The sequence below is a fragment of the Pteropus alecto genome, unplaced genomic scaffold (assembly GCF_000325575.1).
Source record: "Pteropus alecto unplaced genomic scaffold, ASM32557v1 scaffold57, whole genome shotgun sequence".
NCBI lineage: Eukaryota > Metazoa > Chordata > Mammalia > Chiroptera > Pteropodidae > Pteropus > Pteropus alecto.
The window spans coordinates 9,724,056-9,786,745 of record NW_006442508.1 but is presented as its reverse complement, the minus strand read 5'-3'; the positions used below and the strand labels follow the sequence as shown (position 1 = coordinate 9,786,745).

The window sequence follows — 62,690 nt, the reverse complement described above, 5'->3', positions numbered from 1 at the left end:
TACACATATATATGGTAATATACATATTATATAATGAAATATTACTCAGTCATGAAAAATGAAATCTTGCCATTTGCAACACTATAAATGGACCTAGAGGGTATTATGCTAAGTGAAATAAGTTAGACAGAGAAGGACAAATACTACATGATTTCACTTATAAGTGGAATCTAAAAACAAAATGAACAAAACAAAATAGGAACAAACTCATGGATATAGAGAACAAACTGATGTTTGTTTGGCAGAGGGACAGGGGTGAGAATAGGAGTGAAAAAGGTGAAGAGGAGTAAGAGGTACAAACTCCCAGTTATAAAATAAATAAGTAACAGGGGTGTAATGTACAGCACAGAGAATATAGCTAATAGTATCGTAATCACTTTGTATGGTGACAAGTGGTTACTAGATTTATCATGGTGATCACTTTATAAGGTAAATAAACATTGAATAATTATGTTGTACACCTGGAACTCATGTAATATTGTATGTCAACTATTAATTTGATCTGTTTCTCATTCTGTCTTCTAAGCAGAATTTTATGAAATATTCAATTTTTCAAAAGTTATATAAGCTCATATTTTCCATGAATACATTTAATCACTTTCAATGATTCATTCAAATTCATCAATTTGAACATAAAGATTATGTTATATATTTGCCATTAATGTGGAAATTCTGCAAAGAGATCCAAATGAATCTCATCATTATGAAATGGTGAATTTTTCCTACCAACTTCTAGAAATGAAAAATTAAGGCTTATATTGTCATTTGAAGCATTGTTAAAATGACATTCAAAGGAATAAGAACTCAAAGGTGGCTGAATCAAGTCCATTTTACTCAGAATGTTAGTTCCATCAAGACAGGATTTTTTGTCTATTTTGTTCACTGCTTTATTTAAGTACCGAGAACTGTACCTGACAATAGTAAGCAATCAATGTCTGTGCAATGCAATAATAAAATCAGTCAGTTGGTTAATAAAATTTAGCCAACTGGCTCTTAGCAAAGTGATTTTTGGCACTTTAGCTTGCTCTCTTCGGCACCAGCAAGAGCACAAAAAACTCAGGGGCTTTTGTTGACTGTGTTTCCAGGGTATTTTGGGATTTCCAAAGAGGTGAGAGAAGTTTTAAGCTGTATAACTACTAGATAAATATGTGAAGAGTAAGGGAGGGTGTTTCGCACTGTCTCCAGGCTGGTCAGATCCACTTGGATTCTGACACTCCATTCTTGTAACCACATTTAAAAGATAACTTGACTAACTGCAGCATACCCAGAGAATGGTGACTAGGATGATCTTACATAGAGAATAGTTGGGAAACTGGAAATAGTTAAATGGAGAAGATTTAAGGGGTGCAAGGGCTCTCTTTTAAGATATGAAGGGACTTCTACAGCAAGTACTCTTTCCTTCGCCTTCCCACAGGGCAAATTGGATCAATACGTAGAAACCATTAGTGGCAGACCCTGGATCATTTGATTCCTAATCATAAGAAGCTGGGCTCTTTAGTAAGACAGAACATGTTTGGATTCTGACTCTACCATTTATTGGCTGTGTGATCATGTGCAAGTTACCTGACTTCTCTGAGCTCAGATTCCTCATTCATAAGATGTAGATAATACCAGCACATATCTCATAAGGTTGTTGTGAGGATTAAATAAAGTAATGGTTGTAAAGTGCTTAGTACAGTGTCTGGGACATAACAGACACCCAACAAATGTCTTACCTATTATTATTATGAATCAATAAAAAGGAATGTACTGTGTCTACTTTCCTTTTTTTCAAGTGACAACCAAGGTTTCAGTCTCATATGGTTAAAGTAGGCACTTCTAAGAGCTCACAAATTTCTTCTGAGAGCAGAGAAGTTATTATTTTTTTGTTTTGTTTTGTTTTCAAAATAGCTGCTTCCATAGATGACGCCCAAATATATACACACCACTTCAGTCTTTGCGGTGAACTCCAGACTTCTGCTTTGTTCAGAGGTCTGGGCGGAATGGAGACAGGAAGAGACGCTGAGACACGGTGGCCGGTGGCGGAGGAGCTGGAGTCCAGGCTGGGTTAAGTAGGGAAGTGGCTCCGTGAGTCATAAGCTGAAAAGCTCCAGCGGGCCCCTCTGGCTCTTGGCTCCTCACACTGGGAAACGTTTCCTGCTCTTTAGCTCCTCCGCCCCCTCCCCCAAGAGTTCCTTAAGACAAGGTCTTTAACCTAATTGTTATTACCCAAGGGAAAAAGTGTTTTTAGTGTCTGCCAAGGCACTAACTCTCCCAAGCTTTGAGAAAACTGTGTGTGAGGCAGGTTGGTTCTCTTGTTAGGGACTACTTTGCCATCTTGGCAAAAGGAAGACAGTAGTGTCAACTTGTTTTTTTTTAGGGGGCGGAAGGGGCATAGCTAGCTTGTGAATTAAAAAGCCAAGTGTTAGTATCAAAGTAGTTCTTCCTCGGGGCCTCTGAAAAGGCAAAGACTTCATTTTGACTTTGGGTAAGGAGCCCCACAATTGCCTGGAATTCGCACACTCAACGTCCATGTTGCATGAAGGTCAACATAGGGAGCCCTGGTTACCTGGGGAGAGGCGCTGATGGGGGTCATGCTGGTCCACTCAGCCTTTGACAGGTTTATAGGGGGGTGGATAGCAGGGAGGAAACACTTCTTTCGGCTTTGGCCTCCTGGCGGGATCAGGTTGGAACTCAGTTCAGGTCCCTCCTCCGGCCTGCAGACTGATTAGGCCCCAGACTTTCCTGGGGACATTTGGAAACTGCACAGGCCCTCTAACATATGGCCCTGATAAGGATCTCCCTCTCAGAGATAAGGAGCTGTTTAGGGGACTCTAAGGAAGCCCGGGTTTTGTTTCCATAAAGCTGGACAATGTAAAGTGTAATCCCCTACACAGATGTAATTAGCTGTTAAGCATATTAAGTCATGAGGAAGGGGGGGCTCTGCCAGTTCATAAGTTACTGTGAATTTGCCCCAGGGGAACTGAGGGCAGGTATCTTTCCTGCCAGATTATTAGAAAGGCCACTGATGATGATGGATCAAGAGGCTGAGCTTACGGTAGTTTTAGCAACCCCTGGGCTCCAAAGGAAGAAGGATCTGGGGGAGCCCCAGCCATGAATGACCAAACACCCTTGGGCCTTTTGTTTCCCTAATGTACAGGGTAAAAAGGAGGGTAAGAGACTTGTCTCTGAGGGAGGCTTTGAAGAAATCGTATGAAGACAGTATGGCAGCCAACTCACTTAGTGTTTTCTGCTAATACAGGGTTTGGCACTGTGGTAAATTGCCAGGTGATCTTAGTGAAAAGCTGAGTGCCCCTTCAGATCTGCCAGGTGGATGCCTGGCAAGGCCATTAGAGCTGCAGTCTGTTAGAAGGAAGGAGGCTCTTAGTCTTATTCTGGCCAAGTGCTGCTAAATAGCCCTCACCTCATGTACCAATGGCACCTTCATATTACTTCCATTGATTTAATAGAAATAATAATAACAATAGCAATAATAATAATTGATAATTATTAAGAGCTCACTGTGCTAGGCAGAGTACTAAGCAGGTATATATCTGTTATCTAATGTATGTCTCATAATAATTCTATGAGCTAGGTACTAATATTATCACCAATTTGCAGATGGGAAAACTGAAGTCCAAGCAGGTTAATTTATTTGTACAAAATTATACAGTTGGTAGGTAGTGGATTTAGGTTTTAATCCCAGAAGCTGATTCAAGAGCTTAAACTCGTAACATAGTTTAGTGCTCATTAGAAACATCTCTCCATAGCCCTTATGGAGAAATGTGCCATTCCTCAGACTCTAATGGATATCAAAATCAACCAAAAGTAAAATGTATTAGATAAATATGTTAACAGAGGCGATAACAATATGCTTTTTTATAGCCTCTCTCTTTGTCGGCCTGGTCTAGGCTGACCTTCGAAAATTTATTCAGAGCTTTTCTGTCGTAGTTGACTTTATGTTGTTAGAGAACTTCTTGACATGGCGGAAGAACAAAGCAATCAGTGAACAGCACTTGTAAAATCATGTCTTTGAGTGTCTTCAAATTTTACGAAGACAGGGCTTTTCAGGCAAATAACCAACAATTGGGGTGGCGTGCTGGGGAAACTGCTACAAATTAAAATTTGGGTTTTTAAAGCAAAATCTAGAGAAAGCCTCTTTTCTTTGAATTGACCAGCTAGAACTCCAATAACAGCCTCTCCAGGGTTTGTGCGCTTATGGGTAGGTGGGTGGCACAGTTCCTTTTGGGGAGTTGATATTCTTCTGTCTCTTTTGGCCTCCTCCATGCATCTTTCAATCAGAACTATTTGAACACTGAAAATGTCGGATCTGAGAATCCAATTTACATTCACTGTAGAGGCAAATTGTGACGTGACTGCTTAGTGTGACGTAACTGCTATTTTTATGTTGCTGGCTGGATCTTTGATCCACTGCCTTGTGCTGGGAAATTCCTAGAGCCTGAATAACTCTAAATGGAAGCTTTAATGATTTCTCTTAAATGACCAGAGATTCTCCCACAGGTACTTAATTAAAAGTTAGTCTCAGGCTACTTCTTACCTCTGCAACCTGCTGGGGTTCTTAGACCACAGTCTTCCTGGGGTCCTGTACTATAAAGTGTTGAGGGAACAGTGCGGCTGTCTTGAACATTTAGTGCACCAGCTGACAGAGTTTGTGCAATAGACTTAGGATGGCAAGAAAGTAAGTGTCCTGTGGCTAGCAAGAACCGGATGGGATGGGAGTAAAGAGTGACCAAGTCAGCCAGGCTATGCTGAAACAAAAACACCGCTTACTCCATATCTTATCAATTGCCATTTTGTGTGATTTAAGACAGCCGAGTATTAATTTTTTTGAAGTGTGTGTATGCGAGTGAATGTGTGTGTGAGTGTGTGTATGATGGGGCAGGAATGGAGGGAAATCTAAATGCTGTGGTACTCATTTCCAGAGTCTTCAGGAGATAACACCCCACCAGGAGCTGTGTGGAGGCACTTAGGTAGGGTAGCCTTGCCCTAAGACAAAATAATAATCACAAAGCAATCTTTACATTTTCTGATAAAGTTCTCCCTCTTGCCTACTAGCAGAGGCTGATGAACATCACATTTGAGTTAAGGGCTAAAAGCAGCAGGGAGCTTTGAGATAAACCACCTCAATCATTAACTTAATTGCTGTTTCATGGCACAAAAACCATCAGTTGTCTAATGGGCCTGACTGGGTTCCTACAATGATCCTGCCGTCTTGTGGGGCTGGCTTATTCTGTTTTATTGGCAGCCTGCAGCTTGTGTTAATTGTACAGTCATCTCCATGAAAGGTGCTGAGTTGTCTCTTAGCCCAGTTTGCTTCCTAGAGCCTGTAGATAGAGTGGTGGGTCAGTTTGAAAGTTGTCATTCTTATTTATGGCTCTCTGATTTTTTTCACCATTTATCTAAATGAGATTCCTGTGTCCACCTCCCTTCCCCCATTGTACCCACCAATTCAGACATGGTGCTTTTGATGATCTGTATTGAGAATTGATGCTATAGCAGGCTTCATTTCTGAGAGTTTGTTAAACTCTTTTAAGCTGGCACTATTTAAATAGCCTTCTTGCTGAGTGGTTCTTTGAACATGCTTGCATGAAAAAAATTATTATATATATTTAGAATATATATGTATAGATATGGGTAAAACCAAATAATAGCCATGTTAGGTAAAAAGTAATAAATGAATTACATATTCTAAATATATATATACAGTATATAGTTAAAACCAAATTAATAGTGTTATCAAGTAGAAGGTAATGTGATTTTAATTTCCTATATATACATACATGTATATTAAAGATATATACATACACAGTACATATACATATATATTTAGGGCATATATATATGGTTAGTAGACAAATAATATTAATACATACACATATATTTTGTGTGTGTATTTCATATGTGTATGTACATATATACATATCTAAGGAAATAATGGGATTATAATATGCATGGTGTTTTGTAAATCTGCTTTTTCACTAAAAATATACTGTGAGCATTTCCTCATGTTATTAAATACTCTTATAAATTCTGACTTTTGATGGGCACATTGTATTCTGTTGTTAATAGTACCATAACAGCCAGTTCCCATTGTTTGACATGTGTTTTTTTCCCCAAGTTTTCTTTATAATAAATCATAATTTGATAAATATCATTGTGTCACTCTTTTCTTTCTTTTGGAGATCTATTTCTAGAGTTGGAGTGGCAGACTTGAGGTTAAGAACATTTTTAAAAACTTCAATAACTATTGCCAATTTATCAATTGATATGAGTGGTACGATGTCTTAGGAGAGCAATTTAGAGAATGTATTAGGTCAGTTTTATTGAAAGCTTTAAAATATTTACATCTACTAATCCTGTTCCTGGGAATTTATTCTGAGGAATTAATCTGAATTAAACAAAAGTAGAAGGCTATCTGCACAAAGATGTTCCTGCAGCATCCTTTGTAAACAGTAAACTTTTGGAAATAATCTCAATGCTTTAGAAACACATTACTGGAAGGGTAGTTGGAGATCATCTAACTCTTATTTTTCAGGCATGGAAAACTAACATCTGGAGAGTTCAAGTGACTTCACCAAAGATCACACGGTAAGTTGAGGTGTTCCGATTCCCATTCCAGACTATAGCAGGCGATTTCTAAAACTTCAACTTATACCTCTCAAAATGTTACAGCCTTTTTCATGAAGCATACTCAACCTTTAATGACTAAATATCTTTTGGGGAGAAAAGAGAGAGTTTTCAAAATATAGTTTAAATCTTTTTGCACAAGTATGAAATAGTAAAAGTACATTAATTTCACAAATGTAAGATCTTACATTGAAAAACTGCATATCTTATCTGACCTTTGTTAGACAATGCCTACTGATACTATTATTTTTAAAATTAGAAAACATAAAAATACTTTTTTTGTATAAAAGGAATACTTAGAAACAATGTTTTATAAAAAAAAAACCTACCTGTTCTGAACAAACTAAAACATTATTCAGTATTTCTAGCTTCCTCTCAAGTAACACAGGAATTTAAAATATATTCATTTTAAGCTGTTCTTATCTCCATCTTCTATGTTAACTGGTATTGAAATTCTCTAAAATAAATATATTTTTCAAAAAATTAATTCTTATTTAGATTTAATAATATTTACCATTTTGGGGGTTCATTATTACCTATGCATTCATTTCTTACTTCTGCTTTCAATTTTTTCTTGCATACATTCCTTTCTATGAGAATTTATGCATCAAAAATTTTCTTGCCCTTTGTCAGTCTAAAGATGTCTTTATTTCACCTTCATTCTTGATTTTTTTAGCCAGTCACACAATTCTTTCTTAGCTATTTTTTTGATAACTATGAACATATTATTCCGTTATCTTCTAGTATTTATTGTGGCTGATGAGAAGTTTGCTATCTAATTGTTATTTCTTTGGAGATAATTGGTTTCTCTCCTTTGCAGCTTTAAGATATTTCTTTTTGAATTTAATGTTTGTCCTTTATTACAATGAGCCTAGGTGTAGATTTATTATTATTTATACTGCTCAAGACTTAGTGTACTCCTTCAAGCTTAAATGCTGTTTATTTCTTCATTTCCAGAAAATTCTCAGCTATGAGTTCTTTGAATATTGCCTCTCTTCTCTCTCTGTTCTCTCTGAAAATTCTATTAGATAAATTAGAGAATGGAGATTAAAGATTTTTATTCTATCAATAAAATGATTTTTCTTTTGCTTCCCTCATCTTTTGGCTGTCTATATGGCACTAAGGTCGTTCACATTTCTGTGTTTTAGTTTCCTCATATGCGACTTGTGGACCTGGTAGTTCTCACATTTCATGAGGGTAAAATGATTTGTGGCAGGCAGCCTCAGAGATGTTCTCCAGTGATTAAAGAGGAAGGGAAGGAGAAGGAGATGAAGAAGGAAAAAAAAAAAAGAAGGAAAAGGAGAAGAAAGAGCGAATGAAGTTTTCACCCTCAACACTTTCTTTTTAAAGATATTTCTGTAAGTCAAATGGGCCACAAAAATTTTCAAGACAGCATGTAGCAATGAAGAATATTCATGTTTTCTGGATATTTACCCAGAAGGACAATGAGCTCCATTTATTCCAATATATGAAAAAAAATTATAAAGGTGAACATTTACTAAATAGCTCAAAATTCATGTTTTAAATCAACTACAGATGTAATGTTGAGTGACAGGTGCAAGTGACAAAAGAATACCTATGGTTAGAATTCTTATAGTTGAAGTCCATTTATATAAAGTTCAAAAACAGGAAAACCCAAATTATATTGTGTGGGGATATAAATATTCAAAAATTTTTTATTCCTAAAAATTGAATAGAGATTACCTCTGATGAAAAAGCCGGAGAATATGATTGTGGAGGGTCATGTGGGAGCTTCTCAGACATTGGCTGTATTCAATTTCTTGAATTCAGTCATTGTTCTCAGAAGTGGATCTCTTTTGGGATTTGGGTATTAAGATGGGTAATAACCTTGTAATTATTATTTTAATTGTACATATTCTGGATTATGATATATCTATATTAAGAAGTAAGTACAAGGGAATTTTATTTTTATTTTTTTATCAGTTTCATATCTAATGTTATAACATGTATTTTTAGGAATAGAACTGTGATTTATAATATTGAACCTGTATGACATGAGAGTCTACTTGTAACAGCTTGACATTTTGACTATGGCCTAGAAATCACTTGTCCTAACTGAAGCCCATTTATTAATAGGTATTTATTTCTAAACAAGGTCTCAGCTGAGTAGGAAGGTTTTCAACATGAAGAGGGATACTAAAGGAGAGTGATGGATCACACTAAAGACAAATTTTAGGTATTTTCTGATTCTCTGCAGGATGAGCTTCTTCCCCAGATCTGTGGTCCCCATGTCCCTACATGCATGCTCTTCTTGTACTATTGTTTACGTATGGTCATGATCAGAGCAGGAACATTTATACATGTCCAGTTCAAATGGGCCTTCAGTGGGAAGAGAAACAGGGCTCTGGAGTGTCCATGAAACAGAGAAAAACAACAAATCCCAGGAGCAGTCCTTTCCTGAGGACATATATAAAAAATCAAAAACGAAAACCACTACCAGCAAACTGTGTTAGCAGAGAATGATAATGCTGGGGCAACTATTTCTACTAGAGATAGGCGGAGTTTTCTGTTTTGAAAAGGCTTGTATTTGCTAGAGGGTAAGGAAGGGAGAGGCCAAAGGCCAGGGAGGATGTGCTTCCTTCCTCCTTTTAATTGTTTAGGCAGTTACTCCATACACACAGCCATGATCTACAGTAGGTGTTTGCCAAGACTAAATTCTCCATATTTGCACACGGGGGAAAGCAACCTAACTAGATACTAGCCTTTCTAAATTTATTTATGTGTTGTATTGCACAGAACACATTTACGTTTTACTGTGCTAGGTGTTATAGTTAATAAGCTTTGGAATCAGGCAGATTATATTTAAATGCTTTGGATCTTACTAGCAGTATATCTTTTGCTAAATTATTAATTTTAGCTAAGCACTCATTTTCTCACCTCATTCTTACTTTTCAGGATTACTGCAAAGATTGGCAACCAAAATAAGATGCTTAATATAGATCCTAGCTTTACAGTACTTGCTCAATAAATGGTAGTAGCAGTTGAAAATATGGGAAAACATATTAGCAATTTAGACAAAGTTATAAAATTGTATATTTAATCAAGAACTTGCTGGGAAGTTATTTCCACTGGGCTGAGTAGGGGGCAGTTGAAATGTGTGGATCATTTATTTTGAAGGTTATCCCAAGATTTCCAATAGGAGGGATCATAATTCATTCACTTATTATTTCATTAAATATTTAAGAGGGATTTACTTCATGCTAGACACTGTACTAAGTGCTGGAGATAAAATGGTGAGCAAGACAGATACATTTCTGCCTCCATGAGGTTTATATTACAGGAGACATTGTTCTCCTTTTTTAGGGTCATATAGGAAACATTCTTTGGGCTATACTAGAGTAACAAGATCCTTTGAGATGTCCATTTATAGACCTCATCCTCTCAATAGATCTCTCAGTCTGAAGCAAATGCTTGCTGCATTTGGGATTCCCTACCTCAGTCCCAAACCAGCTACCAGCCATGAATAGGCCATGGCAAATTCAGGCAAGGAAATCTACAACTTCAGGAACCTGAGCACTTCCGACCTATTCTGGAAGGATTTAAAAACCACTTAATATAGATATCCTGTAAAATTCCATTCTACTGGGATCTGTGGTTTTTATAAAAAGCATTTTCTTCTATCTATAAAGCAAGAATCACAACATAGAAGGAGTATCTTCATAACTACCCATACCCTGCTTGCCTGCCTCCTTGCCCTTTTCTAAAAAATTGGTGGCTGCTTCTTTTTTTGTAAAAAAAAAAAAAAAAAAAAACTTTTTTCAGCATTTTACTATGAAAAATTTCAAGCTACAGTGAACACCTATATACCCTCCACCTAGCGTCTTCCAGTAACATTTACCTATGTGTGCTTTATCATGTGTCTATCTACCTACTTATCCTTCTCTCCATCCATTAATTTACCTTTTTTTTATTGAATTGCAAAGTAAATTGCAGACACCAGTATACTTCTCACTATATATTTCAGTTTGCATAACATTAAGTAGAGTTCAGTATTTGTTTGCAGTTTTTTGATGTAAAATATACAAACAGAAAATAAATCTAAATAAATATGAATTATATATTTGCTGATTTTTACAATTCATGAACCTGTGTAACCCAAACTTCTTTCAGGGATGGACAGCACCATCAGGCCCAGGAAGTTGTTTCATGCGCTTTGTAATCAACCTCTGCTAACCCTACCTCCATTAAAGTTAATCACCATGATTTTTTCCCCACCATATTAGTTTTCCCTTTTCTAGAATTTTGTACAAGTAGAGTCCTATAGTACACACTCTTTTTGTAAGACTTTTTCCACTCAGCATAATATTTTTAAGATTCAGTCATATTGTTTCATGTAACAGTGGTTCATTCCTTTATATTACTGAGTATTACATTTTATAAATATGCCGCAGTTTGTTTATCTGTTTTCCTATTGATGAACACCTGGACTCTTTCCAGTTTTTGGCTCTTCTAAATAAAGCCACCATGAACATTCCTGTATGAGTCCTTTGTGAATATATGTTTTTATTTCTTTGGGGTAAATACCTAGGTTTGAAAATTTTGGGTCAAAGATCGGTATATTTTTAACTTTATGAGATATTGCCAAACTGTTTTCCAAAGTGGATGTTTCATTTTACACTCCTTCAATAAATGCATGAGACTTTTAATTGATTTACATTGGGAGTTCATAAATTTTTTTCTGTTAAGAGCCAGAGAGTAAATAATTTAAGCTTTGTGAGCTGTATGTCTCTGTTGCAACTACTGAACTCTGCTATTGCCTTTGGAAAGCAGCCACAGACAATTTATAAAAATAAGAATGTGGTTGTGTTCCAATAAAACTTTATTTACAAAAACAGGTGGTGAGTTGGCTTTGGCCTGCTGGCAGTAGTTTGCCAAATCACCTCAGTTCTTGCGAGTGTTTGGTGTCAGTCTTTTGAATTTTAGCCATTCTAGTTGGTGTGAAATGATATCTAATTGTGGTTTTAATTTGCATTTCCCTGAAGACTATTGATACATTTTATGAAATGTCTGTTTCAGTCTTTTGCTCATTTTTTTTTCAGGAAGTCCAGATTATTCTACTGTAGAGACAGAGACACAGGAGTTGTGGGTGGAATCAGGCATGAACAGGAAGAGGTCAATGTGGAGTCCTGCTTGTCTAGCTTTCAGACGATTCTATTCTAGTACAGCCATTATCCAATTGCACTCTCATAAGAGACCCCAAAAAGAACCACCCTGCTGAGCCTAGACTGTGAGAGATTAATTACTTTAACCACTAAGGTTTGGATTAGCGTGCTACTACACGATAGATAACTGGGCCCCACAGTAACTGACATAATCCCCTCTCAAATACTCTAAAACAGAAGACTTCAAAATAATCAAAGTTGTACACCAACATTAAAAGTTTTGTATATCTCTCTTTTTTTTTTTATCATTTTGTTATAAACAATATATTTAGAGCAGTTTTAGGTTCACATCATATGAGAGGAAGATACAGAGATTTCCCATTTACCTTCTGCCCCTACCGTTAGCCTTCCCCATCATCAACATCACTCACCCAAATGGTACATTTATTGCCAAAGATAAACGTACATTGATGCATCATAATCACTCAAAGTCCAGAGTTTACTTTAGGTCTCATACTCTTGGTCTCATACATTCTATGGATTGGAACATATGTGTAATGACATATATCCATCATTGTTTTCATTGCCCTAAAAATCCTCTGTGCTTTGGTTATCCCTCACTCCCATTCCCTTTGGCAACCACTGACCTGTTTACTGTCTCTATAATTTTGCCATTTCCAGAATGTCTTATAGTAGGAATCATATAGTGTGCAGTCTTTTAAGATTGCCTTCTTTCACTTAATAATGTGCATTTAAGGTTCTTCCATGTCTTTTCATAGCTTGATAGTTCATTTCTTTTTAGCACTGAATAATATTTCATCGTCAAGTTGTAGCACAGTTATTTGTCATGAAGAACATCTTGGTTTCTTCTAATTTTGGCAATTATGAATAAAGTTACTATAAACTTCCAAGTGGACATAAATTTCAACTCCTTTGGGTAAATACCAAGGAGTGTGATTGCTGAATTTTATGGTAAGAGTATGATTTGTTTTGTAAGAAACTGCCAAACTATCTTTTAACATTACTGTACTATTTTGAATTCTTACCAGAAATATATGTGAGTTTCTGTTTCTCCACATCCTTGCCAACATTTGTTGTTTAGAGTGTTACAAATTTTGGTCATTCTAATAGGTATGTAATCGTATTCATTGATATTTTAATTTGCATTTCCCTAATAACATATGAAGTGGAGCATCTTTTCATAAACTTATTTGTCAACTGTATATCTTCTTTGGTTAGGTGTCTATGAAGGTCTTTGGCCCATTTTTTGATCACTTTTTTTTATTGTTGAGTTTTAAGAGTTATTTCTTTATTTTGGATAACAATCCTCTATCAAATATGTCTTTTACAAATATTTTCTCCCAGTCTGCGACTTGTCTTCTCCTGACATTGTTTTTCACAAAGCAGAAGTATTTAATTTTAATGAAGTTCAGATTATCGATTGCTTTCATAGATAGTGTCTTTGGTTTTTGTATCTAAGAAGTCAGTGCCATACCCAAGGTCATCTAGGTTATACCCTACGTCAATATACAGGATTTTTACAGTTTTGCATTTGACATTTAGGTGTATGATCCTAAGTGTCAAATTTTTTGTGAAGTTAATTTTTGTGAAGAGTGTGTGAGGTCCGTGTCTAGGCTAGGTTCTTTTTCTTTTTTTTGACATGTAGATGTCCAGTCGTTCCTGCACCAGTTGTTGAATAAACTATCTTTGCTCCATTATATTGCTTCGCTGCTTTGTCAAAGATCAGTTGAATATATTTATTGGGGTCTATTTCTGGAGTCTCTATTCTTTTCCATGCCTTGATTACTGTTGCTTTATAGCAAGTCCTAAAGTATTAAAGGTAATATCAGTTCTCTAACTTCGTTCTTTTCCTTTAATACTGTGTTGGTTATTCTGGAGCTTCTGTCTTTTTATGTCAATACCTATAACTTGACAAAGAAACAATTTGTCAAAATCTATAAACTAACTTGCTGGGATTTTGATTGGGGTTGCACTGACTGTATAGATCAAGTTGGGAAGAATTGATATCTTGATAACATTGAGTCTTCTTATTTATGAACATAGCATTCTCTCCATTTATTGAGTTTTTCTTTGATTTTATTCATCAGAGTTTTGTAGTTTTTCTTATATAAATTTGGTAATGTGCACAACTTTGAAAAGAATCTCCTGAGATGGTCTTGGCCATCTGAAGGAAGCAAGATAGCAGCTGGCTCAGCCAACAGGTTTGTGTGTGTGTGGGATACCACAAGCAGGAAGATTTTGTATAAGCTGCCTGACCATGCCAGCTCTATCAATTAAGTGGCCTCCTACCCCAATGAGTCTACCATTCTCTCATTGTCCAGTGACAAGAGATTGTATATGAGGTAGCTTCAGGGAAGATATGGAATAGAAAGCTCTAAGGCTATTTGACTTTGAGATCTTAGAATGCTTAATTAGTGGCATTGAATAATGCTCAGGTCAGCATCCTCCCTTCAGATGAAGATCATTATTAGCAAGAAACAAGGAGGTGGCCATATTCCAATAACCACATATATCCCTAACCACTAGAATGATTAAGACAAGTTTCCAGTGGCCTCTAAAAACCACCTGCCATATTTTAATAACTGTTTTTTTATTCCTCTCTCCTTTTTTAAATAAGATTTCTTTAAAGGGACAAACATCGGTTAGTTTGTAGTTTCCTGTTTTCTAATCCAGGCTGAAAACAGGGAATGTGACTGAAATTTGTTTGTTGTGAATTTTTTTCCGCTAAAGAGTGGTAAAAATCATGAGCTATAGCTACAAAGAGATTAGTGAAAGAAAGGTCTGTGGAAGTAAAATTTGTGTATGTTTGCATTTTTATTCCCCCTTATTCTTCATTAATCCTACAGTTTGGTATGGGAAGGAAGGCAAAAGTTATGAGCTCCTTCTAAGGCTGGCCACTTTCAGCTGAATCCAATCTGTTTGGCAAAACTCCTCCAAAGCAGAGAGCAGCTACTTTTTTGCTGCTACTCTTTTTTCCAGGATAACTCAAGCTCTGAGAGTATACTCTCTGCAAGAATATTGTTTTCTGTCAGCATCCTCTGTACTGGTGGAGGATAAAGCCTGTGAAACACTCATGGGAAAAAACAATCAAATTGACAGTGCTGAGAATATAACAGTGACTCAGGGTTTTCTCAGTTCGGTAGCTCCTACTCTCTGCATTCAGCCTAAAGGAAAAGAAAGGCTATCTGAGGAAGTTAAATATGGAACATGAAAGCACAAGTTTTCTGATATTCATATACACACAAACTTTTTTTTTTCAGTGGTTCACATGAACATTCAAGAACACTGCTCTTCTGAAAGCTGTTTCAGGATTTCACACATCTTGTTGACATTTGATTACAAGCTTAAGCAGAAGTGCGCTGGTATGCTGGCTGTCTGGGGGTGGGGAAATAACTTATTTGTGGCACCTGCTGAGTTCCATGATGTAAATACTGCTACCATGGCCCATTAGAAGCTACCCACATGACATCACTGAGTGTGGAAATGGAAGAGCTATGAATAATCAACTCTTGAATCGGTGCAAGCTGGCTCCAACAAAGTGCAGAGCATGAGACTCATGTTTAGGGATAATTGTTATTGGCAAATTCAACACTTGTTGAAAATAGATGTCATCAAGTTCTAGAATTCACTGCCTCCCGCTCTATAAGCTTACATTTTGGTCATTGTTTCTCCAGCTTTTTGAAGCAGCTCAGTAAATCTCACCACTGTGGACCCCTGATGCTTTGACTTAATGAAGATTGATGTCTTCATTAGATTTTGAAAAGGAATGCTTAGACATTTATTACCTGGTTGCTGGTGCCTAGTACTCTCTGTTCCATGGGCCATCTCCCCCACCTCCTGTGACACATTCCTGAAAGGGCTCCAGGAAAGAAATGTTACAATCTTGGCAGATCAGCGTTTTCTGATTATGCAATGTCCTTCCTGAGAAACCCCATTCTCCAAAAGCAGTCATTCTGAAATAGGAGCAAGAAATGGGGATACAGGCCTGTCACTGGGAGGGCAGCATAGGAGACTAGATGGTGGTGAGCTGAAACAAAATAAATCTATAGAAAGTGTCACCCATGTGCATCTCACCAGTTTTATGGGTTTAGAAAAACTATCAAAATTTTCATCTGAAACAAGAGAGTGATGAAAAGGTGGTTACTTTGCCAACTACTCTACTTTAATTTAAATTATTTTTTGCCCCTTACAAAGCAACTTCACAAACACTGTCTCATTTGCCCCTCACAGCAGGCTGATGAAACATAATAATAATGTTAGTATAAGAAATACAATATATTACATGTAATATATTGGTATAATATGTAATATAATACATAATAATAATAATAATAATAATAATATGATAAATATAATTATTTCCCCTTTATAGATGAAGACACGAAGACTCAGAGAAGATAAATGACTTGCTTAGAGCCACACAGATGTTAATGACAGTGGAGAAACTTGAACTGCATATGCCTGATGCCAGGCTAGAGCTCTCTTTATACCAGACTGTGTGTATGTGTGGTGAAATCAGAACTGTCAGAATGTTTAAACAAGTCTGAAGTAAGAGATGTTTCAGCAGGCTCCTGGAGGTCAGATATTCTCCAAGGTATAGTTCAGTAGCACCTCACTTATCCTGGACTGGCAGAGAAGAAGATATTCTGTAAAAATAAAATGTCTATGTAATTGTTTGCACACCTTAAGATTCCAAATTTCGAATGAAATCTGTTAAAATTATCTTGCATATCACTCTGTGTTTTTAAATACAGGATGCCAAATATAGCTTATTTAACCTTTTCTTATTGGCTTAGGACATCGCTGTAAATCCCAGTTTTTTTAGACTTTCTTTTATCTGCAACCCTCTAGGGCTCTACACTACAGGATTACAGACCGCTATGCTTTTTGGAGTTCTTCTTTTTTGCTTCAGTTGGTACACTTAACTTTGAGTCTCTGTTCCCTCTTCCATTTTGCTATTTCTAATCTGTTAAGGAGTCAGGAACCAGCCCAGATAACCATGTTGATTAGACCTGTTGCTCAATTTTTTCTACCTTTTCTCGTTGTTTAAGGGGTAACGTTAGGTTGTTTACTTGGGATTTTTCTTGTTTCTTGAGAAAGGCCTGTAATAATATAAACTTCCCTCTTATGACTGCTTTTGCTGTGTCCCAAAAGTTTTGATATGTCGTGTTATCAGTCTCATTTGTGTCTATGTATCTCTTGATCTCTCCTTTTATTTATTCTTTGACCTGATTATTCTTTAGTATCATGTTTTTAAATCTCCACATATTTGTGGGTTTTCCTGCTTTTTCTTTTGCAGATGATTTCCAATTTCAAAGCTTTGTGGTTTGAGAATACGCTTGGTATGATTTCAATCTTCTTAAATTTGTTGAGGCTAGTTTTGTGTCCCAATACATGGTCTGTCCTTGAGAATGTTTCCTGTGCACTAGAGAAGAATGTATAATCTGGTGTTCTGGGATAAAAGGCTCTGTAAATGTTGATTATGTCCATTTGGTCTAATGTGTCATTTAAGGCCGATATTTCCTTATTGATTTTCTGTTTGGATGATCTGTCCATAGCTGTCAACAGGGAATTCAGGTCCCTTACTATAATTGTGATTTTGTCAGTTTTTCTCTTTAGTTCTGTTAATAGTTGCTTCTTATATTTTGATGCTCTCTCATTGGGATATATATATATATTGATAAGTGTTTGCTTTCTTGATATATTGTCCCCTTCATCATTATATACAATAGAATACTCAGCCATAAGAAAAGATGAAATACTGACATTTGAGACAACATTGGGGGATCTTGAGATTATCATGCTAAGTAAAATAAGTCAAATGGAAAAGTCAAGAATGATATAATTTCACTCATATTTGGGATATAAAACTGAAAGCAACAAGACAATGAACAAGACAAACAACAAAAATTCATAAACATAGACAACAGTGTGGTGGTTACCAGAGAGAAAGGGAGTGGGTGGCAGGTAGAAAAAGGTAAAGGGGCTGAAATATATGGTGACAGAAGGAGATTTGACTTTGAGTGCTAAACACACAAAGCAATATACAGAATTGAACACTTGATACCTATATAATTTTAACCAATGTCACTCCAATAAATTTAATAAAATTAAAAAAAAATAATTTTGTAACCTAAAAAAAGACTTGTAGATCAAACAGTAGTAGATAGGCTTTCTTTCTTTCTTTCTTTTATTATTATTATTATTATTTTTTATGGTGACATTGGTTAATGAAATCCAGTAAGTTTCAGCTGCACACTTTAACAGTAAGGCATATATATTAAATAAAGTCTTCAATAATCCTTCTAAGAGTAAACACTTTCTATCACCCTTATTTTTAGGGGCTTTTGCTGCACTGCTTAGATCCTTTTACTAGATCCATCATCTTCTCACTCAGCAGCTGTGAGTGTTGGTGACTAAGACTTCTCTTGGCCCACAGGAACAATTCTACCCAGAAATGTCTGGGAGGTTGTCTCTCTACTTCCGGATATGGTGGGCAACCAAATACTAATGCAAGGGTATCAAAGCCTAGCCCCTTTGCCTCAAGGTGGGACAATTCCGTGAGGCTATTCTATCTCAGAACCTCACTTGGGATTTGGCTAAAGCCTGACTGTAGCTGAGCCCATATCCTCACTTTGCTTCTCTGGCATCCTGTTTTGCTTCCTTCACTCCCTTATAAGTTCTCCCTGTAAGCACTTGCGCAGGGCTCCCCATCCCAGCCTCTGATTCCTTACCTAAGACAGCACGCCCACACTTTTCATATTCTAAAAAGATAAGCTAACAAAAGACCCCTGTTCTCTTTACTCCCCTTCTTCCCAACCTAGCATTAAGGGAGAAAGGCAGCCTAATCATGAAAGAAAGAATGCGTCATGAGAAAAAAAGTCATTTTTGCAACAGATATATTAGAAATTCATTCAATTGTCAAACTTTGACTTAAAGCCTACCAAATGACTCATTGTACTAAGGTCTCAGAACACAGATATATAAGATACAATCCCCCTTTGCCATACACGTTTGAGTTTAGTCTGATGAAGAAACGAACAAGTTAGTAGGACAATTATCATATTTTATAATAAATGCTGTTACTGAAGTCAGAACTCATTCAAGAAATTTTTCTTAAACATCTATGCGCTAAACTTGTGGGGTCTTAACAACTCAGAGCAGCACACAAACTATGAAATGGTATATGACAGCCCTAATGACTTGTGACATCATGGCTTAGCTATGGCATCTGTGGTTCCAACCCATGTTTCTGCCAGGAAGAAAATAATTTTTTAAACTCTCACTTTTGAACATTTGATTGTAAAAGAACTAGAAATTCTTCTGCTGAGCTCTCCTTGTGTTAGAGGTCATTAGCCATCTATATATGAGTTCATAAGATCAAGAAACATCCAAGAGAATCTCTGTCCCAAGCCCCATACTCTGTCATTGGCCTGAAAGGCCACCATTGCAGATCCATCACTTATGACTCACCAGGCTCTCAGCCACTCTGGGAGAGGGGAGGGTAAAGGGAACATTGGGCAGAGGAGAGAGATTGTGAGCTTGCTGTGGCACAGCGTGGACATGAAGGTAGTGGGAATGAGAAGGGCATTGAAAGAGAGAAGCGAGAAATCAGAGCTTGAGGGAGATAACAAATATTCAATTTTCTTCCTTCATAGTGCTACAGTGGATAGGTTCTGTCTGCTCGAATTCACATAAATAACACTTAGTCCCAAGTATTTTGATTAATATACACTCTCTTCAAGTACAGACTAAGTAATCCTTGCCTTTGTCCATGTTTTTTTTTTGTCCTAAGAATAATAATAATAACAATAACAACAGAAAATAAACATTGTTTGAAGAGTTACTATATTCCTGGTATTGTGCTAAGGGTTTGCCTATATTTATTTCATTCAGTTCTCCCCAAAACCTGTGATTGAAGTGCTCACTTATTATTATGTAATAGGAAGGTAAAGTTTAGAGAGAGTACTTAACTTGCTTAGTGTCACACAGCTGGTGAGTGGCATACCCAGGTCAATCTGCCTCACTCCGAAGGTAATACTTAAACTACTGTGCTATATGGCTGAACTATTTGTTCCTTCCTCTACCTCTTCCAATGTGTTTTGTTATTCAAGGCCCATTTCAAGTTTTCTTTTTCACTTAATCGATATAATTGAGCACCTTCCACGTATATTGCGTCCTCATCCTCCATGAAGCTTTCCCACACTGACTTCAACCTTTGAGCCTTTAAGGTAGGAAGTGAATCATATTATGAATAAATTTGGATTATTCTCTAAATGTGTTCAGTGAATGAATTTATTTTGTTTTCTGTCCGCCAAAGATTTTAAGCAATTGCAGGGTCAGGATCAAGAATCCAAAGTCGCCACCATCTCGACAGCACCAAACAGAGTGTTGGGTGGATATGGCAGGAAGCCCCTGACTCTTAGCCCATCCAGTGGCTGCATTTTAAGGAAGAAGAAATGCATGTGTGGATCTGATAAGGTCTTAGTGATATCTGGAGAAGATGCCCTACGAGTGAGAATCAGCTATGTTTACCACTTAAATCCACAACAGCAAGCCAAGATAACTGTCGCAGTCTGTGGACAGAAGTTCATGAAGATCATTGCTTGACAGGTCAGGGTAAAGGTCTCTTTCTTTCAAAATATGTGAAGGGACAGGAAACGTGTGCACCAGGTGTTTTGTGTTCATGGCTGCCTGGGAAAGATAATTCTGTCTGCTCGATAAGAACATTGTGCTCTACACATCAGGTTGTTTTGCCAGCAGCTATTTTCTGCCTATAAAAACGAGCATCGCTGGCTCTCAACTTCTATCTGCAAATCCCTTGGGTTACAAACAATAACAAAAGGTATCTTATATTTATACAAAGCTGTCCTCAGAAAAGCTCAAGGACCTGAGCAAAGCTTATTTTCATATATAAGAGTTCTTACATAATCCCCAAAGGGAAAAGGAACAGAGAGTGACAATTGAGTTAGGAATGTTGTCATTCCCAGCTAACAAAACGAAAATTGAAGCCCTATGGCACAGCACACTCACAGTCATAACCAGGACAGAAAGTCTGTCTTCCCTACTTCTTGCACACTGGGCCATGCTGCCTTGTCAGAAATCTGAAAACCTAGAGGAGAGAACTGGAGAGGAAAGACTGGGAAAGAAAGTTCAGCCACATGACATGGGATGCTACAGTCTCATTGCCTATGGTGTCTGTTGTTTTCACTGGTTAGGATTCTGTAGCTCCTAGAATGAGAGACCCTGTTGTCCTTGATCCTGGGGAGAATTTTCACCATACTCATTAGGAGGTATAGCTGAATTGCAGTAGATTTCAGAAGTCTGGGTGGTTTGGGGAAGAAGAACAAGGATATTTTGTAAATATTTATTGTATGCTTGGATACAAAGATGAGGAAGGCATAAGCTCTGCACTCAAAAAGTGCATCTAGTGGAGAAATAAACACAGGACAGAAAAGCCTATGAGAGTTGGATGAATACAGTAATGGAAAGGCAGTATTTTTGACTGATTTGAGTCAGAACTCCATGGGGCTGGAAAGCTTGCATTTAAAAGATGCATAGGAATGGTTTAAGGAATATCTTTTACACCAGTGGTCCCCGACATTTTTGGCACCAGGAACGGGTGTTCCTATGAGAATCTAATGCCTGATGATCTGAGGTGGAGCTGAGGTGGCGATGCTAGTGCTGGAGAGCAGCCGTAAATACAGATGAAGCTTTGCTCGCCAGCCACTCACCTCCTGCTGTGTGGCCGGTTCCTACCAGGCCACGGACTGGTACTGGTCCTCAACCTGGGGGTTGGGACCTGTGTTCTAAACTACGCTGAGGCAGTAGCTCTGTAATAAAATCACCTGAAGAGCCTTTAAAAAACACCCATCATTAAATAATCGAATTAAATTGATCCGAATATAGCTGGACATTGGTATTGAAGAAGAGCTCTTGGGTGATTTAACTGAGCAACCAGCATGGCATGGCTTTGGAATTAGACAGCCCTGTTCTAGTGCCCTGTGACCTTGAACAAGGCCTAGCGGATGGGGGAGCAGTGTGAGTCTCCCACAACTCCATTGTTTTCTCTCACTTCTACCCATGCCTGTGAAGAAACTGCCATGGGAGAGTTCCTCCTTTTTGACAAACTTCCCTTGACTGAAAAACTCTGGGCTGGGAATCAGGAAATCTAGATTCTATCCCAGCTCTACCACAAAGGTGCCACATAGGCGATAAAGCAAAGACACTTAGGATTACTATTTTCAAGTCACAGTGCTAGATACTCAGTGCATCTCTGGGCCTCAATTTTACCATCTGTCAAGATTTCTAGATCAGTATCATAGATCATAAAGTATACTTAATAGACTATGACCAGAATTATTTTATAAGACAGATATAAAGCATAAAAAAGTAGAGTTCACTGCACAGAATAGGGCAAGTATTGCAAAGTAAAATTTTGTCTCAGTTATGTGTGTGTGTGTTTACTGGGTCATGATGTAAAATACATTTCATGTTATGTGCCGTAAGTTAAAAAGTTTGAGAGTGTTCCCTTCAGCAGAACATATACTAAAATTCAAATGACATAGAGAAGATAAGCATGGATCTGTGCAACGATAACATGCAAACTCATGGAGCATTCCATGTTTTTAATAATTTTATGTGTTTTTTTACCACAAGTAAAAGAAGTTTGAGAAATATGAGATTAGATTCTCTCTGTGTGGACTCTGTAGCATATGACTACTCCAACTTAGTGTGAACGTACCTTTTTGTGACTTCTTTTTAGTTAGTACCACATAATTCTGGCCTATTATTTATTTATTTTTTAAAGAAGGAAGCAGGATGCTACAGTGTTTAAAAGCACTCTATTGAGTTGGAATGAGTCTGTGTTTGAATTTAATTCCTTCACTTATGAGTTGAATGACCTAAAAAATATATCCAACCTCTCTCAGCTTTGGTTTTTTTGTGGAGATGATAACACCCAGGATGCATATGGTTATAAGATTAAATAAGATTCTGTAGGTTAAACTCTTAGCATGAATCACCTTGTTCATAGAAAGTGCTCAGTGCATGAAAGCAATTATTATCTGACTTTCTGTCCCACCCAGATTTTAAAGCACAATGCCAGAAACATCTGATTGGAAAAACAAGAATTCCAGCCTCAAGGAGATCCTTGTACTGGAGAGCAGCTATTCTTGTTTGACATATCCCATTGGCACACAGGTTTTGGAAGGAGAGGCCGGGCACTCAGTGTCCTTTATCCACATATCCTTTTTGGTCTTTCCTCTGACATGGTCAGCTGGACCTGGGAAGACAAGGTGAAAGGAAGCAGATCTCCACTACAATTTGCTTCAAGGGTCCAAATGACCATGATATTTCAGTTCTATCAAACTCAACAGATAGATGGAAACAGAATCAGCAGTGCTGCAAACTGGGCATCTACCTGAGAGGGACTTAGAAAACAACACAGGACAAAGAAATGAGAAAGAGCTAGTGGCCAGGACACTGAGAAACTGAGGGTAAGATTCAGACATTACATCAAGCATAAACAGTCACCATCAAACAATCAACAAGTGAGCAACTCGCTAATTGTTTCAGAAATAGGCTAAGAACCAAGGCAGTGTTTTGTAAATGACTCATTTCAGGAACTACCCACTAATCAATTAGTGAGGCTTCTGTGTAATAGTTTCCCTTGATTTATATGTGGTGATCATGTGAATTGGATCATTGATTCTAGAATGAGATAAGCAGCAATACTGGTAACTTAATCTACTTACTCCAAGGAGCTACAAAGAAATTAGCTGCCCTCAGTAAAGCCAGCCTATTACTGAGGAGTGAAAAGAGAAACTCATTCATCATGGTGGAGCCTCACACCAGCCCGGTCTCCCTGGAGCATTCAGCTATGCTGAGAAGATGTTGATGGAGAAGGGGATAATGATCCATAAATAGATATATGGGAAAGGGGTGGAGTGATGGGGATGGTGAAATTTCAGGAAAAAAAATGGCCTTAAAATGATAAAAATGATAAAAGTATAGTTATAGGACCATGCAAATTATATTACAAAGGGTAGGACTGCTGAAAGTAGCACATGAAGCTAGTGTGTGTTTTTCTTTTCTGGAAGAAAACTTGATCTGAAATTGTATGGTGAAAAAGAAAAGAAAATATATGTGAATAATGTAGCACCACCTAAAAATATGTTGCTCACACAATGGTTTTTTGGAAAGAAAAGGCAAGGATGCCTGGAAATAGCTGCATCTAATCAGTCCCCATCCCAAGCAATCAACTGAAGTCCAGGAAATTCCATATGTAACCAGAAGAATAGACATCCTGGAGCATTTTGCTACAGTTAAGATTAGCGGAAACAGACCCCCATCAATGCTCACAACAAAAAAGCACTAAAGGTGAAGAAACTGCTGTGGGTCCCTGTGCCTCCCTTTTGGTGGCCATGGGGTAAGAAAATGGGAGTTAGGACATAGATTGTAGTGAAGCTGTGTAGACAGCCTTTTGTTCTGAGACCACCTCTTCAACAACAGCACAGAGTAGTGTATTTCTCCAGGGAAAATAATGAAAGGAACTGTGGCTCAGCCTATCCTCCTGATTTATCCTAACAATCTTTAAAAATGTTTGTTAATGTAGTAATATAATGTAACAAGACCCTTTTTGGGTCTTGTTTAAGAAATCCTTCCCTACCCAAAGGTCATAAAGATATTCTATATTTTCTTCTAAAAGTTTAAAATTTTTCCCTTTCACAATGAATTCCCCTTCTCTATGAGATTTAAAGACATAAAAAGCACAAACTAAAAAGGAAAAAGTAAATATATTTTACTTCATTAAAATGAATAACTTCTACTCCCTGAAAATATCATAAAGAGAATAAAAAGGTCAGCCACAAACTGGGAGAAAATCTCGACACCACATCTAACAAAGGACTAAGATCCAGAATATATAAAGAATACCTACAACCTTTGGAAAAATGTACAAAACCATGGTAAGGTAATTCGCAAAAAGAAATATAATTATTCAAGATAAAAGATTCTTAACTTAAATAGTAATCAGGAAAATGCAAATTAAAATCATAAGGAGATGACATTTTACATCCACTAAATGGACAAAAAAAATATGAAGTTTGACAATGAGAAGTGGTGAGAATGTGGAAAAACAGAATCTTATGTTGGGACTGTGAAATAGTACAATCTTTTTTAGAAAAAAACTTGACAGTATTTAGCACAGGTAAAGATTACATTTCTATGGCCCAGTACAATTCTTCTCCTAGGTGTGTACCCCAGAGAAACTCTTGCACATGTGTACTAAGTAAAATGTATAAGACTGTTAGTAAAAGAACTATAAATATTAGCAAAAACACAAGCAAAACTGAGCTAATAGTATTTGGGGTTACTTATATTATAGTCAACTATTTTTAAAAAGCAAGACTATGATAAACACAAAATTCAGAAAAGCAGGAGAATGGAAATTACAGTGGAGGACACAGCTAGTTTCAATTATATTGTTAGTGTTGTGATTCTTTAGTTGGTCAGTAGATTTATATATCATTGTACATATTTCATTGCAGGCACAGAATATTACACAATAAATTGCTTTTAATTTGTTTTTTAAAAAGTGAGTCTATGGCTATGCTACCCTGAACAAGCCCGATCCCATCTGATCTCGGAAGCTAAGCAGGGTTGGCCTGGTTAGTACTTGGATGGGAGACTACCTAGGAAGGCCAGGTGCTGTAGGCATAAAAAATTAAAAAATAAAAGATTGTAAGCTAACAAAGTTCTTGCAATCTGTGAGGTCAACCAAGGGTTGCCTCACCTAAATAAAAAAAAAGTGAACAAAGAACAAAAACTCTTCAGCTTTTTTTCCAGTTCACTAGTTCTCTCTTTCATTGTATCTAATGCTGTATCCATCTTAGTTTCATTTATTATGTTTTTTTTTTCACCTGGAAGTTCTGCTTGGTTCTTTTTTTCAAATCCACCTGATCATATTTTCTGTGAACTTGTTATACTTCAGATATTCTTTTTTTTAAAAAATTAACTATATCAAAAGTATATCAAAACTACTTATTTTATATTTCATATTTGATAATTCCATTATCAGCCAATATTTTGTAGCTATAATCTTTTTGTTTGCTATTTCTACTTATTCTCATTCGAATGACTTATTTCCTCTTCTGTTTTAAAATTTTTATATTTTAGTGAGTTTATAATTATTTGATGAAACTGTTTGAGTCCCTGGTGTAAGGTATATTTATCTAGAAAGGCACTACTCATCATGAATCACTTCAAATTAAATTATAAAGTTAGATGTTTTGGGATCATATGAGCAGAATGAATTCTAGATACTGGCTCTAAACCCTCAGAGGACCTCTCACGAATAGGAATTTTTAAAGTAGACTCTATCAAGAGTCAAGGTTAAGATAAAGTTTATTATTTTCCTTTATGAGATAAATTTTCTTCTTTTGGTTTAGCCTTGCATTAAAGATGTCAGCTTCTGGGTCCTGGCCTGTTTAGGGATATTTTCTGCCTTCATCTGGTTCAGGTCCTAGGCATTGTATCCTGACCCCTGCTTGATGCCCATTAAAATGAAGGCTCTAGGCCACCATGGATAAGTTAATGCCTGCAGGGACCTGTTGCTTCAGGGAGGTTACCTCTGAAGATTTGTGCTTTATTATATTTTTTTGCCTTTTGTGATTTCCATTATTTTCCTGAAAGTTCAAATAAACATTTTAATATTTTTTATTAAGCATTTTTAGGTGTTGTGAGCAGGGGAGGTTCCTTGTGGCATTTTTTATTTAATATTGTGAGAAGTGAATGTTTTGGCATTATTCTTAAATACTCCATAAGATTTCTCTTGTGAAGTAAAGTGAATTGAGGAACTGTTATAGCTTTCTCCCTGTTCCCTCCCACAGATAAAAATCTTCTGAAGGCATCAGACTCAAACACCTGAGCTATTGGGCCAAGTTATCATTTTACCACATAATAGCATGGCTGCTGCCCCGGTACAATCCTGGCCAACTTCTTCCAATAAAAGACAGAATGAACAATGTCTGGTTCATGGATAGGCACCCAGCATGAAGTACTTATTTTGAGCCTCACAACAACCTAATGAAATGAGTAGTGTTGCTTTCATTTTATAAATAAGAAAACTGAACCTCAATGATGTTAAGTAATTCATCTAAAGGACACAGAAGGACCTATGATGTTAAGAAAAATCATCTACGTATATCTTCCTAGAGTATCTTCAGAGGACCCGTGGGTCAACCATTTACTCATCCATCTACCCATCTAGAGGCTTCCAAGGGAAGGGGGAAGGCAAGTGGAGGGAAGCACAGACTCAGGTCACGGTGGCCTGCCCCAGCGGGAGCCACAGATGCTGCCACCCTCCGCAGGGCAGGTCCTTCACACACAGCCTCAATTTCTGTTCGGTTCTTCTTTCTCATGGCTGAACGATATTCCATTGTGTATATACACCGCATCTTCTCCATCCATCCATCCGTCCATCCATCCATCCATCCATCCATCCATCCATCCATCCATACATGCATCCATGTCCATACATCCATACATCCATCCATCCATTTGTGAATTCATTCAGATTGCCTTTCTTGAAAACTTGCCATGTGTATGACACTGTTCTAAACATTTACATAAAAAAATGAATAAGACAAAGAGCTTAACTTCTCATGTGGGAAGACATATAAGCAATAATAACATAGCACATCAAGTTAAATGATAGAGTAATGAGAATATTGGAAATAATGTCACCTTGAGACCAGCTCATGTATAGCTTTGGGATTAAAAAAAAAAAGGTAAGGTGGTTGCTGACTGAAATGGGTGGTGATATAAAGGTAGAAACATCAATAATGAGTGAAGATGGAGTAGTCTCCCTTCTTGAAATTTACCTTTCAGGAGCTGACTGTTCTTTTCTTCTAAAAAGAGAGAAATAGCAGTTCAAAACCACTGTCTATAAAAAGGATTTATTCTTTCCAGTTACCAGGAGCAAAAGCTCTTGCAGACCAGGATCAGCTCACTTGCTAGATGCAACAGATTAGTGGTGGTTTGGTTATCCAGCTTGTGATCTTTTCTGAAATTGAAACATCTCACAGAAGACTCATCTGGTACAATTGCTTATAATTGCACTTTGCTCTTGATTGCTCCAATCCTTATATCAAGAGCTCTAATCCAATTTTCTCAGGCTCCATCTCCCAAAGGTTCGTTCCATGCTGGGTCTTGCAAAATTAAGCCATAAGTTTTTCTTCCACCAAAGGTTTGAATCTAAGCACAAATGTCAGAGTTAATCCAGTTACCCCAGGTACTCTTAAACCCCTAGAAAAGTAGATTTGTCTTGCTGCCTTTTTAATGGCATGGATTTTCCTCTACTCAGCAACTTTCATCACATTGTTGGTTATGCTTAATTGAGTTTACCTTTGTCTGAACCAACATGATGGGCAGACCTTTTGGCAAGTGGACTATGTTTATTTCTAGAACTTAAAATGTGGGACATAGACACTGTTAGAGACTAAATATCCACTGGGAATCCTTATCCTACTTTAGCTGTTTGTTCTGAAAACAAAACTGTCATCAATGACCCTGAAAAACAGAACCTGGCGCTTTAAGGATGTTATAGCAGTTACATGATAGTAGAGCTAAACTGAGTATGCCCAGTGGTGTTAATTGGGGTCAACTTCCAACATATTTTTGAGGTCTGTGATTGCTACCACTACAACTTAAGTCTCTTAAAAGCTGTATACTTATCAGTAGTTCAACCCCTGGTCTCTTAGATAAGTCACCTTCCATTATAGTTGAACTTATAATTTGAGATTAGGGTCTTTCCTAAATAAGTTTTTGTTGCGTGATCTCTAGTGAGTCCCCTATATCCATGATTCTTGGCCTTACAATTTTGACAGGACGGAAAGACTTGTTTCAAATCCTGACTCTAACACTTTTTAAAAATGTGACCTTGGGCAATTTTTCCAACTCCACTAGTTTCTTTACTTGCAAAATTGGGACAATAATGTTGTCAATAATGTTTATCTCAAAGGTTCTTTGTGAGGACTAAGTGAAATAATGTACATAAAGCACCTGGCGTGGGACATGGCTCAGAGTAAGTGCTCAGTAGATAGTAGTTGTTCTGATTACCTTACTGACAAGGGCGTCATGGCCCCATTCTACCAAGGATGGTTTCCTGACTTATGGCCAAGAAGAGAGACTACAGAATTAGGTTCAACATTAAATGGAGAACAAGTCAAATTGGAGATCTGTAGACTGATTTCCTATACTCATTTTTGCCCAGTCTTTGGACAACATTTCACAATGTTGCTGGAAATATGAAACCAAGGGAGGACTGGAAGATAAGACAGGTAGAAATTATGAATTGTTTTGCAGCCGTGATCCTTTCTGTGGTTACATCCTGAGTCCATCATTCCTCATTGTGTACCAGATCTCTGCTGCTTGCAGCTTTTTTTTGATTCTCATTCCATGATTCATGAGATCACTTTGTGCTGTGTTTCAGAGGTTGGGTCCTAAAGCACCAAACAGAACCCTGTTGGGTGTGGTGATGAAGGGTACATGCTGAAAAATGACCATAAGAGATGCTGTCTTAGGAGCCTAGGCAACAATGGCCATGAAACAGCATCTCTGTCCTCAAATTGCTCACCACAGTGTAGTGGGTGAGACAGACAAGCATACAGGCTGTGCCACTGCAGAGCAGTGAGTGCCACATAAGTTTCTGGGAGGGTTCTGGAAGCCACAGCTAACTCTCCTGGGAGGTCAGAGAAAAGGATGCCAGCCCTGAGAAATAAAGGGTAACTAAGGAGTCCGCCAAAAGAGAAGACGAGTGTACACAGGTGTATATGATCCTGTGTGTTTAGTGGGATGTAGGGTGGTGGCAGGAATGTTAGGAAGAAACAAGAGAAGAAGCATTTGCAAAGTGCTCTTGGTGTGAAGATACTCTTTGTTCTGTCCTTGGATGTAAGAAGAGCAAGGGATATCAATTCCTTGTCCAACTGCTATTGGTATCTCTCTGGTGTCTAGTAAGAGGCTTTGCCATAAGGAAGATTGTTTGTTGACCTGCACAGGGATGCAGAGAATTCTTCTGCACTGTGAGAGCCAAATATTTTCTTCCTTTCTTCTCATCTCCTTTCCTCCTCCATTGCCTCCCTAAGTGTTTCTTCTGCATCCCCTATACTTCGTCAAGGAGTTTTGCTGCAATGTGAGACTCAGGGAACAAACTCACAAAGGTAAGATCTGGCATGCAGTCTATGACTTTCCACGCAAGGTGTACCCATTCATCAAGCACAAACACTTACTGTCTGAGCCTTCATGTTTTCTAGAGCCCCCACTTTGGCCCTGGACCCTAATCCCTGATGGCTTCTTTGCTGGCTTCCCTCTAAAAAAAGGTTTTTCTTTCAGCCCCTCTATTCAGAAAAAGAACCATAGCACTTTATCACTGAATCCTAGTTCTTTCAACTCCTGACTGAACCTGTTTTACAGTCACCTGAATCCTAAGAAAAGCATACTTAATCCACTATTTATAGATATATCTGAAACAAGTCAATCTCTCTCTCTCCTCATCCCCTCCGTCCCTCCCTCTCTCTTCTCTCCCTTGTCTTTCTCTGTCTCTTTCTCTCTACTGACCCCACTCTCGCCTCTCCCTGTCTCTTCTCTCTCCGTCTCTCGTTCCCCCTCTTCTCTTCTCCCTAACCATGCCTTTCAACACCACGTGCAAAGCAAATCTTTTGGTTGTCCCTCTTTTCAACTTTCAAAACTTTTAGAATGATTGTTCTCCAGTTTTCCAGTCTCTCAGCCTTTTCTGTGTAATTTCAAATTTGTATCCCTTTCTCAAAGTGTAACTAATATTTATTGAGAACCTAATATATGCTAAAAATATATGCTTTATATATGCATGAACTTATTTAATACTGAAAAGATTATGTGAAGTAGATATGATTATATCCATTTTTTTAAAATGAGAAAATCAAGGGTCAGAGGTATAAAGTAATTTGGTCAAGATCACTAGCTAGTGTGTAGCAGATAATTCAAGTCAGTTCTGACTCAAATCCCATAAGTTTCCTTTAGTATTTTCCTAATTATGAAAGTTTATGCAGTTTTAGATATATATTTGTAAAATTGAAACACATATATATACATTTTTATACATTTTTTTAGTTCAATTGAGATATAATTGACTTATAAAATTGTATAAGTTTCAGGTGTATCTATGATGATTTGATATAAGTATATATCACTAAATAATGACCACAATTAGGTTAGTTAATAACTTCATCACTTCACATTATTACATTCTTTTTGTGGTAAAATATTTAAGTTCTATTCTCTTACCAACTTTCAAGTCTATAATACAGTATTGTTAACTATAGTCACTATGCTGCATATTCAATCCCCAAAACTTATTTATCTTTAACTGGAAGTTTATATTCTTTGACCAACATCTCCCCATTTCCTTCACCCTGCCCGCAGCACCTGGTAACTACCATTCTAGTTTCCGTTTCTATGAGTTGGGCTTTTTTTTTTACATAAAAGAGTAAAATACATTTTTATTTTACAGAATTTTATCTTTTTAAATTTTATTTTCATAGAATACATTTTTAAATTAGGTTCCCACCATGGGAAAATGACAATTTATTGCTTAAAGTTTAATATTTGTGGACAGACTATTTCAGAATAAGTAAAATGAACACATTTGAGGATTAAGTCTCAGTTTAAAATCTGTAATATTTTGATATATCTACTAGGGGTCTTCTGCCTTACATGGAACATCTCTATATTCAGAAGTTCTTCATGCCCCTTTTCCCAGGATTTAGATATTAGTAATGGGAAATATCAGTATTTCCTCATTTTAAAAGTTTCCTAAGAACATAAAACTATCAGTAACTGGTATAACTGAACAGAGGGGGAAGTTTTCAGACATTAAGCACTGCCTAAGATTCTGTAGTCTTTACTTGTGAATCAACAGTCTTTCTCTTTCTCTATCATTCCCAGGACAAATAAAGAAATTTGATCAGGTATTGATATTAATAAAGATGAATTTAAGAGTTTGGTATTTAAAATGCAAAAGTTCACATGTACTGTTTAGTTGTACTGTGAGCCTTGTGAGAAGCTGGGAGACAGCCCCATTAAGTCACCAGAATATGGAACTCAGTCTCACAATTTCTTGGATACAATTCCACTCGAACCTTTTTCTCAAAGTTTAAATTCTAAAAATAGCCAGGTGATTAGGAGAAGAGGTTTATCTCACCAATGGCTTTAGTTATTTCCTGCTTATTGTGAGTTGAATGGCTTGACAGAGGCAAAGAGGTGTATAGTCAACTCTCGAGGGATGAAGTAAAAGAAGTCAGAGCTTCCACAGCATGGCAGCAGCTTTGCAGATGCCCACATCATGATAGTTGAAATAACAAAACCCACCAAAGTTGGAAGCTGAGAGTGCCAAAATGCCTGCCTTGGCAGCTTTCTGCAACACATCCTCTCAAACAAAATCACAACTGGTCCAAGGCCCCAGTGACTACGGAGAGTGAGGACTGTGGCCAGGGAGTAGTCGAGCACAGTGGAAGGATTCATATAAGCAGCTGGAAGTAGGCCCAGGAACAAAACACTGACAACCTTCTCAGCAGTCCAGTGGAGAGATGCAGCCTTGGAAACAGAGAAGCAGCCTTGTTTGACAGGTTAATGTGCTGTGTTCCACACCATCCTGGGGCAGGTCGGTCCTGGAGAAATGTTGAGATGTGAGCAGGTCTGACCACTGGGGTTCAGAGAAAGTGATCTTGGCTTCCTTGGATACTGAAGAGAACAGTCAGCCTTCAGATACATGCCATCTCTCTCCTGAAGGATTGAGGTCATTCAGCAACCCTATAAGTTTGGCTTTTTTAATTCCACATATAAGTGATATTATACAGTATTTGTATTTTTCTAACTTATTTCACTTAACATAATATGCATGTATATATTTTATATATGTAATTTTCTACAACAAATTAATTTCAAGCTAAATTATATTCAAGTTATTCACTTTCTTATCAGAAATATAAAATCATTCCATTGAACTTCTTCTAACAATAAGTTCTTAAAAGTATTTAACAGTTTGTCAATAAATAATCACATCACTCTTAAGATTTGTATTTCTTGGATTGCTACCAAATTAAATATTTTTCAAATGTTTATTGATCATTTATATTTCCTAATTTTCTTTTCTTTAGAGTGGGGATTGGCAAATTATAGCCCATGGGTCAAATCTGGTCCACAGTTTATTTTTGTAAATAGAATTTTATTGGGGCACAGCTACTCCCTTTCATTTGTGTATTGTCTATGGCTGCTTTCGTGCCTTTCTGCAGAGTTGGGTAGTTGTGACAGAAGCAGTATGGTCTGTAAAGCCTACAGTATATATCATCTGGATCATGACAAAAAAGTTTGCCCACCCCTGCTCTTGAGAGTAGACTCCATATCTTCTATATCTTATTCCCTTTAACTTGGTTTCAGTACTTTTCCCAAATGTCTTGAGTTGATTTTGTTTTCATGCTATTTATCCTCAGCAAGAGAGATATATCTAGACTAGATGTTTGCCTATAAGCAGGATGCAGGAATTTCCCTTGATTGTCCTTGCTGAGCACTGGTTGAGTCCCTTCTCAAGTCTACAGAAATGTGACTACACATTTTCCTGCCTAATTCCCAGTGTCCAGCTTGTGCTCATGTAACCTGGCTCTAGGGCTCCAAGAGAGGATTTACCATCTCCACACACAGTTTGTTTCTCTGGTAGAAATCACTAATGAAATCATTGATATTTCTACTACTACTTTTAAAAGATAAGATAGTATAATTTCCAGAAGCACAAATGCTGGAACCAGATGAAAATATTAGATCTACCACTTACTAACCGTGAATTTGAGTAAATTACTTTATCTTTGTGCCAGTGTCTCATCATCTGTAAAAATCATGGGGATTATGCTATTGCTTTCCTCATGAGGGATGTGAAAGGGACAATTAGGTTCACTGGGATATCTATGAGCTCCTTGACGTTTCCCAGCCTTTCTTGCTGTGACTTGGGCCATGGACTAGTTCTGGCCAATGTATTGGGAGTGGAAGTGCTATGTGTCATCACAAGGCTAAAGCAGTTAAGAGCTGGTTTGCTTTTCACATCTCTCTCCTTCTCTACCCCAGTACCTTAGGGTAGTATCGTAAGATGTAGGATCCTGAATTCCTGAGTTACCAAGTGGAGGATAGCCTCTGCTCACCTAAATTGAACTTTTCATGAGCAAGAAATAAACTTGTGTTAATTATGAAAATTTTGGAGTTATTTATTTTATCTTTACCACAACATAGTTTATGTTATTCTAACTAATACAGGGTTGTTCTAAATACTAATTAATAAATCACTTGGATTTTAGACTAGCATATAAAGTGCTGTAAAAGTGTTTTCCTTCCTTACTCTTCTTGTTACTATTAAAAGGGCCATAATTTTTGCTTGGACTCTTGTTTTCCACTCACACCTTTATCACTCTACATATTACTCTATTTATAATGAACAGATCTCATAAGGATGCATTTACTACACACACACACACACACACACACACACACACACACACACACACACGTTGTTTTAGGAAGTTTAATAATTTCCAAATAGATTAGGAACTTGGAGTTGGGTGAGATGAGGAACACTTCTGTCTCTGTCTCAAAAGATAGCCACCCACATGTCAAGTTCTGCTTAGATGGAATCTGTGTCTCTGAGCAAGAGAAATAAATCTATGTGTATTTCTGCATCCTCTTGGGTTGCTAGGGCTGCCCTGTTTCACGAGGAAAAGCACTGACAGACTATCACCTTGTTTTCTCAATATACTCCCATTCACCTTACGGTTAGTAGAAATTTTCTCCAGATTCTGTGGTAGGCTGTTTTTATCTTTCAGTGTTAATCATTTTCATCTTTTTCTGAGTGTGTATTGATTTTTTTATCAAACCATCAATCTTGTTTCAGACCTCTATTGGCATTCATTCAATAATGCCTCTTACACAAATTACATTCAGTCTGTACATTCCTAATGAAGCTATTTTCATTCCAAAGCTGTTTGCTTTGATTACTCTTTCATTAGTTGGAACATGGAACACAGGAGAATGGATATGATTAAGAGAGTTGTTGAAGTTTGTATTCTCTATCTCCCATATTTTTGCTCAATTCAAATAGCAAACCATTCTTTGTTTCTTTTTTGACAATCACATACACATGATCTAGCTTTCTTACTTGGTGAAAACATAACTCTATTATTCACTATCTACATCCCAAGCCCCAGTGTGTATTCTCTCCCCACGCTGTTTTGAAGTCAGTAGTTTTAAGAGAGTGTAAATGAGCCAGTGATTCAGTTTTAGTGGAAAAATGAGTAGGGGGGAATATCACAAAGGTACTTAAATGTCAAACTTAGGACTTTGCATTGTCAATAGAGTGGTAACTTTAATGTTACATATATTTTACATCTTAAAGAAGCCACAGATAAGACAAAGGTCTCACTCATACTTACCTCTTCAAAGCATTATCTTGGTCCTTTTCCTCTTTAATCCGCATAGAGACCATTGTCCTAAATGGAGGTAGTATGTTGGGGAAAGAAGAGGGACTCTAGAAACTTTCCATTCTAAATTTAAATTCGGGGTAGAAACTTACTCACTACTTTGCTTCTCTGAGCTTCGGTTTCCTTTTTTTGTAACCTCATATTGTTTAGAAGATTAAATAAGGCATTATAAAAATACTTGACATGGCTGGTTTTCCTTCTTTCTTTATTTTAATTGATTAGTAGTTTTATACTTTAATAGTTTGAATCTCACCCAGAGACATTTTTTCCCCACCTTCTGGCAAAGGTTTCAGCACCCTTCATTGCAGTCCAAGAAAATGACCCTCATTTTAAAGAGCGTTGTTCCTAGTTTCATTTCAGGTATGTATCCGATGGGTTTTTTCACTTTGATAAAGTTTCAGAAAACCATTCTTTAGCAAAACAGATGGGTCCCCTACTCATTTTTATGCAGCTTTGGGAAACTGCAGTTAAATCTTCTGATAATTCAATCTTGTCTGACATACTTGTCTGAGCACCGTGGATGGAGATTGCTGTTGCTTCTGTTTCTTTTCCTGCCCATTAAGGTTTCATCTAGCTCATTTGTCTCTTTGAGGTTTGTGATCTCAAATTCCTGTTTTATTTACCCACTGTAGTTGCTCATGATGAACTTCATATCCCATCAGTAGTCCTTGGCCTGAGGAATTGTGTGAATTCTTTTAATCTTTTGTAAATGGTCTAGCCATTTTATTGGGGTGTTCAAATGTCTGATAAAAATAGGGTTCTATTCACCTAAACATTTGTGGTCATAGCGTGGTTATGGCCTCAGTGGAAAAAGTAGTCTTCCAGATTTCCTGAGATGAGTTTTAGTGGTTCTTATAATTTGCCATCCAGCTGATCCAAACCAGAGTCTTAAACTCTGCGGATCCTTGATCATTGTTGGTTAGGACCAAGGGCATTGAGTATATTTTGTAAAACTGACCCATAATTCTTGACCTTGGACTACAGAGATACACTAAAGGAAAAGCTTATGTACTGGAGTATTTCCAGAACAATATAGAAGGACCATTCTCTCTTGGCCAACCTTTTGATTTTCCTGGAAAATGAGCCATTACTACAACCTTTCTCATAACTTTTTGTCCCCTTCAAGAGTTAAATATCTAGTGTTTTAAATTCTAAAGTGCCGCATATCAGACTATAGAGCACTTTGTTTCATCTCAACTTCCTTCAGAAAAATGATCTAAGGTACCACCCTCATAGGCATCTTAGCTTATATGTCTTATTGTTCTAAATAAAATTAGTAACTGGTGGAAGATTATTTTATGACTTTCATGAATAGCATCTTAGCTTACTGAAAGAATTTTAACATAATCATGGCTTCCTTTTTTTTTCTCTAGAGTTACCCTTTTGTTTTTTAAAGTTACTTTAAAGATCATCTTTCAGAAGGAAAACAATCTGACATATAAATCACTTCTGAGCCTGTTTATCCAGTGTGGAGGGTGAGGACACTATTAGGCATGAAGAAAAACAATTAATTTCATGGGTATTAAGCTGTAGTTCCAGGATTCACCTTCACGTATCAAGTGTCTCAGGCCACAGTTGAGCACGAGGTAGTCGATGCTAATGTCCCTGGGGAAGACGAGAGACTGCACTGAATATTGCTGAATTTGTTTTCTGAATAAATATTTAGAAATACCCACCCTTCATTTTTCATCTTTTCACCTGCACACCTGATTAAACATCTATAAAAGTAACTGTAAAGTCAAATAATCACAATGAGGGCCAGATGCAATGATACCTCCTGGAGGAGGAAGTGAAGTGAGGGGGGAGAATAGCATGTGGGGATGACTAGGAGAGGGAAGACAAATGGGGCCGCCAGTGATGTGTCTCAGGAGAAGTCTGGAGAGATCGTTCTGGAACTTCCCCAGTCTCTAAACTAGGCCAAGCAGGTTAGGCTGAGCCAAGAATTCATAAATACCTCTGGTAAGTGAGTTAATCATTTAATAAATACGGAAACTATGCACAGGCCTCAAGGTTAAAGGTTAATGGGCAGGGTTTCAAAAACAATTTCATTAAGTAGACAGTAATAGACTGCAACTAATGTTGCATGTTCCCACATTAAAACAAGAAACCGGTTCAAATGCACTAATGCATCCTAGATTCAAAATTATATATATAAAAAAATTATTATTGGGAGACTGAGGAAAGCTGAAACCTTAAAATATAAATAAAAGAACCATAAGTGTACAGCATGTAGCAGATATTGGGATAGTCAATCTTGCGTAAGTTGATCTTTCTGAATAGATAGTGGTTCTGGGCAGGATCATATCTTCATTTTTCTGTTCCTCACATTGGGTCAATTCAATAAATGAAATTTGAATTCCATTCAACTTGATGTCATGCTTGCATTGTGTTTGTACATTGTATATGCAGAAAAAAATCGATGAAATTGTTTATAGCACCAAGTATTCATTATAATAGGTTTAATATCTTCCAACTGAGAAAAAAAGGAAAAAAATGATACATTCATTTCTTAATAAAAATTGAGGTATATGTTTTAAGCAACTGGAAAGAAATCCAGCTGTTTTATTTCACCACAAAAAATCAAGTGGATTGAAAATGGTTGGCTAACTACCACCACTACCACAGTAATAGCCAACAGAGACATTTCTAAGTATTTTACATATTAATGCATTTAATGCTCATAAAACTCTATAAGATTATTGTCCTCATTTTACAGAGAAAGAAACTGAGGTACGGAGAGATTACCCTACTTACCTAAGGTCATACAACCAGTTAGTGGCAGAACTCGGATTTGAATCAGACTCCAGACTGTGCTATAGACCCTCACTTTATTATGTCAATATGCTACTGTGAAGCAAGCTGGAATAAGATTAGAAAAAAACACTATAAAATTACTAGATCAGGAGCATTTTAATCCATCTGGAGTATTCAGGGAAAACTTGATAAAGGAGGTACCATGTGAGCTGGAAGAATGAGTTGAATTTCAGCAGGTAGAGAAAAGAATAGGTCATGAAAGATGAGATGGGTTTGCATAGATGGATGGAGAAGATGAAGAAGGTGTTTCAGATGGGAGAAAGGGATGAGAAAGGTAAGCTTAAGGCAATTTAGAGAAATAATGGATCAACCAGTTTGGTTGGAGAAGACAAATGTAGTGCTGATGCAGAAAATGTATAGATGATGGAGAAATGAACTTGATCTTTTAAGGCAATGGTAAGCTATTGAAAACTTTTGAGCTAGTAAATGAAATGTAGAAAATCTTCCTGGCTTCTTTTATACCAATTAGGTTGTTTTGTTTACTTTCTCCTTTTCATGTAAAAGTACTATTGTAGATCCTAATAGGATATTAATGATCAAAACAAGTAAAAGTAGCCCTGTCCTCATGGAGCTAACAATCTAGTAGAAGAAGACATGAAGCACAAGGTAAATTAAGTAAAAAGAACATATAAATATTTTGAGTATATGACATATTTGAAAATTGTTAAGAGAGTAAATAGATCTTAAAATTTCTCATCACAAGAAAAAATCTTTGTAACTATGGCAACAGATGTTAACTAGACTTAGAGTGGTGATCATTTCTCAGTGTATACAAATATTGAATCATTATGTCATACACCTGAAAATAATAAAATATTATATGTCAATTGTACCTCGATATTTAAAAAGAATGAATTACTTAAATTCTCACATTTGTGTACCAAGTTTCTGGACAATGGCACAGACTTTTGAGGATCCTAGTAAGAATTCTTAGTAAGAATCTTCCTTCACAGACTTTAAGAGAAAGCCCATTATACTAACATAAGTTTTTTAAAAAAGAATATGTGAATGTTAGAGAGTGACAAAAGAAAAGGGGAGGGTGACAAGATCTGTGAGGGTGTTGAATTTTGGACAGGGTTTCCAGGGAAAACCTCTCTAAGAAAGTGTCTTTCAACTTAAAATCTCAAAAGAGTTGAGGAGAAACCATGGGATACTTGGAGGAAGAGCTTTCCAGGAAGATGAAAGAGCAAGTGAAAGGGCCCTGAGGTGGAAGCATACCTGAAATATCTGTGGAAGAGAGGCCAAGTGGCTGGAGTAGAGGGGGCAAGAGTGTGATTAATAGGAGGTAAGGTGAGTGAAGTAAGTAAGAGGCAGATCACGTAGGCCCACATAGGTTATAACAGACTTAGCTTTTACTCTGAGGCCACTATGGTTTTGGAGCAGAGGAGTGACATAATCTCATTAATGTTTTATTTGAGTCAGTGTGGCTAGCATGTTGAGAATGGGCTATGAAGATGAGGGTGGGTAGGAAGTAAAAGCAGAAACAGGGAGATCTTTTAGGTATGGAGTGGTAGCAGTGAAGATGGTGTTCAATTTTTAATATATTTTTAAGGTAGAGCCTATAGAATCTTCTGATAGACAAGATATGGAGTGTAAGGGAGAGAATGAAGTCAAGAACAGCACAATGGATTTGTCTGAGTGACAGGATTATTGGAGGAATTGTTTTCTTTTTTGGTAGTAGTGGAAAGGGAACTATCAGGGACTCAATTTTAGTTGTGATAGGTTGTAGATGTATGTTAGGTATTCAACAGAAATATAAGATCTGGGATTCAGCAAAGGCTAGATACACACAGGTTGGAGTCATAATGCATGGATGGCATTAAAGCCATAAACTGAATGAGATCACCTAAGTAGTGAGCAGAGATAGAAAAGAAGAGATTCAAGTATTGATTTTTGGACACCGAATATTCAGAGATTGGAGGGATGAGGAGAACCAGCAAAAGAATCCAAGAAGGAAAGAAAGCCAAGCCAAAGAAAGAAAGGGTTTTAAGAAGAAAGTTATTAACAGAGTCGAATGGTGCTAACAGGGCAAGTCAGATGAGGTCTGAGAAATGAGTCCTGGAGGTAGCAACATGGAGGCCATTGTGATATCAGAAGAGCAGCAAAGGTCAGAAGGAGAGAGCGTGGCTGAGGGGTTTTGAGAGGAAGCGTCAGTTTACTTTATTTTAGCAGTGTCATTCTCTTGGCATGGAATCTTCTTAAGTGCGTACCTGGTTGGGAAAAGGTCCCTTTTTTAAAAAGTGCTTCCATGGAGCTCCACCTTTGTATGGCTTTTACCATGTGTTCATTTGTGGATTTAAGTGTTTTCTTGCAAGTAACTCATATCGATTGATGCCTCTTTGGGGCAAAGGCATGGGAATGCAGAGAGATGGGAGACATCGTTCTAGTGGGCACTACAGCGTCGATCACATTTCCTTTTCCTTCATTCTGGAAACATGCTTCACTGTGATGTGGATATGTCTAAGGTTGTTTCATCCCCAGCTAAGAGTAGGCTGGCAGGTGGCCTAGGCCTGGGCAACCAGAATGCTACCTTTCCTCTGCCACAGTGATTGGTTCAAGAGCCAGCAGACACCATCGGGCCAGAAGCTCTACCCTCTAGCACCTGCTTGGGGAGGTGCTAGAGGGTAGAGCACCTTCCACAATAGTGTACCTGGCTTGGGGAGGACTGGGATGCAGTGGCTGGAATGGGGAGAAATTTTTAGCTCCCCCTAGCAGCTCCAAAATGTCAGTCTACAGGCGGCCGGAGGCTATGTGCCTTCAGAGGGCAAATGGCGGGCTTCCTCAGCAAGTGGGTGATTATTACTGCAGGGATATCCCTGGCAGAGGGCAGGTCACACAGGGAAACTCCTTTTCCGTCTTGGCCTCCAATAGCTGACTTGATACTTCATTGGAGCGACCTCAAGCGTGGCCTAGCTGTTTTGCATTATCAGCATCCATTACGAAACCACATGATAAATGATGTCCTGTTTCCTCACTTCTGTTTTTGAGGGCACCACAAAAGGACATCACACTCAACAGGCATGCTGGGCCAGAAGTCTCCCTGCCCCCACCTTCCCACCCCTGCTAGGAGTAAGGTTCTCTCCAGTGCATGATTGATCACAGGAATGGCAGGACTCCAGTAGAAGAAGCTGGGGAGAGGAAGGATGGGCAATAGGATTAAAGTGGATGGAAAAGTTAAAAGAGTGAGAATTTTTATTTTTGCAATGTGCCCCTCTGCTAACCATTATTTCAAAGTTTCCTGAATGGAAACGAATCAGGAAACAGCAGTGGGACTAATAAAATCTTCCTGGGGAACAGCTGGGGCTAGCATTGGTGATCGTTAATAATATTAGTATTGTGTGGGACATTTGGTCATACATAAACCTGGCTAATATCTTTTTATTTTCAATGCCCCCAAGTTCGTTATTTTGGACAATGCAAGTGTAATTCAAAAAGTTAAGTGACTTGCCCAAGATCACCCACAATGGATCAAGACAACACAAAATTGAAATTATGTTGTTGTAATTTATTTTTTTTACTCCTTTAAGCTGGATGTGCTTAGCTTTCCTGGCTGTGCCCTTGTATTAACACCCTCTGCCTGGGGCATCCAGTTCATTTTCAGCCTCAGCTATGATGAATGCCCCAAAGGCCTATTGCTTTCTCTGGAGGTTGAGCTAATTGACCTGACCTGAGTCATGCTTTAAGCAAGAGCACTTTGGACCTTAAAGAATTCATTGTCTTTGATTTGTCTCCCCTTCTCTTTGTGGTAGGGACTTTTGACATCCTTGTCCTCAATTTTTAAAAAATTCACATTGATCTTAGCTTCTTTTTCTGTTCACTTATTCATTCATTCTTCAACCAAAGGAACTTATAAAGCATTGATATTTATTGAGTTCTTACTCTATGCCAGGTGCCATGGTAAGTTCTGGAAGGACAGTGGCACAACCTACTTTAGGGAATTAGGAAATGCTTCCTTGAGGAAGGAATGAGTAAGGTGAGACTTTAAGGGTGAGCGAGTTTTTGCTAGGTTAAGAGGAGGCTGGAAGATTCTTCTAGGATAGCAGGTACATACATGCACCTGGAGGCAGTAGAAAGCAGGGCCCCTAAGAGAAATGACAAGGTGTTCAGTTAATAAGGAGGAAGACTCAGAAAGATGGGTTATAGAGGCAATGCCTGTTAAGGGGGTGTTGACTTTATCTCAAGAACAATGGGTAGCTGGGAGAGTTTTAAATACACATGCTTCTAACCCTCTCTTTCTCTCTCTCTCTTTCTTTCTCTCTCTTTCTCTCTCCCTTGTACCCTCTTTTCCTCCCTCCCTCTCTCTCTCTCTCCCATCCTATAACCCTAAGTTCTAAGAAAAAATTAATTTAAGAAAACTAATTAAAAAATAAATAAATACCTGAGGTCCCAGGTTCTGGCCACTGCCATGCCTCTTTAACTGTGACTGTGAATTTTCCCTAGGACCTTGGATTACAGTAAATTCACCAGCCTTGATGGAGAGAGGAGAGAGGCCATCCTAAAATGTACTGATCATTCCTTGGCTAGATCTAATTACAAGAGTGGCCCTGAGCAGAAAATGGTTAAGAGAATTCCAGTGACCAGGGCCATGCAGAGAAAGGGATTAAGAGGGAACAAGCACAGCCAGGAGAGAACAATTCAGTCCTAAAATTCTGTGATCCTAAGCCAAATTCCACGAGTGCTTCAGAAGGCACTGAGCTATACTCGTCACTGCGTCACTGAGTGGGGAATGAAAACACGAGGATGGGGGCTCCTTGTCTCCTGCTGTTTTGTTTTGCGTGTGTCCTTTAGATTCCAGTTCTTGCTCTTCGCGCAGGAGTGGAATCTTGTAACATGCTCCCTTTTTAACCTTTTATCTCTCCTTTCCACCTGTGCCCACTCCAATTCCAAAGAACTGCCATTGTTGAACCATTTTCATTATTGCTTCTGCTACTTCAAAGCCCTTCCCCCTGCTGCCCACAAGTACCTGTCTTGTCCGAGGCTTCCCTAACAGAGGAAGAGAGGGAAGCTAAGTCTTACTGTGGACTAATCATTATAGTCCTGCTTCAGGACCTTTGCTCAGGCTGCTGTGTCAGCCCAGACACTTTCTGGAGACATCTGCCTAACTATTTGCCTCACATCAAGTCTTTGCATATATAATACCTTCTTACCAAGGCCCACCCTATCTTATTTAATACCACTCACCTGCCCAATCCCCCTTACCCTACTTTCCTTTTTTTCTATTCACCTATCTTATAATATACTATGTAATTTACTAATTTACTATGCTTATCATTTCTTGTTCATTTTATGCAACAAGAATATAAGCTCACCAGTGCATAGAGCAATGCCTGGCATGTGGTAGGTGCTCATTAAGTATTCATTGAGTGGATGAATGCTCTGTCAGCAGGATGATGCATTCTTTTCTCCATGATTACTTTCATGTTATATTGGCAGTGGATGCCAATATCATCAAGGTGCATTGTGTTATGCACAGGTACCATCTCTGCTCCAAGGTATTCTCAATATTTGGTAAATTCTCTTTAGACACATAGGAATGAAACAAAGGATGAAAGAATGAATCTCTGATAAGCATTGAGGATCAAAGACAAAAGGTTTGATGCTAATAGGCAGACCTATAAAGAAATGTTTTTAAAATAAGAGGGAGGGACTTCTGAGCCCTGAGAACTGTCCCTCGGTATGAATGCTCACGGAGTCAGGAGGTGGCAGGCCAGCAAACATTGACCACACTCCAATCAACAAGGTCAGCAAAGAATTTACACACAGGAAGTCATCTATTTTTAATATTGCAATTGTTTTCCTGTTTTCCTTTATTCGGTATGTTACCACAGGAATCCAATTCCAAGAGTTTTGTTTGAATGCTTTCCTCTCCTATTTTTCTCTTTTAAATTTGGATGCAGCCTTGTATTTCCAGAAAACAAATATTCCACCATTATTTAAAGAAAACAGAGAGAAGGCTGGGTCATCTATCGGGATGAATAATGCTGGACTGATATAAAGTGGGAGGGATCACAAAGGTGAGGTTTCTACATGGTCAGGCTGAAAGTAAGTTCTTTTCTAGGGAACAATGTGAATGCGGGTATGGCAAGCAAAGAAGGGTTGGATATGTGCTGGGCCAGCCAACCCAGAGAAGCAGGAGGCTTCTTTCCAAGCTGGCAGGACTTGAAGTGAGTCCCCAGCAGTCTAGTCCCCACCCCAGTCCTACCTCACCACACCCCCATGGAGCCGAAAGGGGACATTCCTCTCTTCCCAAAGCAGTCCAAGCCCCTCCTGGATGTATTTTTCTGGCCAATTATCTGTTATTCAGCTGAAATTTGTAGACCTTATATTTTCCAAGTACCAAAATTGCAGTTTCACAACTGTTTGATTATAACTCAGCAATTGACTCTGTTTGCTTTATACTTTGATTAGTCCTTTACAATGCCATGATTGTCAAAGCCTGGGCTGAAACAGAAGCAAGAGCAGTCAAGAGATTTCCTGAACACAAATTCTTTGCTACAATGCAATTAATGTTAAGCTCCATCTTATCCTGATTAATGCGGTTTAACTGCATCCCAAAGCCCCAAGGCTTGTCCTTGACTCTGTGTGGCTGAAGAACTTGGAGTTGAGTTGATGGATTCTTGGTCATTATGGGATCTACTCCCTGGTCTTGAATCGGCCTCCCTGGCCCTGGGTTACACAGCACCTTGGTGCTGTCGCAGCAGTCCCAACGAAGGCACTTCCCCATCTGAAAAGAAGCCCTGGACTTCCTGCCCTGACTTCGCAGATGTTTCCGTAATCTCTCCTTGAAAACTTGATGGTCCTGTGCCCCTTGCAATTCCTAAATTCTTGCCCCCAACCTCTTTACATGTCTCTTGTTTGGTGTCTCTGAGTCATACTCAGATATCCAGATAAGGTTCCTTTTTGCTGGTGGCTGGCTCACCTATTTTTCTGTTGATGTCAGCAGACCCCTAAGGGAAATGGTTACATAAAACAGAAAGACTTTTAGCATGCTCATCTTTCACAAAGACAAGGATTAGCATTGAAATGAAGATAGGTATGACCCAGAGTTATTCATGTTCAAAATGATGTTGAACATTAGCCCATTAATCCAAATGGAGTCGAGCAGTGAGCAACGTTAATCCCATATTGAAAAAGAGAACATGTCGAGGTTAAGTAATTCATTGTTGGTCAGGGCAGAAGCCCAACAAAGAACTCTCACCATAAGTACCATCTCCAAAGCAGACGCTGTGTTTTAGGAAAACAAAGATTTCCACATTGTAGGAGCCAAGCAAACAGCCCCTTTTTCTAGGCACTTTACACTGTTGTCTTAAGCATCCATTCACTTTGGAAAAATTGTATTATTGAGCCAGAATTGGCTTATTAATACCCCATATCTTGTTCAACAAGCAATATAGGAATACATATACTAAAATATAAGTTTAAAACTGACTAGCATGGTCAGAGAAATGTAAATTAGAGCAATTGCAGAATGAAGATGAGCAAACCAAAAAGATTTTATACAGTTACAATAATCGAACAGTAAATTTGCCTCAGGGCTTCCTGGAGGCCAAAGAAAAGAAAGAAATATGGTCATTTACACAGGTGTTATTATACACTAGGGGAAAATTACCCTTTCCTCAGGAAGTAAAGTATTTTGCTTTAAATTCTGAAGGAGATGTCTCATGAAAGGTTGTAGCATATTAAGGCACCGTTTCATAAGGTTATCTATTTCAGGATATATTCACAAAGTGAAATCCTGGGTAGGTTGCAGAACCTCTATGAATAGAAGTTTTCCATCATGCTCATCCATTTTAGGGCATCTATCACCTAGATCTGGACAGAGCTGAGGCTGACTCATTTCAATACACAAATCTAAAGATTTCATGTTTGAAGTACTATGCAAGGTGCTTTGGGAATATAAGATTAAAAAAAAAAAAAGATATGATCTTTGTCCCCTGGGTTCGTAGCCCAGTGAAGGGGGACATCCAAATACACAAATAATTCTCATATAATGTAGCTTGTTAGCATACTAGGCTTGGGCTGCTATAACAGAATATCACAGACTTGGTGGCTTAAACAGCAGACTTTATTTCTCACAGTTCTGAAGTTTGAGAAGTCCAAGCTCAAGGCATGAATAGGTTCGGTGTCTGGTGAGGGCCTTCTTTCTGGTTTGCAGACAGTGGTCTTCTCCTTGTATCTTCACATGGTGGAGCATGGAGAGTGTGTGAGTGAGCAGACTCTCCTGGCTCTTCCTATAAGGGTACTAATCCTATTCATGAGGGCTCCACCTCCCAAATCACTTCCTAAAGGCCTCCTTCCTAATACCATCGTATCAAAGGTCAGAATTTCAATGTGTAGGTTCTGGCGGACACAAATATTAGTTCATATAGTGTTGATATAAATGGTGAATAAAGAACACTGGGTCATATTCAAAAGAAATTTCTGATACCCTTTAGATATAATTATGTTAAGAGCCTGGATCCATACATTTCTGAAACTACTTAGGAATGATAATAGCTATAGACTCCAGGATTTTCTCTGACTGACTTGGTGAGAAATGGACCAATTCCTAAACCAACCTCTCCAGCCAGGAGTGCAGTGCTCTCCACTCGCTGTAGGCAGGCCTGGGCCCAGTGCCACCCTGGTAGCCTGGACTGAGATTGGGGGAGTGTGATTCTCCAAGGAAAAGCATGAGTTCTGTTATAAAAATAAAGGTTGCTGGGAAGCTCAAAGCCACAAATGTCCATTCCTTACTGGCTTTCCCTTCTTCAAATATGTTCTGTCTTTGCTAGCCAGGATAATTTAGTTAATGCTCAGATCAATATGACCCAGATTCAGGTGTTCTTCCTAACTGAATTCGGGGGAGACACAGGGGATACATATCACTTACTTTCATTATTATTGGAAGAGAAACAGTTAACTGTAAGGCTGCTTCCTTTTCTGGATAAAGCAGCTTAATTTATAAAATGTTCCCGACCACCTCACTGCTGTTACCAGGGAAGCTCAGTGGAAACCCTCCAGCACTTATGTAATTCCTTAAATCTTGCACTTCAGTTAGTCACCAAACCCTGCCTGGGTCACTTGACTCCAGACTGAAAAACAAACACACGCACTAAGAGGCTCATGGTGAAAAATTAATCAGGTCTTGATATGAATTATGGCGTAAGACTAAGGAACACTTTTCCATATGTCCTGGTAGTGGGGGGGTGGGGTGGGGGGGGGGACCTTTGAGGTCAGAGTGCGCCTGGGGTGACTCGAGAGCTGCATCTTTGACATGCTTTCATTTTCTTCTCCCAGCCTGGATTGGATGTGCACTCTTACTCTGTACACATTGCATGTGTAGGAGGACAGGCAGCTGGATGAAGCTCATCAGAGGAGATATGCCTCTCCACTCAGACCACATGGTGCCAGTCATGGAAATGTCTGAACAGTGGCATGGATGAAGTGAAATTAAAGATAATACTCAAACATTATTTTTTCCAAAGCCAATTTTCTACGCTGCATATGTTATATGTCATTATTGCCATGCATGCTTGAGATATGCTACTCGTTGCACATTTATAGACTTACCTGCTTAATTCTGTTAGGCTAGAAATCAGTTTTCCCTCATTTTCAAAAACTGTTTGAAAAATTTCCCCTAAGTAGTCCCTTTGGAACTTGAAATTCAGCATTTCTGTAAGACTTCCATATGACCCCAAACTCAGAATCATCTTTGTTATCTCCATTTCCTTCTCTCTATATAATTATGTATCAGTCTGTTTATGAACCTATCTTCCACTCATTAAACACCTACTGAGCTATTTCTATGCAACTGGCACTGTGCAAAGCCCTGAGTATAAAAGGGAGTGGGAGAGGGGGTAGCAGACTTGGTCTCTGCCTCATGGAGGCTTCTGTCAGACAGAGGAGACAGATGTTACTCAAATAATCATAGACATGAATAAGAATTTTAAACTAAGACAAGTGCCAAAAGGAGAAATAAATTCAGTTGATTCTTCTTTTATAATCACTCCTGAATCTTGCTTTCCCTTCACCATGACCACACACCTTGGCCAGGATTTATCACCTCATGTCTAGATCTCTACAGTATACCTCCTCTTCTGGTCTTCTCCTCAGTTTAAAGAATCTTGGACTTTTTGCCTAGGTACCTCATTCTTTGAATTGTCCTTCCTATTTGACCCACTGACTGTTGTTATCCCTCCAAATTCTACCACTCTTTAAGACCCAGTAGAAGTGCAATCCCTTCTTTGAATCTATCCTGTCATCTCCAGCCAGAATTGATCTCCTATCTCTCCCCACAAGCAGAACTCTTTGTCCATATTATTTGATAGCATTTCTTACAGACTGTGGTCATTTGTGTGCATCTTCTCTTCTGTTACTTTGTAAGTACCTGAAGGTCAAGAACTCAAGGTAGTGGTCATTCATCATTCTTTTAGATGTACCAGCATCTGAAGTCCCTTTCTATATTTTGAGAATTGAGTCTTTCTTGAAGATTCGGCCTACCTCCTACTGTAGAAGTTCCCAGACACTTATGTTCCCAGCCTTCCCTGTAGTTAGATTGTTTATATGCGACTTTTATTCTTCCAAATAGATTCTCCAAATGAAACCTTGAATGGAGAACTAATAATGCAAAACATCAAGAACATCAACAATACTCTTTATTGGAGGTGGCAGGATCGAGTCCCTAGGGCAGCAGCGGTGGCAGTGCTGATGGCATCTTTCAGTGGAATCACTGAAACGGAGTCAGTGGTGACAATTTCCTCCCCAGATTAGGTCTGTGATGTGACCTTAGACTTTGTCCCTGTTGATGTAGCCCCATCTCCCCAGAATTCTGTTAGCTGGTCAATATTCTTTTGTGAATCCCTTTCTGTTTAACTCAGCCAGAACCTGTTTTAGCCTCCAAAGATATTAACATAGAGCCTCAATTATTGCAGGAACTTTATAAATATTTGTTGAGTTAATCTACCATTGCTAGCTGTAATAGCCTAAGACTGTATTTCCCTATCCATAAATAGGCTAATAATTCCTATCCCAAAGGGATGTTGTAAAGATTGAATGAGAATGCAAGTATAGTGACCAGCACATAGTAAAGAAGTAGTAAAGTGTATTTACTATTCAGCATGAATGAAACTCAGTTGACATTAATAGTCTACGGGCAACGCTATTTAATTTTATAAACTGTTTATCTGCTGTTGCCTCTCAACTATTAATGTAGGAGTGCTGTGTAGGCTGTGTGGAGTGCTAGCCCTGAGTTCAGAGCTGGAAAGCCTGGGCCGATGAGTAGATGTGTCTGCGTACTTCCAGAGTGCAGGAAGGCTCAGGTGGCTGTGGGGTTGCACCATCAAACTAAGGCCTGTCACACAGTTAGGGTAGCCCTCACTTCTTTCTTGTTCTCCTACAGAAACCATTGTTCTTGCAACTTTATCTTTTGCCCTTGGTTGGGTCTCAAATACACGAGATGTACAAATATAAATTTGTTGATTTTATTAAAATTCTTTCAATTCTGTGTTTAAAGAGAAGAGTAATTATTATTTGTAGAAATATGGATCTGATGATGGTGATAACAATAAAACGATGATAATAACAATAAATCAGACAGGAGGAGAGAATGTGAGTAGGTTATTCCTGTCAGGGACACATTTCCTAGACTTCTGAATTTGCTTCATTTAATCCATATTTAAACATTGGGTACCTTTGTGTTCCCATGAAATCTGTAGGTTGTGTGCCTAGGTTTGTCACCTGATGGGACCACTGAATGCAAATCTGAGGGAATGACAAACTTGAGAGTGTACATTAAAACAGATGCTTCTTTTAACAACATTACAACACCTTCAGAACTTCAGAAAAAATCCAGCAATTGGTGCAGGAGTCCAGGGCCAGGAAAATCAAAGTTAAAGATCTGTGGGCACCAAATCTTGAACTAAAGTGAGAGGTTTTTCAAAGAACCAAAGTGCCCCTTGCAGGACAATGGAGGAACTTGAAGAATGAAGAAATGGTCAGAAAGGCACTTAGGTAACTGCAAGGAAGAGAAGCAAACAGAAGGTTGAAACCAGATTCCAGCTGACCAGACAGTGAGGAAGCAGAAGCAGATAGAAACCCAGATCTGAAACCAATTGCTGAAAACAAAAGAAATTCTTAAAACTGTGTGGCATGGCAAAGACTGTGGGTCAAAGGTCTGTCCTTGACAGCTCTATCACACAGATGATTATAATTTTCACATTCTCATACCCAGGGCCAATGTTTTGATATTTTATCATGAATTTCTTTGCATTAAATTTGACTTTAAAAAATATTACATTAAATATTATTTACCTTTATTACTGAGGGTTTTTTTTTTGGGGGGGGGTGCTTAAACTTTGCTTCTTCCTCTCCTCACCTTGGTCCTGGCCTTGCTCATACAAAATTATAGAGCAAATACTCCCACATATGATCACATTCACTCCTCATAGTAACCCAAGAGGTAAGTAATACTATCTCCATTTTATGGTGAAATAAACCGAACCACAGAAAGATTAAGGATCTTGCCAAAAGTTCATGCAGCTAATTTATAATTTTAACCTTTTCAAGTATAATTTGAACATAAGCTGCATTCTTTCTACCGAAACATAATTGCAGTCCAGGGCAATAATTCAAAGGACAGCATAGGGAAACAGAGGAAAAAAAAAAGATTGAAATATATGAATAAAATTCATTCTAAGAAGAATTATAATTGAAACTGAGATCACAGGATTTTTAAAGCAGGATGACTATAGGAGTCCTAGCAATTGCTTTCCAAGGAGTACTCGACATATACCTCTCAAAAAGTAATGTTGAATCAAATGTTCCTATGATATTCTCTTCTTCAAACAAACAAGCAAACAAACATTTTTCTCAATAATTTTTTAAGCCATTGGATGGATTTGATATGCAAGCCAATTCAATGTCTCAAAATCCTACTTGTGCTCTTCTGGTCCATCACAGCAACCTATTTCAGGTATTCATTTCTCTCTTAGTTAACCCAGGAATTGGTTTCCCTTGGATACATACCATCAAAGCCATTTTTAATTAAATTTCTGAGAAACCTGGCAGAATGAAGGAAAAAACATTTGGCTAGCCAGACAATCTTCATGAGAATGATATCCATAAGTTCTGCAGAAAAATTGTTTTCATTATTTTATAATTGCAGCTCATTCTTGCTCACATGCTTATTTACAAAAAGCTTTCTGAAGCATATAGGCAATCAATCATCTGAAAAAAAATTCAAGTCAGGTGGACTTTGGTCACCAGTGAAAACACCCCTCACGAGCCCTTGCAACCCAGATTTCAGCACTAAGGCTATTCAAAAGAGATGGAGCTCCCTTTCAAGTGCTTATTTTGTAATTCAAAAAGTGCAGCATTTTATTAGAGAGTCTAGGGGATAAATATGCCATGGAAGACCCAGAAAAAGAAAGACTCATCAACTCTTTTATGCATGTGCTTTTAGTCTGGGTTTTAGTGATACTAAGAGAGTTAACCACTATATGTGGATTCTTCTCGTGCAGTGCAATTCTTAGTGCAAACAGAAGAGCCATTTAAATTAAATGGTTTGGATAGATAAACTATGTGGTCACTTTTCTAATAGGCTATGGTAAGGAGTTTGAATTTGTGATGGGAAAGCAATGGAAGACTTTGAATGGGGGAGCAGTGTTATTTCTTTTGTTAAAAAAGATCTTTTCACTGCACACTTATTAAAATGATCAAAATCTTGGTACACCGACACCAAGAAATGCTGTGGAGGATGTGGAATAATAGGAACTTTCATTCATTGCTGGTGAGAATGCAAAAGGGTACAGCCACTTTGGAAGGCAGTTTGGAGGTTTCTCACAAAACTAGACACATTCTTACTAAATGATCCAGCAATTGTTCTCTTTGCTACTTACCCAAAGAAGTTGAAAATTTATGTCCACACAAAAATCTGCACATGAATGTTTATAGCAGCTTTATTCATAATTGCTAAAACTTGGAAACAAAATGTTCTTCAATAGGTGAATGGATAAATAAACTGGTACATTCAGACAATGGAATATTATTTAGCACTCAAAAGAAATGAGCTGTCAAGTCATGAAAAGATATGAAGGAGTCTTAAATGCATATTGCTAAGTGAGAAAAGGCAATCTGAGAAGGCTATGTACTGTATGATCAACTATATGACATTCTAGAAGAGGCAAAACTATGGAGACAGGAATAAATCAGTGACTACCAGGGATTAGAGGTCTGAGAGGGATAAGTAAGAAGAGCACAGAGAATTTTTATGGGAGTGAAAATACTCTGTAGGTACTATAATTGTAGACATATCTCATTATATATTTGTCCAGAATCATAGAATGTACAGAACCAAAAGTGAACAATAAAGTAAACTATGGATTTGGGGTAATAATTATGTGTCAATGTAGATTTATTAATTGTAACAAATGTACCACTCTGGTGATGGATGTTGATAATGGGGAGACTATATATGTGTGGGGCAGTGGGTATATGGAAACTGTCTTTTCTACTCGATTTTGTAGAATCTAAATCTAAATCTAAAACTACTCTTAAAACATAAAGTCTTTAAAAATATTGATGAGGCACATCTAACTTTATCAATAATAATAACCATTATTATTATTATGACAGTGATAATACACCATTAAGAAAGTTTTATCTCCAAAAAAGCAAGGATAATTCAGCATCAGAAAATCAAAGTAACTCACCACGTGAAAAGACTAAAAGAGGAAAAGTATATTATTATTGTAATAGACCAGATAAAGTTCAATAACTATTTATTAAAAGTAAAAAATCCTAGAAAGTCAGATCTAAAAACAAAGAGAATCTTAAAAGCAGCAAGAGAAAAGCAATTAGTTACCTACAAAACTGTCAGCTGGTTTTTCAACAGACACTTTGCAGGCCAGAAGGAATTGGCATAAAATATCCAAAGCGATAAAAAGCAAGGGCCTACAACAAAGAGTAAACAGCAAAGCTATCATTTAGAATCTAAGGACTGATAAAGAGCTTCCCAGATAAGAAAAAGCTAAAGAAGTTCAACAACACCAAGCCAGTAGTACAAGAAATGTTAAGAGAAATTTCTTTAAAAAAAAAGAAGAAAAAATATGAATGATAAAATGGCAATAACTATATGCCTATCAACAATTACATTAAATGTAAATGGATTAAATGCTCTAATCAAAAAATAAGGTGGCAGAATAGATTTAAAAAACAAAACCCTTACATATCCTGCCTACAAGAGATTTACTTCAGATCAAAAGACACACATAGACTGAAAGCAAAGGGATGGGAAAAGGTATTTCATAAAAATGGAAACAAAACAAACAAAACAAAACAAAAATTTTGTCTGACCCTACATCAGACAAAATAGACTTTAAAACAGGCTATAACAAGAGACAAAGAAGGACCCAGTAATCCCACTTCTGAGTATTTTTCTGAACAAACCCAAAACACTACTTTGAAGGGACATGTAAATCCATGTGTTCATTGTGGCATTATTTACATTAGCCAAGATATGAAGGCAACCTGGGTGTCCATCAATAGATGAATAGATGAAGAAAAGGTGGTACTTATATACAATGGAATATCACTCAGCCATAAAAAAAAGGATGAAATCTTGCCATCTGCAAAAACATGGATGAACCTAGGGGGTATCATGCTAAGTAGAGTAAGTTAGACAGAGAAAGACAAATGCCATAGGATTTCACTTATACATGGAATCGAAGGGACAATTTAAAAAAAAAAAAAACCACCAGAAACAAAGTCATGGATACAGAGAACATTTTGATGGTTGCTAGATGGGACAGAGTTTAGAGGAGGTGGGTGAAAAGGGGAAGGAATTAAGAAGTACAAATTAATAGTTACAAAATACTCATGGGAATGTAAAATATAGCACAAGAAATATAACCAATAATATTGCAATAACTGTATGGTGTCAGATGGATATTAGATTTATTGGGGTGATTACTTCATTAGTTATATAAATGTCCAATTACTTTGTGGTACACACAAAACTAATATAGTGTATGCCAACTATAATTGAAAAATAAAAAATTATTTAAAAAAGAAAATCAGATTTAGAAACATTCTCATTTAAAAAAAATTTATTTTTCAATTAGAGTTGACATTCAATATTATTTTATATTAGTTTCAGATATACAGCATAATAGTTATACATTTATATAATTTACAAAGTGATCCCCTCAATTAGTCTACTACCCACATGGCACTATACATAGTTATTACAACATTATTGACTATATTCCCTATGCTCTACTTTACATCCCCATGACTAGTTTGTAACTGTAACTACCAATTTTTACTTTTTAATCCCTTCTCCTTTTTCTGAACAAGGGCTGTGTTTTTTCATCCTTTTATCTATCCTTTTGGTACACGCACAGCACCTGTCATCTGAGAAGTCTTCAATAAATTTAGATTCAACATATAAATAAAATCTTATGGTAGTCATCTTTCTATGTTTAACTTGTTTCACTTTAGTAACTACCCTCTAGGTTCATCCATGTCATTCCAAATGGTAAGATTCATTTTTTCATGGCTGAGTAATATTCTGTTGAATATATGTTCCACATCTTCTTTATCCAATCATCTATCAATGGACACTTAGGTTGCTTTCATATCTTGGCTATCTTTTTGAATTAGTGTTTTTGTTTTCTTTGGATAAATACCCAGAAGTGCAATTGCTGGGTATAAGGTAGATCTATTTTTAATTTTTTGAAGAACCTCTATAATGTTTTCCATAGTGGCTGCACCAATTTGCAATCTCACCAACAATTTAGGAGGTTTTCTTTTTCTCTGTGTCCTCGCCAACACTGTTGTTTGCTGAATTATTGATGAGTCATTCTGACAGGTGGGAGGTGATACCTCATTATGGTTTTAATTTGCATTTCTCTGATGATTAGTGACATGTCTATTGGTCATCTCTATGACTTCTTTAGAAAAATGTCTACTCAAGTTCTCTGAGCATTTTTTAATTGAATTCTTTGTTTTTTTGGTAGTAAGTTGTTTGAGTTCTTTATAATTTTGGATGTCAACCCCTTATGAGATGTATTATTGGCAAATATCTTCAGCTATTTAGTAGGTTATTTTTTTATTTTGATGGTTTTCTTTACTGTGCAAAAGTTTTCTAGTTTGATGTAGTCCCATTTGTTTACTTTATCCCAAGGGGAAAAAAAAATTTCTAAGAACAATGCCAAAGGGTTATTGACTATGTTTTTTTTCTAGGAATTTTATGGTTTCGGATCTTATATTTAAGTCTTTAATCCATTTGAGTTAATTCTTTTATACGGTATAAGAAGGTGGTCCAGTTTCATTATTTTGCATTCATGTATCTGTCCATTTTTCCCATCACTATTCGTTGAACTGACTGTCTTACCCCACTGTATATTCTTGCTTATTCTGTCATAGATTAATGGATGATATAGGCATGGGTTTATTTCTGGGCTTTCTATTCTTTTCCCTTGATCTAAGTGTCTGTTTTTATGCTGGTATCATACAGTTTTGATTACTATAGTATTGTAGTATAGTTTGATATCTGGTAGCATGACACTTCTGACTTCGTTCTTCCTTAAGATTGCCGTGGCTATTTGGAGTCTTTTACAGTGCCATATAAATTTTAGAATTATTTGTTTTAGTTCTGTGAAAAATGTCATTGGTATTTTGATAAGGATTGCATTGAATCTATAGGTTGCTTTGGGTAGTATGAATATTTTAACAATGTTAATTATTACTATCCATGAGCACAGTATATTCTTCCATTTATTTCTATGTTCTTCAATTTCTTTGTTCAATGACTTATAATTTTCTGAGTACAGGTCCTGTACTTCCTTGGTTAAATTTATTTCTAGGTATTTTATTGTTTTTGATGCAATTATAAATAAGATTGTTTTCTTAATTTCTCTTTCTGATAGTTTATTATTAGTATATAGAAATGCAACTGATCTCTGCATATTAATTTTGTATTCTGTTACTTTACTGAATTCATTTATCGATTCTAACAGTATTTTTGTGGAATCTTTATGGTTTTTTATACGGAGTATCAAGTAATTTGTACCTAATGACAGTTTTACTTCTTTTTTCCCCCAATTCAGATGCCTTTTATTTCTTTTTCTTGTCTGATTGATGTGGCTAGGACTTTCAATACCATGTTGAATAAAAGTGGTGAAAGTGGATATCCTTGTCTTGTTCCTAATCTTGTTCCTGTCTCTGTTCCTTAAGTAAAAACACTTTTAGTTTTCCCTGTTGAATATGGTATTAGCTGTGGTTTTTTTTATGGCCTTTATTATGTTGAGGCATGTTCCTTCTACTTCCACTTTGCTGAGAGTTTTTATCATAAATGGATGCTAGATTTTGTCAAATGCTTTTTCTGCAGATATTGATATAATCATATGATTTTTATCTTTCAACTTGTTAATGTGGTAATCACATTAATTTGCAGATATTGAACCTACCTTGTGTCTCAGAAATAAATCCCACTGGATTATGGTGTATAATCTTTTTAATGTATTGCTGAATTTGGTTTGCTACTAGTTTGTTGAGGACTTTTATCTTTGTTCATCAGGGATATCAGCCTATAATATTTTTTGTAATGTTTTTGTCTGGTTTTGAAATCAGGGTAATGATGGCCTCGCAAAATGAGCTTCAGAGCTTCCACTTCTCTTGAATTTTTTTGAATAGTTTGAGACGAATAGGTGTTAATTCTTCTTAGAATGTTTGGTAAAAGTCATCTGTGAAGCCATTCAGTCCAAGACTTTTGTTTGTTGGGAGTGTTTTGATAGTCAATTTAATTTTGTTAGTAGTAATCGGTCGGTTCAGATTTTTTGTTTCTTCTTGATGCAGTCTTGGAAGATTGTATATTTCTAGGAATGTATCCATTTTTTCCAGATCATCCACTTCATTGGCATATAATTGCTCTCAGTATTTTCTTATAATCCTTTGTATTTCTGTGGTGTTATTTTTCGCTTCTCTGCTTTCATTTCTGATTTTATTTATTTGGGTCCTCTCTCTTTTTTTCCTAATGAGTCTGGTTATAGGTTTATCAATTTTGTTAATTTTTACAAAGAACAAGCTCTTGGTTTCATTGATCTTTTGTATTTTTTTAGACTCTATTTTGCTTATTTCCACTTTGATATTTATTATTTCTTTCCTTCTACTCACTTTGGGCTTTGTTTGCTGTTCTTTTTCTAGTTTCCTTAGGTGTAAGGTTAGGTGTTTATTTGAGATTATTCTTGTTTCTGAGGTAGGCTTATATTACTATGAATTTCCCTCTTAGGACTGCTTTCACTGTGTCCCATAGATTTTGGGTTGTTGTGTTTTTATTTTTATTTGTCTCTAGGTATCTTTTGATTTCTTCTTTGATCTCATTGTTAACCAATTCATTGTTTAGTAGAATGTTATTTAACCTGCATGTGTTTGCAAATTTTTCAGGTTTTTTTTTTCATGTTATTGATTTCTAGTTTTATATCATTGTGGTCAGAGAAGACACTTGATTTGATTTCAGTCTTCTTAAATTTACTGAGACTTGTTTTGTGATCTAACATTAGTCTATCTTTGAAAATGTTCCCTGTGCTCTTTAAAAGAATGTATATTCTGCTGCTTTGGGGTGAAACACTCTGAAAATATCAATTAATTCCATCTTGTCTAGTGTGTCATTTAAGGCTGCTGTTTCCTTGTTGATTTTCTGTCTGGAAGATCTATCCATTGGTGTCAATGGGGTGTTAACATTTCCAACTATGAGTGTATATTACTGTCAATCTCTCTTTTTGTGTCAGTCAATAATTACTTTATATAGGTAGATGCTCCTTTGTTCAATGTGTATATGTTTACTAGGGTTATGTCCTCTTGTATTGATCCTTTTATCATCATGTGATGCTCTTGTCTCTTATTATAGTTTTTGTTTTAAAGTCTATTTTGTCTGATAATTATTGCTACCCCAATTTTTTAAAAATTTCCATATGCATGAAATAATTTTTCTTTCCCTTTCCTTTTAGTCTGTTTGCGTCTTTTGATCTGCTGTAGATCCCTTGTAGACAGTATATGTGTAAGTCTGGTTTTCTTATCCATTTAGCTACCTAATGTTTTTTGATTAGCACATGTAATTCATTTACATTTAAAATGATTATTATTATTAGGTATGTAATTATTGCCATTTTATTATTCGTATTTATGTTTCTCACTTTCTTATTAAAGAAGTCCCTATAATATTTTTTGTACTACTTGTTTGGCGTTGAACTCTTTTAGCTTTTTCTTGTCTGGGAAGCTCTTTGTCTCTCCTTCAATTTTAATTGATAGCCTTGCTGGATAGAGTAGTCTTGGTTGTAGATTCTTCTCATTCCTTTGACTATTTCATGCCAAGCCTTTCTGGCCTGCAAAGTTTCTGTTGAGAAATCATCTGACAGTCTTTTGAGAGCTCTCTTGTAAGTAAATAGCTGCATTTTTCCTGTTGCTTTTAGGATTCTCTCGCTGTCTTTAACCTTTAGCATTTTAATTATGATGTGTCTTGGGCAACTTAGGGTTCATCTAGTTTGAGACTCTGCTTTCTTGGGCAACTTAGGGTTCATCTAGTTTGAGACTCTCTCTGCTTACTGGACTTGTATGTCTATTTCCTTCACCAAGTTAGGGAAGTTTTCAGGCATTATTTCTTCAAGTAGTTTCTCAGTCTTTTGCTTTCTTTCTCTTCTCCATCTGGCACCCTTATGATGACAATGTTATTATGCTTGATGTCATCTCAGATGTTCCTTAAACTATCCTCATTTTTCTTTAATTCTTTTTTCTTTTTGCTATTATGAGTGGGTATTTTCTGCTAGATTGTCTTCCAAATCGCTGATTCGATCCTCTGTCACCCAGACTACTATTGATTCCTTCTATCGTGTTCTTTCTCTCAGTTATTGTATTCCTCATTTCCGACTGGCTCTTTTTTATGGTTTCTATGTTCTTTTTTTATGCTTACTGCCTCTTTGTTGAAATTTTCACTGAGGTCATTTATCTTTCCCCAAGTTCATTGAGCATACTCATAAACAGTGTTTTGAACTCTGAATCTGGTGGGTTGTTTGTCTTCATTTTATTTTATTTTTTTCTGGAGTTTTCCCTTAGTTTTTTCATTTGGTGCAAGTTTCTTGTTCTCTCATTTGGCTGCCTCTTTGTTATCATTTCTATGTATTAGGTAGATTTGTTACGTCTCAGTCTTGGCTGGGTTGCCTTATGTAGTAGGTGCCCTGTGTAGCCCAGTAGCACAATCTCCCTCATCATCTGCTCCAGGAGTGTCTTTTGTGTGAGTTATGTGTGCTCTCCTCTTGTATGAGCTGCTGTGTGGGGGCTGACCTCATCGATTGGTATTCACTCCAGTGGGCTTTTGTGCCTGCTGAGACCACCCTTTGGGTGTGCTGCTTGTGAGATTAATTAGGTGGTGCTCTGTTATAATCTGACTCCAGCCTCTGGGTATGTGGTTTTGGGACCTCTTAAGAGGACCTTAATGCAGGTCAGATCAGCCATTGCCTGTGACTGCTTGGGGCTACCTTGTAGAAGCTACAAAGAAATCCATTGGTCGTTACCTGTGCTGGACCTGTAGACACATGGGAAAGCCCATTCCATGAACTGAGGCTGACTGCCACCAGTACCACACCTGGGGAAGCTTAGCAACATGTCCAGCTCACCCCAAGGCAAAGTAATTAATCGCACATGTGATATTGGGTAAAATTACCTGATTCTGATTAGCAGGAGTCTCGAGGTCTCTGAAATATGATTTGGACTATCAGACTGAGAGAAATCACACACACACACACACACACACACGCACACATTCATCAGTGGAAGACGGAGTCTCTCCATTCTTCTTCTGGTGGAGAGGGAGTTAAGAATATGAATTTGGAATCATATTCACCTGGACCCAAAACCTGGCTCTGTTATTTGTTTGCTATATAAGCCTGTTTCTCATCTGTAAAATGGGGTGCAAGTACATAGTAACGACGTGTAGGGTAGTTGTATTCCTGCCTAACATCACATACATGGATGGATACTAGCTGGATTAAGACCTAAATATAGGAATAGTAAACACAATAGTAAAGCTAATAGAAGGAGAATTTTTTGTTTCTTGTGATGAACTTCTTAAATAAAACTCCCTAGCTACAAATCATATGGCAAAAATTGATGGATTTGACAACATCACAAATAAGCTTTTCTATTCAATGAAAATAACCATAGATAAAGGTAACAGAGAATGGATGAGGAGGTTGGTAATTCTAATAGAAATATAATCAATGGAATATAACACTTGATTCTTAAGAAAACATAAAATGATATCAAGCCTATTATGAGATGCTCAAATTCACTAAAGTTAGCAAAAAGGCAAACTAAAACAAAAATTATCACTTTACACACATCAGATTAGCACAAATTACAGAACTGGGACTCATACTAGGTGTTGTAGAGAAGTAGGGATGTAAAGATACTCATGTCCTGTTGGAGAGAATGCTGGATAGCCACTGGCTCTATCTGGTCAAATTAAGAAAAATCATATCCTATGATCCAGCCATCCTGCTAGAGAATCTAGAGAATTGTTGTGGGCAGGATTTCTGTGTGCCTGTCTCAGAGGAAGTCTGACATAGGTTTATAAGGGAACATATATGAAGATTTTTATTGTTTTTCAGGGAGGTGGAGGTGATCTGGGAGAACAGAGAAGTATTTGTAGAAGACATACACTAGGGAATATTAAATGCAGCTAAACAAAACTTAATGTATGCATAGCAACATGAAGAGACCTCAGAATGAGAATGCTGACTGAGAAAGTGAGAAATAGAATGAAGTATATGGCACAATACAATTTGTATACGTTGAAAATACTTGCATACAAGACATCAATATTTTTTCCATAAAAAATATAAAAATATGCATACATACAAGAAAGGAGTCTCACATGGATCACTGGTGATGGTGCATGACAAACTGAGGATTTCGATTCGAGATCTAACACTGAATTTACAAGAGAAGAAGCAGAGGAAGGAAAGAAGGAAGGAATTGGAGTGGAGAGTGACTCTTATCCAGGCCCTCATGCTGAGCCCGTCAGTGTCAGTATCAGGTGAGGCTGTCTTAAGGGTGGTCGTCAAAGAGGATCTAAGGCCTAACCATAGAAGGCTGGTCTAGGAAGTTGCTTGTTGAAGAAATAGTGGAAAGGGGCGTTTAGAAAAGATCTACTCATGGAAGAGCCCAGCCAGGAGAGTGTTATGACCAGGCCAAAGGTAAACAGGCAATGTTTGGGAATCCTATTGACCTAGTCAAGTGCCAGAAGCAGAGTGGTTCCTGCAGAGTTGGGAATAGAGATGTGTACGTAGCTGATTTGTGGGACCTAGCAAGGGCGTAAAGGGATATGGGAAAGGCACCTCTGCACAAAGTCAGTGGTTACTGTGCTGCAATGAGGGCACTCCTTATTCATGGCTGCTGGCAGCCCACACTGGTTCAATGGGGCCCAAACTGGCCAAATGTATTTGGGCAGGAGGGTATGTTGTAATTCTAAGTAAATTTAAAATGTAAAGGAAGGCATGAAGGTGCATAGTTAGGAGAACTAAGTCACTGTGAAAGAATGAATAAGTTTGTACGTGTACTAGAACACTTCCCTAAAGGACATAGACATCTTATAAAGTAAGGCATTGGAACAATTCCCTGATGTATGACTACTTAAGCCTCTCTCTGTATGTTTTGATTTTTCTATGAATAAAACTACGCCTGATATTACTTTCAAGCCTCCTTTTCTCTATAAGTTTCTAAATCTATCACGTTTGTTCCAGAGGCAGAGGCTTTTAAAATTTTTCTTAACTCAGAACCCTATATTCTAGGTTTAGAAGTCATGTAATAATTTATTTTAATTATTCACATTTTCGTCTTTAAGGACCAGTAAGTGCTCAGCAGGTCACCATGGAAACCAGCACAAGTGCTATCAGTTTTTATCAATTTTCTCTATCCAAAATCCTCCTACTGATTTGACCATTAAGGACTGGAGGCTTAGACAGTAGCTGGGATGAGCTCCAAATATAGCTCAATGATCTCAAACGTCTCAAAACATCACACTGGAAAGCAACATGACCAGTTGCTCATCTGTCCTTCAGTGACGCCTGCACACATTGGAAAGGGGAGAAAGCATGGATCCTGTAAACAGACTTTTCCACCTTCCATGGCAGGGTGAGAAATAACTTGTCCACATCTGGACTTCCTAGTCTACCTTTTACCACAGATATGGATATTATATGGACCTCTGGGGCCCTGTCTTTAGAGCGATTCTTTTTATGGCATACCGAATATAGAGAGCAGGCCCAGTGCCTTGGACAGAGAGCCTGGCAACTATCAGAAAAGGGATGTATACATGTTTTTTAAGTAACTCAATAGTAACGGATATTCATTTACTTGACTTTTACAGGAAAGAAACACACTCTTCATCCCAAGCTGGCCTTTAAGAAATATAGAGCTAAATTTTATATAAGATGTCAAAGATTATCCCATGTGCAACTGCAAGACTAATATGCCATCATCCTTAATATAATCCTGCCCTTTGGCAAAGGATCTGCAG

At 37.4% G+C, this 62,690-nt stretch overlaps 1 non-coding gene and 2 pseudogenes across 1 annotated transcript; 2 read left to right on the top strand and 1 right to left on the bottom strand.

Annotated features, from left to right (window-relative positions):
* The first annotated feature begins 22,297 nt into the window (after window positions 1–22,297).
* LOC112471601 lies at window positions 22,298–22,401 on the top strand. Its single transcript, XR_003043348.1, has one exon. It is a non-coding gene; the product is annotated as a U6 spliceosomal RNA (small nuclear RNA).
* A 2,971-nt stretch (window positions 22,402–25,372) lies between these two features.
* LOC112471617 lies at window positions 25,373–25,490 on the top strand (annotated as a pseudogene).
* A 6,616-nt stretch (window positions 25,491–32,106) lies between these two features.
* Window positions 32,107–35,331, bottom strand: LOC102896381 (annotated as a pseudogene).
* Between the last annotated feature and the right edge of the window lie 27,359 nt (window positions 35,332–62,690).